The sequence below is a fragment of the Calypte anna genome, chromosome 12 (genome assembly GCF_003957555.1).
Source record: "Calypte anna isolate BGI_N300 chromosome 12, bCalAnn1_v1.p, whole genome shotgun sequence".
In the NCBI taxonomy this organism is placed as follows: Eukaryota; Metazoa; Chordata; class Aves; order Apodiformes; family Trochilidae; genus Calypte; species Calypte anna.
In genome coordinates this window covers 18,208,477-18,280,565 of record NC_044258.1, presented here as the reverse complement: position 1 = coordinate 18,280,565, position 72,089 = coordinate 18,208,477, and positions in this window count along the sequence as shown.

The window sequence follows — 72,089 nt, the reverse complement described above, 5'->3', positions numbered from 1 at the left end:
TGGGCCCCTCAGCTCAGGAAGGAGATTGAGGTGCTGGAGCAGGTCCAAAGGAGGCAACTGGGCTGGTGAAGGGACTCGAGCACAGACCCTATGAGGAGAGGCTGAGGGAGCTGGGGGTGTTCAGCCTGGAGAAGAGGAGGCTCAGGGGAGACCTCATCACTCTCTACAACTCCCTGAAAGGAGGTTGGAGCCAGGGGGGGGTTGGGCTCTTTTCTGAGGCAACTCTCAGCAAGACAAGAGGGCAGGGTCTCAAGCTGTGCCAGGGGAGGTTTAGGTTGGAGATTAGAAAGAATTTCTTTATGGAGAGGGTGATCAGGCATTGGAATGGGCTGCCCAGGGAAGTAGTGGATTCTCTGTGTCTGGAGATATTTCAAAAGAGTCTGGATGTGGCACTGAGTGCCATGGGCTGGGAACTGCAACGGTGGTTCAAGGGTTGGACTTGATGATCTCTGAGGTCCCTTCCAACCCAGCCAATTCTATGATTCTATGATATTTGGTGTTTAACATTTATGAGGAACATCACTTTTTTACACTCTGAACCAGAGTTCACAGCATACACTCAGAACTAAACACTGATGCTCCATCCCAGCTCTCACTGTACATGGTCCTTACATGGGCTGGGAAGCCACTCATGAAATATTTTAATGAAGTACTAATGAAGGGTTGGTAAGAATTTCTAGAAACTAGATGAAACTGCACACTGGAAACCCCAACCCAAAGAATTTCAATTTATCCAGGGAATACTGGAAAAGGGATGTGCAGACAATGACTGCAATTTGTCTGATAGAGACATGTGCTGGTCAGACTGGCTCCCATGGAAGCCTCATTGAAAGGAGGAGTGATCAGAAAATGCAGGAAAAATATATTATTGATGATCCAAAGGTTTTGGGACATTTAGCTAAAGGAAACTATGTTTACAGCAGCATTTTTATTAATCATGCCATGCTACTCACTGCACCAGACAGACAGCAAGCTGCTGAGTGAGCTGCCTGCAATCAGGATTTCTGCTGAAGTCCCATGAGTCTGCCCCAAGGAAGGTTTTAATGCTACAAATGTTAAAAGCTCAGATTTCAGACTCAGCTCTGCTCCTCAGCCCCAGAGCTACCTCTGCCTCTGCTCTTATAGATGGGAAGAGGCAAAGGAGAGCTGTCAGGGAGCTTCTGACCATGCCCACACTCAGATATTCCAGATGGGGCTGTGAAAATAACCTGAATCTGCAGTTAAAGAAAAGCAGGAACAAAATGCTTTCAAGTATCAAGGAAGTAGATTTTTTTTTTCTTGTAGTTTGCTTGTTTCTGAAACTTATCTTCCAAACCTGCTTGAAGAAGTGTGGCTCTATCTGGGGCTGGCTGGCTGGAGCAGGAGAAATTAAAGAATATTAGAACACAGGATAAGAAGGTTGTCAGTCACAGCCAAGAGAGCCAGTTGTGTCAGAGCTGACCACAAAGGTTGTGTCAGACCCCAGCCAATGACCCAAAGCCCTCTGTAGCCAGGAGTAAATCACAAAAAAGCACATAGAAAATGGAAAAAAGTGGAGAGGAGAAGGCCAGAGGGGGATTAGCTCTCCCCACAGGGTCACTTGGGAGACTTCTCTGCCAAAGAACTGATGGACAAGCTCTTGCTCTGATTTTCTCCCTGCAGCTTGCAGAGCAAGGAGGAACCATCCCCATCCCCATTCCCATCACAAAGTGAGAGCTTTCCACACCAAACCCTTCAGGGCCTGGGGGTTTATTGGACTCTTGGCTTTTTAGCACCTTGTTCCTCCTCCCTGCTTCTCTGAGATTGAGAATTATTCCCCACAAGACAGACTTTGCCCCAACCCAACCAAAGATTCCTTCCAACACCTCCAGCAGAGCCACAAGAAGATTTTTGGAAGCTGAGGCTCTGCTCCACAATCCAACACTTGAGATGCAGCTCCCACCCCAAGCAAAATAAAAACATTTAGAAGAGGCAATTATCCCAATTTGAGGCATCATTTTATCCCAATCTGGGTTGTTTTATGGTGCCAGCAGCTCTGGTGAGTTCCATGCTGGTAAGAGCCTGGCTACTCCAGTTTGCTCTTTGGCAGGTTCTGGCCCAATGGGCAAATGGGCAAATGGCAGGGAGTTCAGCTGAAGAAGCCTGGGAACCCAAACTTCACAGATCTTACAGAAAGACCTTACAGATCCCAAGGTGCAGTGGCAGTTCTACCAAATCCTATTGCAATCTCATATTTTGCAACCCAAATTTCACAGAATATATTTGAAATTACTTAATCCTTTGGAGGATTTTTTTTCCCAATAAAATAAATTAATAAAAAGAAAAATATCACCAAGGTGAGAGGCAATCCTCTCCTCTGTCCCCCTGTCATCTTGCTTTTAAAAGATGAGATAGGAGTCATTAATATTACAGTGACTTAGCAATTCATTTACACAGTTTTACTGCTCTGGACAAAACACAGCCAAGTTCTACAGCTGAGGAAATATTGTTCTCCACATCATTCATTTTGTGCAGCTTCAGCAAAGTAGTTGGATTTGTGGCTGTGTCCATTTGAGGTTGAAATTGAATTGAAAATTCATGGGGAAGCCACGTGGATGAGGCAAGCCTGAGGATCAGGAGTGTCAACTAAATTCACCTTCCAGTCTGCACTAAAAGCCCTGATGCAAAGGCCTTGAAAAGCTTTCCTGTTGTCACATCAGGGCAAGACAACAGAAATAACTCAAGGCAGAGGTGAATGCAAGCTCATTGCAGGACATGATAATAAAAATTCCATCTATTTTATTAACAGTGTGCATGTTGATTGCAGTGTGTAGTGATGGGATAGAAGTTCCTGATTTCCCCTTTGACAACATGTACTTATTGAGGATGTTATTAATGTAATGCTAATGTGATGCTAATAATGTAAGAATGTAATGCTGATGTAAATTAGCAATGCACTGATTAACTCATCCCTCATCTTTACATTTCTATCATAGCAAAGACCTTTTTTCTTTTCCTCTCTGGCAAGTATATGTAAAGGAGACTTCCTACACTAGAAAAAATCCATACACTGGGTTTACTTGGAAGCTTTACAAGCAGGGCAGCAGTCATAAACCTGCACTGGAGCAGGACAGGTTGTTCATAAGCATGCAGATGATGGATATTTGTACCCAGAAAGCCACTTCAGCTATTTTTGGATGAGTAACAAACTACAGAACATCCCTATTTCAAGGATCAACAAAGCCTCTGACTCCAAAAGCTATGTGTTTCATATCAATTGAAACACACTGCAGAAATTCACAGCTATAAAATCACTCTGTCTGTTGCTCTTTTCTAAGTTCTGACCCTGGATTTCAATATTTCTGGGGGTTTTGTACATTTTCCAGAAGCTTTTGTTCACACAAATGTTGAAGCCCACACATTCTTTATGGAACACACTATTCCATTTACTCTTACACAAATACAGCTTTTAAAGCACACTTTGAGCACACTAAAAACTGCCTGGGAAGACTTCAAAACCAAAAAGACCATGACTACATAAAAATGGGAGGCAAAGGGCCATATCATACTTAAAGTTCCCCATCTATTATGGAAGAGTTACTTCGTCCACACTTCAGAGCTAACTATCTGTAGCAATATAGAGTCAGAAAGTACCCAGTGAAACAATTCAGAATATAACTAGGACACAAACCTTGAAAATATCATCTCAGATTTGGCTTGCTTGACTGAGGAAGGTGATTTGGGGTTCAAATTTCAAGACATTGGCTCTAATGAGGGCTTGATTTGTTCTCAGGATTCACTGAGCCATAAAGGATGTCCCAGAGCTGGATAATGACCATGCCCATCCCTCAGCACCAGTATGAAAGGAACAGAGGGAGGATGGAGCATGTTGGGGACCAGAGCTATCATATTGGGGTTTATTCTAACTTCCACTCAAGAAAGTAGTTCTGGAAACCTAAAAATAGTTTTTAATCACATTCCCTCCTTTCTGCTATTCTTCTGAGAGGCACACCTACAGGTCAGGAGTTGCATTTCTCACCAATTGACCCAGGAACTACAGGACAGCTGGGCTGCCATCCCATCTGAAAATAAAAATACTTCAAAGTCAACTGCTCTTGCATGAAATACACAAATCCAAGGATTAGGCTGCAGGGTTAGCAGGAGTCAGGTGAATCAAAAAACAGACTTAAAAGAACTGCAGAACAAGGCAACCAAAAACTTCCTGGCAGAATATTTTTTTGTTGCTGTTGGATACTTGTGACTAATCAAACCAGAAGTGTCACAGAAACAGGTGAGAATTCACACCTTGTTTAAAATCAGCAAAAAGCTTCTGACTGCTGTCACAATACAATGTTCCAGCTCTTCTGAAACAGAATGCTGCCTTATTCAACTCTGAACATTTATTATCAAGCTTTTTAACTATGGGATAATATCAACTAAAAAAGCAAAACTGAGAACAAGGCTGACAACACACACTGGTTCCTCTGACCCTCTCAACACACCCAGAATTATATACATAGTGTACTACACACTCAAGTTTTCCAGTTTCTTTGCCTTTATTTTATTTAAAGCATCTAAATTCCAGACACTGAAGTGTTTTGCTTTTCAGATTAACTACACACCTAAATGATGCCTCCTCAAGTAGTAAAATTTCAGCTTCCCATCCCAACAAGCCTCTGGTAATATAAATCCCATAACATCATCCTGAGGTAAGTTAATTGCAGACTTGAATTTTAAATGCCTGCTTCATGTTCTTATCTTTTGAGTCAATAATTCCTTCAGACTGCACATCATCTTGTCATTTAGCTAGCCTGGTAGATAGATACATGTAAACTTTTTGTCTTTCACCAGGAGTGATTTAACACTTGGATATTTGTATTAATTTGCACATTCTGACCTGCAGCAATGGAGATATTTGATCACTCCAGCAGTAGCTGCTTATGTAAAGAATATTTTTTTGCTCTGGTTTAACATATGCTAATAGCCATAACTCTGCCAGCACTTTCCCAAGAGTTTTTAAGAAAAAGTCAGATTCATCATCATGATCATCTTTTCTATAACTGGGACATGCAGTCTAAGATACAGGACTTCTGCAGCCAGACTAAAATCAGGCCTCCAGGATCAGGAATGTACTTTGTAATTTGAATTCTCTCCACAAAGCAGCCTGAATTTTGCAACAGGAGAATAAAGATGAGAACATGGCAATATCCTATCTTTAAAGGACTTGGAAATGTCTGTGCTGTAGTGGGGGAAAACTTGATGGTTTTTCTCTATGAGTGTTCAGAATTATTAACCACCACATAAAAGAAAAAAAAAAAAAAAAGAAAAAAAAGAAAAAGAATCCTTAAAATATTACAAAACCTGTGCATGGTAAAGCCCAAAGGAGGAGCAATTGAAATGAGTTTTCAGGACAAATGTAAGACCATATCAGTGTACAAAACCTGTTCCCCTCAGGGCCCTGGGGGCAGAAGCCTCAATTCCACCACTTTATGTCTTGCTTCTCCTTTTGCTCAGGGCTTTTGCTCTTATATGCACTTGGTGTTTACTCTGGGGAATACTGGTTTTAGAAACATGAAGTATTTTCTTTTAAGCCTTAGATGCAACACTCCCAGCTTCTCCCCAGTCCTTAGCATACATCTACATGATAAGTATAGGGTAAAAAACCCAACATTTCTATTTGGAATGTATAGAAAGGGATTAAGACAGTGGGAATATTCTCTCCTGTGACTCACCACATAAGGGCACGTTACCAAGTGATGGAGGAAAAGCTAAATACTCCCTAGATAAATCTAGGGGTTGATGCAGAGTCAAGTTAAGATGGAAACCAATGAGAGTCAAAAAGTAGCAAAGCTTTTCTTGAAGGCTGCCACGAAAACAGGTAGGCAATTTATATACTTATATTCTTTTAAATATGTATAGAAGGAGATAGCAAAGCCTGGGGGATGCAGCCAGAAAAAAAACACAAATAATAATATATCAAAAAGTGAGAGAAAGGAAGATAAAACTATCTGGCACAAAACAATGTCATGGTTAAGGACCTCACTTACCCCTGCCACAGTGTCACATTAAAGATTCCCCTAGAAGTCCTCATTTGTCTACAAACTACAGATTTCCCTGGATAATCCCATCTGTAAACATCTGTGTTGTATTGGAGGGGGAGAGAAATGGAATTGCTTTACCAGCAGCAGCATCCTTGCTCTGAGAGTGGTCTCAAAACCAGCAGATTTCAAAGGAAAATGTTATCACACCCTGGACAATTTAACTCAGGAATTGTCTATCAGGACTCTTTCCATCCCTATGTCCTGCCTTAAATGTTCCCTAGACAATAAACACAAATTCTATTGGAAACCCTGAGCAATCTCCCTCTGTGCCATATATAAATTCCTTTTCTTCCTCAGGAGCACTGGAACCACCCAGTTCCCAGAAACTTGTTTACTTCCTGGCAAGCACAAGTTTAGCTTTGAAACCAACCTATAATTTTAAGGAGGCAGAGAGAAAAGATTAATTCTGGCACATTAACTGATCAGTGCAGAGTTTTTGTCACTAAAAATGAGTTGTTTTTATACTATTTCTCCATCCTAATTATAAACTGCCAAGAGAATGAAGTGAATTATAGTGCTACGATCAACAGCATTGACCTTTTTTTGCCTTTTTGGTGCTTTTGTTAACTGGGAGAGCAGAATTAGCAGGAAGACTGACACTGGTGTAAACACCAGGAGAGCAAAGAAATGAGGAGAAATTACCATTCTCCCTCCTCTTTGTGGCATTAAGAGCAGAGCCTCATTCTCAGCTGAAACCTTCCTCTGCTAAATTAGGGAGAGGTTTGGAAAAGAATGTTCTGATTGTTAATCATGAAATGTGCTGTGATCTTCTGCAAGGCAGCTCTAACCTCCTCAATCAGCAGCCTTTTCTCACTTAATTACACAATTTTAAGTACTGCTAAGGAGGTGCTGTCAGATTTACATTGGAGTTCTCTTAGTCCTTCCCACTGTAGTCATGGTGATGATATATAGAAATGGACAAAATGCCAGAAACTGGAGAAAATGTCAGAGTTTTGGTACACCCACTCTGGCTCCTGCCTAGGATTTACTCAGTATTTTTCAGTTAGCTTGAAGAATTACCTTAGTATGCTAATTTACCAAAATAACCAGATTAATAATACCCATGTAAACTTATTGCTAACACCTCCAAATAATTCTCACCTCTAAGGGCAACTCCTAACTCTTTTGGGGACCAATGGCACAGGACACAGGTGAGACAAGTGTGTAATGGGGTTAAGAGTGGGGACAGTCAGTGTGTCCCTGTCTCTGCAAACACATCCAGTCTGGGGACACAACTTGGCTTTGCAGGAACAAATCCCTCCCCTGCTGGCAGCTGGCTGTTCTGGCCTGAGCCAGCTCCCATTATCCTGAGCCCTGAAAGCTGCCTCCAGGCTACTCATTACTCCATTGTCAGATGCAAAAAAATTATTATTATCTGCATATTTATAACCAGGGGAAGGAAAATCAGTGGCAGTGGGGAAAGCAAATTGTAAATATTGGTTAATTTAGCAAGCTCGCACCAAACCTTCATTTTTTTCAAATATTCTGACTCTCAGCATCCATTTTAGGACACAGTGAGTGGTACACTTGGATACCATTAAGCTCATCATCATTTACAGAAATTCTTAACAGAAAGGCTGCAGCATCCCTCTCCAGACCCATTCCCCCAGGAGGTTGCTCAGCTCAGCTCAGCTCAGCTCTTCATGGCTGTGCCACACCTGGACTGTCATTTTGCCAGATTTCCCTCATCCACCCAACCCCCCAAGAGGGGTTGGACTCGATGATCTCTGAGGTCCCTTCCAACCCAGCCAATTCTATGATTCTATGATAAGCTTCCTGCATTTTGAGCAAAGCAAAAAAGCTTTTTTAAGGTGAGGCTATATGAGAGCAACAAGCAACAGAATTTGGTTCTTGACTTAGTTTCTAGCTAAAGTAAGAGTTAAATTTCCTTGACTAACTCCACAGTTAGTGTAAAGGATCTGCAAGGGGAATGGGGTCCTGAATTCCCACCAGCTCTACATCTCATCTTCAGCTGCTGGAATTATCCACCTTGAATAAATGGATGATTAACTACCATCCTGGGCTTAGTTCTCTTTTATAACTTGTTCCTAGATAATCTGGCTTCCATTTCCATAGTACCTGCACAGTTCTCACATGGAAAAGGATGGGTTGTGCCTCAACAGCGTCCCAGAGCTCCAAGAGAGGGAGAAGGCTCCACTGCAGAGGGCTCAGTGGGAACTATCTGCTCCCTATTCCAGGGATACACTTAGGAGCACACCATTCCTCACTCCCCATGAATACAGCTGAAATTCTTATCTTTATAAAGTAAGGAGGTCAGCATTTACTACTGCATGCTCTGGCAGCACACAGCACTGCAGGTGTAGTTCCCCTCTTCATAATTTTCATAGTCTGCAATCCATTTCAGACTGAAACACTGCCACCTCTGCAGGGGTCATGTGGACAATATTTCTTATGCTGCTCCAAATAGATTTTTGTTGTGTTTTCTTTCCTCATTTTGCAACGAACAAAAGGTACAGAACACCTCAAGGAAACATGAAACAGGAGGCAATCAGTTCTCACATTCAAGGGGTAGCAACTCTTTTGGGTCCTCAGAAAAAAAAAATAAATTTTATATATATATATATATATATAGAGAGAGAGAGAGAGAGAGGATATAAATCAAGAACAGAGCCAAGAATTAGAAAAGGACATATCAGCTAGAAAAAGAGATCCTGTAAGTGACACAGGAGTAGTTACCAAGGTAAAGCAGTTGTAGATAAGTGTCCTATCCATCTACATTTATCACTGAACAGAGGTATTCAGGAATAGAAATAACTACCTGGCTCTAGCTAGAGAGTTCACAGCACATAATATGTGACACGGCCACATAATGGACCTTATGGGAACAGGGGCTGAAATCCCATTTCCTGGCTGGGGCATGGTTGCTGGTCCTGATGTCACTTTCCTTCATCTTGATGCTCACTGATAAGTATTTGATTATTACAACTATCTTGTCAGTCACAAAGGCCACGGCTGCGAGTTAATAATGTACCATTCTGCTGGATCAATATCTTTACAGATTCTCCTGTCCCTGATACTGAAAATTATTAGAAAGATTAGGCTGCTTGAGCTCAACTCATTCAGACTGTACTGGAGGTGGCTTCTGCAGGCTCCCTCCAGGGACCATCCAGCCTGTCCTGACCAGACACAGAGAGAAACAGCTTGACAGCAAGATCATGGCCCAAATGAAGGAGGAGAATGGCTTTTTTTTTTTTTTTTTGTGGGTATAGGATTAGCATCCCAAGAACACCTGGTCCACCTCCACTTAAATTCCTCAAGTAGCAGGTGCTTATATTTGATTTTGTCTAACTAAACTCCTTGTCCTTACACCTGAAGAAATCCTAATTAGATGTTCCACATAAGATTAGAAATAAAAGGTCACTGAGATACAAAAAATGAAGCTTGCTTCTTTGCCTCTCTGTAATGTATTAAAATATCATTAAAGAATCTACTCAGAATTTAAAGGTTTTAATCTTAGAACAGCATTCAGACTTTCAAACTTCATCTTTGCTACTTTTCCTAGAGGACTTGTTAGAAGAGCAGAGATCTTTCTGCATCCTCTGAATGAACAGAAAAAAAAAGATGCTGAATCTTTTAGGGAGAACAAATGCTTATTCATCCAAATCAGCTATTTAGAAAAGCATGAAATATCTTTTTCTCTCTCATCTACTTTGGATTAAGATCCATTTGTGATTGCAGTACTATAACATTTGTTCTACAGGGAAAGAAAATAAAAGACATGAGAGAGACATGTTTTGTCTAGACAAATTGGTTAATACCTTTCAAAAATCAAGTTATTTTATGTATCAAGAAGAAAATTACACGTAAGCACACTGAATTTACTAACATGTTACCAGCACATTTCTTTCAGTTCACAAACTAATAGTGAAAATACACCTTAATTTCTTGATCATTCTAACCCCTGAGATCATGCTCTGATACAAAAATAGAAATTGGATTTCTGAGTGAGGGGAGGGGGAGCTGAGAAAATGTTTTACTGTTTTAAATCAACCTTAAATTAAATCCTGGAAGATAAAAAGCATCCACAGTCCAGAAATCCACAGCACTGGTGTGAGATTTTCTCTTACTCTATAAAACTGCATCACATTAAAGAGCAAGACTAATAAAATTAACTCTTTAAAAATTAATTTTAAATAAATTAACTGTGCAGTGTTTCCAGTTCAAGCAGCCCAGCACAGATGACACCACAGGAAAGATGCTGTGGTTTGAAACATCCTCAAACTTAAATAGCAGACCTTAGAAATAAAGGAGAAAACTGCAACTGTAGCTGTCAAGTGGGAAGTGCTGGAAGTCTTGTGCTTAAATGTCTATAAATTGAAAGTAAAACAAAGCCTAAAGTCCTACCAGCCAGCAGCCTACATACTCCAGGTTAGAAATATTTCTATTGAGCTCATTTTATCAGCAAGAATGGAAAGGCAATTTGGCCTTTTTGATGAATCCTCTAATTAAATGACAGCCTTCCAGTTTTTCCTATTCAATAGGCCACAGTAAGAGGGCCTACAATGTGGGATCAATATTCTGTTAAATTCTCTCATCTAAGATATTATAATACAAGCTCCACTCTAAGTGCTCTGTTACCTTTCTGGAAAGTGGTCTCTTCTGAACCAACAGAAGATAGACTGCCTATGGAGAGAGATTTTAGTAACTAATGCAAAGGACTGTGGAAAAATAATCTCTAACAAACAAAAAGCAATTTGATGCTCATTAAGAAACAGAAATCTTGGTCCCTGCAACTGCACTGGTTTGTCTGTGTCAAATGGTTTGGCTTTTCTCTTACTGTCTCCTCTCAGTGCATCTCTCTGATCATTCATTACTGTTCTTCAATCCTCAGCTCCTTCCAGTTATGCTGAAATTCTGCTTAGCAGGAATACAAAAGCAGTTTTAAATAGAGTAACAGGAAATATTTATTAAAACACCACATGCACACCCCCAAAAACAAAGTATAGGTCCACGCCATGGAAAAGGTTTGAGGGAAATACTGCTAACATCACCAACACTCAGCAATGGGCACTAACCATTCCTCCTAAGGAAAAGATGGAAGAAATTTATTCATACCAACAGGAGGGATCCCAAATGCAAAATTCACTGCTGATCTCTCAAAACCCTTGATGAGAACCAAAATCAAGATCTAATCTATATGTTGCACTTTGAACCCTCCTGGCACTACTCACACCCATCTTACTGAATGCCATCCCTCCTTCTCTGCACACTGAAACCATCACAAAAATTCATGGAAAGAGGGTGTAAAAAAACCCTCCCCTGCACTTCTGCAGGCCCCAATGATAACCTGCTCTCCAGTGCTGCTGCACCATCAAGACCAGAATGTGCCACCCCAAGAAAGGTGATGGGGACCTTTGCAACAGCAAAGTGAATTGGCTAAGTGAAAAATCAGTAAAACTCTAAATATTATTAACCTGCTTTGGAGGTGTAAACACTGTAGTCACTGGGCAGCAGGTTGTACAGGGGGTATTAAACCTTTACACCTACCCAGATTGGTACTTCACCTGGACATGGACAGTTTTTCTCTTTTTGCATATTTGCTGATTGTTTTAAAGAGTGTAAATAACCCCCCAGTTAATTCAGGAATTGCTGAATTGGAAAATGCCTTCTTACTCATGAAAAATGGGAGTAACTTGCCAGCACCATCATTCACTCCCATGGTGCAAAGAGCACATTCCTTGGGAGGCAATAAAAATCCCTCCAAAAATACTATCTCAGCATCTTTGCTCTGAGAATATCAATTGATGAGCAGTAAGGTGTCATCCATACTTCAGTGAGTGGCTTTGGGTCCACTGCAAGTTTCTGGGGCCAAGGGTGAGGATTTTGTTGAGAAACTCCCTGGGTGTCAGCCTCAGATTGATCCCACAGCAGGAATGAGTAGGGAATAACTGCTGCCAAATGTTAAACCTCAGCTCATAATGTGCTTGTTTAATAAAATCCTGTTCTTCACTTCCAAGGATGCTTTTATGCACTTCCAAGGATACTTTTATGCACTTCCAAGGATGTTCATGTGAGCATGAACAAACACAGAGATGAAAGCTCAGAGCATGTTAAGTTTTCCACTCTAATAGGAGGGGTGGCAATGCACACCACAGACAGATGTGCAGCATCTCAGCCAGGCACAGGGCATATTAATCAAGTGAGACTGCTAAAAGAGAATTTCTTCCATATAAATGAAGCCCATCTTCATGCAAAAATGTCAGAACATTAAGGGGAAAAAAAAAAAAAAAAAAAGAAAAGAAAGAGAAAAAATACAAAAGCTTCATCCTCTGTGAATATATGAATATTGGAATATTGCAATAACTATCCAGCAAGCCTAACTTCCCCTGGTTGATGAGTTTCAGATCTCCTCTCATGTTCAAACTGGAAGCTGTGCCATGAGACTTGTGATCTGTGAATGTGAGTTAACACAATGCTCCAGCTGGGGAGGAGGAAACAAATCAGTTTAGCATTTTTATATTTTTAAATCTCTTGCCTGCTGATGTTCTCTTCCCTCTCTGCTCGTCTCATATGAAAGCTTTATTGTTGCTCAGCTCCTGCTTTCATTTGTTAATATTACAGCAATCCGATTACATGAAAAAATAGCATGTAATTTGGGTGGCTAATCACACAAACTGAATGTCAACTTGTAGGACTGCAATACCTGTGGAAAAGGAGTTTGTGGCTGCTTCAGAGCCAAGTGCCATTAATGGGAACAGCATCAGTGCAAGGCAAGGCCAGGGTGAGCCCAGACTCATAGAAACTTCGTGGTTATCATCAGAACAGAAAGACCAAACACCTTGATGGGCAATGTCAATTCCCCAGTAACAAAGAGTGAAGTTCAGCTACAAAGTTGGTTTACTTCATGTGATTTTTCTTGCTCTTCTCCCCCTGTCTAAGCCACTAACTCAGGCTCTGTCTGGCTACAGAGCTTTTGCTGGGTAAGTGTGTGTCCCTCTGCAGCTTTCAAAGCAGTGGTTCCATTTACACAAACAGCAAGATGGAGTTTTTTTCTTTTTTTCTTTTTTGTTTGGTGAGGCTGATGTGCTTCCCTGCATCTGACCAGAAGTCAGCATCTACTGGATATGAACGGGACACAAAATCCCAGCCTTGAGTAACCAGGACACCCACATGGACACACCAAAGCATAAAACCCCCTGGCTGCATCACCTACTTTTCCTTGCACAGGCTTGAGTAGATAAATATTTTTAGCCTTAATATCCTACAAATGTTAATGTTTACATTAATTAGATTAGTTCTGTTTCCTGTGATTTGATTAAGCAGCAAATGTTTAGGAAGACACCAGAACAGCATACAAATAAGGATGAACCCAAGAAGCTGTCAGCTATCATCCAGGGACAAGGACACTCTTGACATTGAGGCACTAAATCAAAACTTTTCTCTGGGTTTGATAACCACCCCCAGCACAGGTTTTAATGCAACTTTGTACCAGCACTCAAGAAGGGACAAGGCAATCAAGGCAAAGAATAAAGGCAGAGCTGGACTGACTTGTACAATCCTGAGATGACTCTATAGGCGCCAAGTCCAGAGCTGGAAGACAGAGAAGGAACTGAAGCTGGGAAAGCTGCAGCCTTCTTCTAAGGATCTGATTTTATTTGCCCAGGTCCACACCTGGAGCTGCTGAGCGGACCCAAATCAGTCTTGTTTGGGCTTCAGTATTGGGAAGTTGGGGGAGAAACCTGCCCAGTCCCCACTATGTGGCTTGAGCACATCCTTACACACTCCCAGCATCAGCTGTCCTAGCCTGAGGTGGGGACAATCATGTTCTAAGTTTCCATCTGTTGTCCCTTTTGTCTATTTAAACTGCATTTTCTTTAGGACAGGACAAGAAGTTGCATTTCTAGAGCACCCAGGACAGTGACACGGGGGATGTGAGAACACAAATATAAAGCTGAAGAGAAAACAAATTGTACCAGAATGTCCCCCAGACCAATCATATATTTTTCAGCAGCCTCTCCTTGTCCTATTTGTTAAAAATGAAGAGCCAGAGGATATTATTAAAACTGCATTAAAAAAAGTACAAGTACAGGTGAAAATCCAATAAATCTTCTAATTACCCTGCTATTTAGTTTTTAGTTAAGTAGATGCAATGAGCCTTCTCTCATCATCTGCTGATTGATAGTAGCCAAAGCAGATTTGATTTGATTTGATTTGATTTGATTTGCAAGGATTTCTGGCAGAACTGACAGAGCTACACAAATAATGAGCCTTGCAGTGAAGCAAAGCAGGTCCTGCTTTCCCTTAACCATGATCAAGAGCCATTTAACTGCTGACATATGAAAAGTTGATGCACTGAAGACCACAGAAGCAAAGTTCTTCCAAGATTTTCTGTAGAAGTTTTCTATTCCTGGAGCTAATCACCAGAGAACCAAAAGCACTGTGGAGGTTGTTTGGTTTAGAAACATCTATGAGCAAAGCTGGCAGGCTATCCAGAGAGATGAGCTCCAAACGTTGAAGTGCTTGAGTCCATTTGGAATTCCATTATCAGGTCTAGGAATATTAATGACACCATTTTAAAAGCCCTTTTTAAACATCTGTACTTGCTGGATACTCCCAAATAATATTTCTGCTAATAAAAACTTCTGATATTGTATGCTCAGGAAAGCTGTAAAAGTCTCTCAGAACCTACAGAAGGAAGCTGCACAGATGTGAAGCAAAGTCTCTCCTTTCAGCCCAAAGCCAGACTTCAGAAAGAAAATTCACAGGAAGCAAGAGTATAAAGAGAGATCTACATTTAGAGAACATGGACAGAACTCCCCTTCTTCTTTAAAGGAACTAAGTTATTCTCACTTTCTCTCCCTCAGGACTTCTTTTTAATTTTCTTTTTTTTTTTTAATTAACTGCTTGCACATCATTTTCCAACCTCCTCTGCTTCCTCAGCAGTAACATGGTGTGGCTAACACCACACTTTGTTCTTCTTTGCCTCAGGTTTATTTTATTTTGTATTTCCTACACCTACAGGCACTTTTAGAAGACCTTGCAGGCAAGAGGCTGCCTTGGAGAGGACAGGTTGAGCAGTGCCAAGCAAGAGACTTGGCTTTCTGCAGCAAAAGAAGAGGCAAACTCCACTCCGAGCCATTGATCAAAACATGAATCCCTTGCTCAAGATGCAACCAGTTGGGTGCAAACTGCAACACACTTAAATGCAAGGTTCTCTGTCCACCAGTATCCACTTCCACACACAAACACAAAGTGAATTTTTTTTTTTTAAGGAATTAGTAAGAGGTAAAGAATTTAACTCCTGAATCTCAGCAGCAGTTACAGCTCATTCAATGTAGGAACTCAGCAGCCTATATTGAAACTCAGGAAGCACAGGTACACATGAGGAATGTGTTGGAATTCCCGTTTCAGGGGCATTTTGCATGTGGAGCTGGATAGATAGATCCCTGAATTTCACTTGGATTCTGTATTTATGGGACCCCCCCTTTATCCACATGTACAGTGTGCTGCTGGAGAGAAACAGATCACCTTCCAGTTGGCATCTCACAGGGAAAAGATTTTCTACCAGCTCCATAGACAGCAAACAACAGAAATAATTTCAAATATATTCTCAGTCCAACCAGGGGATTATTTCACACCAATGCTTAAGCCACCCACACAGCTGCTTTACAACTTCCCCCTCATCCAGGCAGAAAACCCCAACCCTTTCCAGCCTTTCATTGAATCTGGGGTCTTGTGTTTTTAGGTTTTTCTTTGTGTTTCTAAGCAATTCCTTGTTGTCAATTGGTATGTTTGTTCTTCAGCTAAACTTTGGTTTCTCATGCCTGGCTCAGTCTCCTTTTGATCTTCTCCCTTCCACACCTTCCCTCTCATTTGCATCCGAGCTGCTTTCCTGGCTGTAACATCACCTTCCTGACAACACCGAGCTCCTCCTGGTGCTTCTAGCTATTGTACAGAATATCTACAAAGAACATAACACTGGGCAAGTATTTGTGTTAGCCTAAAAAGCAATTTCTTCTGTACCCGTAGCCTTCACATCCTGACAGCAAGTAATCTGCAGCTTTCTAAAGCCCTGAGACAGATATCAAAATCTTAAGTTTAAAAAAAAAAAAACAAACAACAAAAAGAAAAGAGAGAAAGAAACCTTCCAGCAGGGATGCAAAAGGAAAAACAAGAATGATGTTTTAAAAATGCCCAAACTGCAGCAGTAATCTTAATGGTCCCACAGGGATGATTTAACTTCAATTTTCTCACCAATCCCAAGGTGAATATAAGACAGATGCACAGAAGGCAGCTCTGTAGTGGACTTATTTATCTATTTGGTAAAGAAAAAACATCTGGAAAAATAGTTCTGCAGGAAGAGATTAGAGAGCAAATCCCAGAGTCTTTAGGAAGGCAGGCAGCCTGGCTGGTGATACATTGGCTGCTGCAGCTTTATCCAGAGAACAATCTTGCAAAAGAAGCTGCACTGCTCACCACTATACACCAGGGTAATTTAAGACACTTCTCCAAGCAGGAGCCATCATTTTTGTCCTAGAGAACTATTGATAAATAAAGCTGATGTTTGTCAAACCTCTGACTCCTGTTACAAAACTTGCAACTCTGGTTTTCTTCCATTAAACATCCAGAGACTTAATGCTGACTAAAACCTCAGCATCCACGTGGATCTAGAAATGTCAGCATCAAGGGCTGGAGAAAAGGACTCAGCTGGCTGGGGCTGGGGCTGGGGCTGCTGCACCTCCCATGGCTGCTGGGGTTCAGGTGGGTTTCTGGCTGAGCAATTCCCCTCCTGCCAAGCACAATGCTGCTAAATTTGCTCTCTATGAGAAATAATCTAAATATGTAAAGCTATTGTTATTTATTATTAAGTATTTCTGAACTGTGTTTTTTTCCCAAAAGTCCTATCTTGTGATCCACAACTTAAGTTTCTTTTGTCCATTAAAGTTTAATTCTATGATCCAAAAATGACTTTTTTTTTTTCCCCCAGGAATAACTCTCCTATGACAGATGGCCAATCTTAATGACACATTACATACTGGGGACCAGGAAGGGAAAAAAGAATTATGATAAGACAAATCATGAATTATGGAATCAATATGACAAACTCTATGCAACCATTTTTCTCCCAAAGAGAAGCTTTTTCTCCTGAAGACCAGAAAGCCTTCCATTGATTTTATTCTGCAAAAGAAGAAACCTGTGGTGAGACTCTTTGAGTAATCCCAGCCTTAATTACAGGGAGCAAATACAATGAGGGTAACCATGATACATTAAAAAAATTCTCTAAAATGCTAATGGAACTTCATGTTTTAATTTTAGCAAGTCACAGAGAAGGAAAAGTCCTGAGGTTACAAAGAACCTCAGTGTACTGCAAAGCTAGGCTGGGCTCTGCAAGTGCATTTATGAGACTTCCAGTGTTCTGTCAAAGTGACAGAGTGACAAATGAAGGTGTTTGCTCATCAGCTAGAGCACTATGAGATGTTACTGCTTTGCTTTACAAGAGTTTAAACACATTCAGCACAGAATAGAAACAGAGATGGGCAAGAAGACAGTGAAGGGTACAGAGCTGTTACACTACAAGAGAAAACAAAGACAATTCAGAGTCAAAGCAACTCTTTAATAACAGGAATCTGCCTTTACCTCCCTCAGAATCCTGTGCTGACATCTGAACAGATCAATCAAGCAAAAGGGATGAGCTGTAAGAGAGCGGTGTGGGGACTACATGTGCATGTGTCTGGGACTCAAAAGCTCCCCTGGTCTCATTTGGATGATCAAACCCAGCAGTCTGAGTCCCAGCCTGAGTGAAAGGAGGTGCAGGAGCCATTTCCTCTCTTTTGGAGGACAGTAATCTCTGCATGAACTTCCCTTTGCTTCATTTTGAACGAGGACAAAGACCTGATTGGCATCTGTCAGCTCACAGGCCAAGATGATCCATACTGAACATCAGATTCATTTTCCCATCACCAGAAGTATCCAGATTCATTTTGTGGGAAGCAGATCTCACGAGAAGAAAAATGACCCCTGAAGTACATGCACCATGAACCTTTCACATTGCTCTGACTCACTGCAGAGAGATGCAATGTGTTGTCACCATGTCTGTCACCACTGCTCTGTCTCCAGGACCTGAAGCCAAACCTGCAGCTTGCTCCAAGGTGTTGCCATCCTGCAGACTTTATACAAATGCCACCAAACAAAGGATCTGAGCCTCCTTTGCAGACATCATCTACCAGACATGGCACAGAGGACAGACTCCTCTTTTACAGCCAATGGATCCATAGGACAGAACTTAATTTATTCATACACTATCCTAAGTGACTGTGTTTCCATGGCCTTGAGGGACACTCAGTGCTCTGCCACATCCCCCCAAAACAAAGGGGAGAGTCTCAGGGGCTGTGTCAATCCCAGCAAGAGCTCCACAGAGCAATGCAGTTGGTGGTACAGTCCTTCCAGTCACCTATCCAGTGCCTGCTTCAGGGATTTTACTTTCTATTGTAACTGCATGGCCTAAATGCCTGTTAGCAGTTCAAGTCCTTCTGGTTTTGTTTCATTCAAAAGGAACCCAGAGCTTTTATACTTGGAAGCAGCTGTGCAGTGTGAGCCAAAGCACAGTCAATGGGAACTATCAAAAATCTTCAAAAGTGCACTCCTGGTCTCTTTTGGAGTAGATCAAAACTTGAACAACAAAGAAAATACCCCTTGGACACAGCTGGGAATAGTACTGCTTGGGGTTCAGGCAGGGATTCCCAGTGCTGAGAGAGATAGCCAGGCTCTTAGGCACTGCAGAGGTCTGAATCAAGAGCCACAGAATTAAATACAGACAACCAGTGTGCAGGCACTGAGAGGGAGCAGAGTGCAAGATCACAGCAATGCAAATTTAGATTAAATTAGGAGCTTTGCAGAGCTGTCTCCTCCACACTGACCAACTCTCCCCATCCCAATGGATGCACTTCCATCACGTGCAGACAACTTGACCTTCAAGAAGAAATGCAGGAGTTGAATGATCAAAACCAGGGCACCTCTGAAACTTGGCTGCTCATATAGCCCCAAAGCTCACCAGAGAAATCCCACTGTGGATACACAAGTCTCTTTTCCACCCTCTGCTCCAGACCTGCCCTCTGCTGCCCTTTGGGAAAACCCACTGAGATCAAACCCAGCCTGAGGATACTGTTCACCTCTCAGCAGAGCTAATTTTCATTTTTAATATATGTTATCATGGAGCAGCTTATGCATAAGGGTTCCCAAAGGGTTCCCACCACCACTGCCTCCCTTCCCCTCCAGCTTTTTTGCTGCGAGTGCAGCTGCAGTGTCTAACAACAACACATTGAGTCAGTCTCAAGGGTGAAGTTACCTGAGAAGCAGAGAAACCTTAGGCTGGAATGAATACCCTCACAGCTGCCTCAAACACTGATAAAATCAATTGGGTAAAACATTTCTGCAACCCAGCACACTGTGCAAAGCCTCACTTTGTGCTGTAGTTTCCAGGGAGGATGAGGATGAACCTTTAGAAGTGTCGGGGAACAGGATGGGAGCTGAGCAGCTGCTTTTCCCCAACTCTCAAGCTCCTACTACTTTTTTTTTTTAAGCTAGATCTTAAGTTTTTATCCAGAAAGCCTAAGCAGACACAGACAAAAAAAAAAAAAAACAACCAACCCCCAAACCACAACTTCTTGAAAACAACTGAGCTATGGGATTTGAGTTCTTCCTAATCCAGCAGAAAACAATAGAATTCAAAGGCTCTCTAATGGCCTGTGGAGGCTTGGCTGACAAGAAGTGCTGCCACTACTTACTTTAAAAGAAATTCAGGTTTGTTAGTATGGTGAACACAATTAAAATGCACAGCAGTCCTTCCCTAATAGCTGGAAGAAACTTCAGTAGGATTGTTTGACTGTGAACTTTGCATTTTCCCTAAAACCTTCTCTCTCTCCTCACATCATTAAAGTGGTTTGAGAAACTCTGAATAAACAACACAAAAGGATTTTTTACTCTATGTAACTGCAATACAAAAAAAACCCAAAAAAAGTATCTAAATTTCAACAGGTAAAGCATCTCCTGATTTCCATAGACAGATAGACATTATAGAACCATTCTCAAGTCTTTTTTTTCTTTGTTTTATGTGTGTCTAAGGCTGAAGAAAGGCCAGCAGCACCTTATTTATAGGGTTGATGAATCAGATGGAGCCCTTCTTTAGTTTTGTCTCTCTATTAATGGCCCTTTAGTGGACACTACTCACTTGACTGGTGGAAAAAATGCTTTGGAGAATGTTTTCCAGGCAAAAAAAAAAGCCCAGTGCTCTAATGAATACCTTGAAATTAATACCTGATTAATGACACCACTATGGAGCTGTTGCACACAGGTTTTTTGCTTGACTTTTCCCCCAAATCAAGAAGATGAATGATGCTATCATTGGGATAGGAAGATTCACCCCCAGAAATGCTTTATGATGGAGAACACACACAGCCCAACAACTACTGTGGAGGAGAAGAGGAGATACCACTCAGGGAGCCTTCAGGATGAACTTACACATTATTAATGCTGCAAACATTTCCCACAGACTTGAAGATCACTTTTACCCCCCTCCACCTCCCAGGAGCTATATTTTGCAAGAAGTTGCCATCCATTGTTTTGTTTTTTTTTTCTTCCACCCTCAATAGAGGATGTTGGAGAACAGAGCTATTTTAAAACTCTCCAAGCCCTGATTTATGGTAGTAAACATGCTTGCTTCTTGAAGTGTGGAAGGCAGCTAATAAAACAAAAATCTCTGTTAAGCACCAACTTGTTTCTCTGGTTTAATGATGTAGGAAACTGCTAAGCCCTTCAGGTAAGCCAGAATCCACTCTGTGGAGAACAATTCATTATTTGGTTCCAAAAATTATGCAAAACCCATGGTATGAGGGGTGTGAAGAAGTGGTAGGCAGATCAGATGATCATCACCTGTCACCTGAGCTGCTGGAGGTGCTGTCACCACACCAGTGTTGAATTTTAAGAAGGTTTAATCCCCTCATCTCCAAAGCTGACAGCGTAAGCCAGTGGTTCACACCATCCAGGTGCTCCTCACCATGCACCAGCATCAGGCACGGGTTAGACCACCAAAAATATTCCCTTTCTTGCACCTCCTCCTGCCATTCCCAGGTCTCTGTTGTTATATCAAGTCCAGTCATACCCCTGGGGCACAGATTGATACCAGTATAAAATCAGGCTGAAAATCTCCTCCCTCTGCCAACCTCTCCAGGACCAAGTGGGATGGAGGATGAGGACCTCTCCTGCTTTCCCAAGTGCTGTCCATGTGGGAAGGACACAGGGATGGGCTGCACCCTCTCTGCCATCACCAAGTGCATTAACACAGCACGGGCATGCTGGCTGCCTGTGGCAGAGCCTGTTTTGCAAATGTTGAGCTGTCTGCAAGCCCCAGGTAGCCCTGAGAAGCCTGAGAGCAGACTTGCCAAGCACCTGCAGCTGGATGGCACCAGAAGAGCCCATCCCAAGCACAGCTGTGCTCTCCCCACCTCACCAGTTTTAATCTCAGCTCAGGAACTCACAATTTATATGACAGGGAGATTGAAAGTGCTCCAGTCTCCTGGAGCTACCATAAAAGCTTCTTCAATTATTAAGAAACAAAATTAAAACATGCTGGAGCATCTATTGTGCCTTTGGGTGATGGAACCAGAGGCATCTGCAGCTCTTGCACATTCCCCTCATGCCCAGGAGCTCTGGATGCTCCACTCCCTACCCAGACAAAGCTCCCAACTGTACAAAAAGCATTTTTCTTAGTAAGGACAAAGAAACAGCAAGCAATTGCTCAGCATCAGTGCCTGTCTTAGCCAAGCAGCTCCTTTCCAATTTTCTATCTCTTTGATAACACGTGAGGCTGTATTCAGGAGCTGAATCCCCCCAAGAAGTGCTATTTGCCACTGTTGTTACTCAGTTTTATACAGGGCTGCATTGTTGCATGAAAATCCTGTTTATTTTCAACTCAATGAGCACACAAGGAGAAAAGCCCATCCTGAGAAGAGACTCTTCCTACCAAGCAGGAAGATGGAGGCTAGAGAGAACATCCAACTCACAGCTCAACTATCAAACCAAAGATTGCCCTTAGTCCTGTGCCCCTTGCCAGCTCTAACTCTTGGAAATGAGAAGTGTACAAAAAAAGCAGGAGCACTCTCTCCAGCCTCTCAGCCCTGGCAGCATTCTCCTCCTCAGAGCCACAACCACACGGTGTACAGGTACCTCAATCAGGTTGTAGAAAAAGATTCTCCTACAGCATCCACTTTTTCTCCTGACAGTTTTGCCTGCCCAAACCCCACATGCTTGCTGTTTCTAAAAAAAGAAAAAATAACTATCAGATAAAGCATTTCCTCTAATCATAGAATTGGCTGGGTTGGAAGGGACCTCATAGATCATCGAGTCCAACCCTTGAACAGAATCATAGAATTGGCTGGGTAGGAAAATTACATGTAGAAAAACAAAAATGGAAAGAACAAATGTAAAATATACTCAGTTCTTGTTCTCTATTTGCCTGGAAAAATTAAGGGTCAGGGTGAGTGTAACAGAAAAAAAAAATCCTTCCCCAAGGACTTCTCTGCCATAGCTGCAAAGGAGGCCAGTTCCCAGACACTGGTACCAGAGGGGATCATTTGCTGGTGTGGTTCATGATACTTGTCCCAGTGAGAGAAGCAACACCACCAAATGACTTCTGTGCTGCAGTAAATGGCAGCATTACAGGGACTTGGATGGTCCCCTGTGCCAGAAAGAAATTGGGAACCCAGCAGACACGACAGAACTGGCAGTGCTTAAGACCAGGGCTAAATTTTCCTGAGCATAAAATGCTACCTGACCTGTGGTTTGAATCCACAATATATTATAGCACCTGGAGAAATTTTCAAGAATTACAGGTTTCAATAATTATTAGTTCTTATCTAAATTTTCTTTCTACCACAAACCCTGCTAATGTTATCACCTTGCAGCTTATTCAGCAGAGATATCCACCTAATTATTTCCACTGTGGTCTAACATTGCAATGTATGAGCAGCATATTCAGCCACTTGAATTATCATGCCTGTGGTAGGTGTAGTACAGTTCTGAGAGGGAAAAATAACTGTGAATTCTTCCCTTTCACTCTGTAAAGAAAAAGCAACAGATGGCAGTGCAAGGAGAGCAGTAACAAATCAGTCCTTTGGCCTTCCTGCAGTTCTTGTATCCTCCTTGGAGACAGCCTCACAGGATACACATAATGGATGAATAGCAGGGTGCTATCATCATCCTTCTGTTTTCCCCTTTTTGTAGCTACTTCTTACACTGCAAAGAGCTTCTGCAGCTGGAACCATAGACATCCCAGCATCTTTTTATCCTCAACAGATCTGGGAGCATCCATGGCTGTACTGTAGCTTTGCAGAAAAGCATTTCCCCAGAGAAAGAAGAGCTGCAAAGCAATATGCACAAAGATCTAGAGTTGATCTTTGGAACACAGAACTTCTTTTCCCCAAAGAGCCTGCATTTGGGAGGGGCAAGGTGCCCATCCTGGTTTGGATGCTGTGACTGGCAGGTTCAATTCCTCAAGAAAGAAGCCAGCTACATGTGTGCTTCCAGCTTGATGCACAACAAAGATCTTGGGAGCTGTTTCCTGTACTCACTCAAGTGCAGCATCACCTCTGTACTGTGGGGCTCAACTTCATATTTATCCTCAGGGTTTTAAATTGCTCCTCATAAAAGCATTTTTGTTCCCCACAGGGATATCTCACAAAAAGTGTGAATGCTTCAAGATAAATACTGTGAATAAACAACATCACAACTGTCTCAGGTACCAAAACAACAATACTAACATGAAAAGCTGTAAAACTTTTTTTTACTGCTACTGTGTTTGCTCATTTAAGTCTTTTCTTAGAAATAATCCAGAAAAGACAGAGACACCTTGGATCCTCTCATTAGTTTAGGTGCAGTTAACAGTGAAAATATTCCCAGTCCTTTTTCTCCCACTGCCATCACACCCTTCAGGCAGCACAATAATATCAAATGTGTTGCTTGGGAAACCAATGTCAACATTTCAGCTTTGGAGTCTAACTTACTGGATCTAAACTTTGAACAATTTGGCTTTGATCCTAAGAATCTGCTGAGCAACTACAAATCCCACAGAAATCAACAAATGTAGGATGGGAACCACCTCAATAGCAGATGCTCTCAATAAAAGGAAATGTCATAATGTTGGCCAGTGTCTCCAAACAGTTCTGTCCTTCCAGAAGCATCACTTCCATGTTGGGATACACTGCCAATGATTACAGCTTCTCTCTGTAACACAGCAGCTGCAAAGACAGCACCTGCAGCACGTAGAGGAGAGATGTAGATTGAGTTTTCTGTTCTTTGCATTGGGTTCATTATCCTTATAGCCTTGGTGGAAGCATTCATCAGAAGTGGAAGCATTTACAAGGCTTTACAATTGCTCTCTTTATAGCTGTACAGCTACCACTGGCAAAACATTTGGACATTCAATTACTTCTCGTGTAGGATGGAGACCAGGATTCCAAGTGAAGGGAGTTTGCTCTGGGCAAGGTGGAGAATATCATTATTCACACAACTCCCTGCAAGGATCTGATTATAGCTGGTGTGTTGTTATCATTTGGTTCAGGTAAAGCTTTTGCCTTTTCATTTCTGCTCTTGGTGGCCAAGCATATTGATTATGTATGAGAAGCAGAAAGAGGAGGTAGGAGTATGCTAATGCTGATGTTAGGAGTTCTCTTTTATCTTGCAGGATTAAGTCAATGGAGAAAAGAATGACAGAATTGGCTGCCATGAGCTTAGGAAAGGTTCTTTTTTTATTTTTTTTGTCAGATTCATGACTTTGAAAGTTTGTAACTCACCTCAAACCTTCACAACAGGCAACTCAAACTCCATTTCAGTGCCCAGGCTACAACACCTGGGAGCACTGAGAACTCTCAGCAGCTGCACCATAATACAGCCCAAGGGCACCTCTTGTGCTTTGCTTTTCTCTTCTCTTTACAGATGTGATAGCAACAAAAAATCCACAGTAGAAATGAGTCAGGTCCTCCTGCTGAAGCTATGAACACTCAGAAATTCCTCTGATTCCAGCTGAGATGCCATTCTCCATTTGTTTCCCCACTTACCTCATTGCAGCTTAATGGGACTGATCCTTACACAGAAAGCTAAATAAATGTGTGGAACACTGAAGTGTTTTCTCTGCATGGACCTTTCCATGAGACCTGAGCAATGTATTTGTAATGAATTCCTGAGTATTTACACATATCATTATAAAATCCCTCCAATTAAAAGGGGGTCTTGGCTTCATGAAGAAAAAAAAACAAACCCAAACACTTTTCATCTTTTGAAATACCAACAGCACTGAAATTCATGATTTTTAACTAGAAGGTCTGAGTGGGGAAAAAAATCAAATTAAATGCATTATTTCCTGAGTTTTCCAACACCATCCAGAGGCTCTCTTGTTCCTCCCCACACCAAGCAGCTCTACACCACAGCAAAACTGCAGGGCAGTGATTTGGACAAGGTCTGGGAACCCTCCCACCACTTTGTTCTTCTCCAATAATTCACTCATCATAAAACAAGGTACCAGGTCATTTATCACAGGAGTGGAGTTTGCTTACATCTCTTTTGTTAAGTTGAAAGCAGTAAGAAGTAACAGGGAATACAAAGCTTTGTTTTTCAACAAGGTGTTAGAAGTGTTATATTGTATTCTGGCAATTTATTTCTATTGGCAGCAAGAGGAGAACATCACCCAGGAGGGCAGAAAGCCTTCTGGAGGCATCCTGAGTGCTGCAGCCTCCATCACTTGTTGGCTACACTTCAGCGAGAGGTTTGGGCTGTTATCCTGAAATTAGTACTATAAAAATCATCTGCTGAGTCTGAACTGAGAGCAAAATTAGTAATCACATTTGATTTTTGATAAATCACAACACAATAAAGATATTTTATCTCCTGACAGGAACTAGAGAACTTTTAAGCATAAAAATAATAAGCAAGCTTTTCTTTCAATCTAAACACCAAAACATTTTCTTTAAATCTACCACCTTCCCAAGCTCCAAGGTGGAATCTTTCCTTTTAAGTGACATAGAAGCAAAACCCATTTAGCAAAAATTATCTGTTCTGCATAGAAAGCTTGCTTTAAAATACTTCACAGCTGTGAAACTGCAGAGATCATGCTGACCACTGCTGCTTTCTGCTGTGCACTATAATCTCTACAGTCTCTTCTGATAAAGCTTTAAACTTTCTGAAACCAGAATTATTCTTATCTTTGAAGCTCCTCAGGATGTAAGGTCTGGAACTGGAACTCAAAATACAGCAATAATAGAAATAAAACCACTTTGCCTGTATTGTTGAAGTGCTGAGGTAAACCTCTTGTTTCCAAGCATCTCCCAGGCATTGTAAAGGAGTTGAATCAGCTGATTCCTGACAAGTTCATGTTCTGGTGTTGGGGTTTAGGGCAAAATGAAGTTACATCCATCCTGCTTATGTATCAAGTGCTCAAGTTTGGGCTTCTTGTTGGCATTTTCTAACAAATGGAATATGTGCAATAGAATATGAGACCCCTCCTTGGGATTCAAGCAGCAGAGGGAGCACAAGAGATGCCAAGCACCATCCCTGACACTGATGAAAACACAGGAATTTGATCAGAGGACACAAAAGTTCATGGTTATCAGAAATCTGCAGAAAGCCTTTTGATAAAGGATATAGACTAAGCTAACAAGAATATGGAATAAGGAATTAGATTTTAGGGAGCAAAATGCAGTTTATTTGGAAAGGCATTCTTTAGTGATTGGATGAATCACCAGAGAATATTATACCTACAAATAGAGAGATAATAAATTTCTCATATAGGTCTCTGCAGACTTACACTAAGAGTGGAGCTGACAGCAGGGAATCTAATCAGCTGGTGTAAACACAGATACCAGAACTCATTCATTAAAACTTGGGAAGTTGGGAAGTTGCTATGCCAGGGTGGGACTGGAGAAAGAAAAAATAAAAATTAAAAAAAGAATTGGGAGTAATTTCATTGGCACCATTTGGCTTTGGATGTTCAGCTGCAGTGAGTACTTCTCTTTTTTTGTTAATTATATTGTATATCTTGATAGAGCTTTTCTCAGCCATCAGTAGAAGCAACACTTGGTCTTTCTGTGGGTAACTCAAGTGCCTTTTCCTCAAACCACAGAACACATCCCTCACACCCTTCCAAAAACCAAGTCCAGGTTCTACAAGATACTAAAACAACCATGAGACCTGACAGCTGTCTTGCTCTCTGGTGTCTGTCACACTCAAATTCCTTTACCTTTTTCCACTTCCCCAGCTAAGAGACCATTAATGACACAAGATTTACATCCAAAGCAACAGCTCAGACCCCTCACACAGCTCCATGCTCCTGGTTCCTCTCTGACTTCTTGTTCCTGCTGCCAGCACAGGAGTCAAATCACATTTGATTTCTAGATGTGAGTGGGGATGCTCCCAGCACTCAGGAGATGGAGGCTTAAAATAAAATGAATTTTAAAGGACCTGAAATGAAAATCTCAGAGATTTTGTGTTGTTGGCTTGCAGGAGGGGAGGTGAGATTAGCATCAGGCTCTCAGTGCACAGCAGGGAAGATGCTTTAAACTTGTGGTTAATACCCTGCCCTTCAGAAACTTCAGCTTTCAAGATGGGGCAGAGCCTGAGTATCCTTCCTGTGGTTATTTTTTTTTTTTTCCCCTCAGTAAGCTCTGGGTTTCATGCACACTCACTCCCTGGGTGTCTGTTTCTCTTCACCACCTCTCAGCAAGGGCATCCCAGCTCCTCACCTATTGACCACAGCTTGTCAGCCACACACACAGCCTGCAGGGACCAGGGGATTGCAGTGTGACAAGCTTGGGAAGAGGCTTTCCACCCTCCCCAGAGGGCTCAGAGTCTGACAGTGGGGTTGGTGAGATGATCAGAGGAATCACCCAGCTCAGAAAAAGCAGAAAAGTAAAGCACTGCTAATGAGCATGTTAGCATCTTGGAAACAAAGCCCTGAAAGGAGCAAAAAGCTAAGCAAACATCTATACAGTTAAGTCAGAAAAGGGTAAAATGCCCTGCCCTATATTGGGGAAAGAGCTGACAGAAAACACCAGATCCTATTAACCCCTCACACATGAGCCTTGCAGTCCTGGAACCCAGGGCAGACTGGGCTCAGGTCACAACCCAGAACCCAAGGCCGCCCCACCAGCAGTCTGGGTTATTCTGGGGGTGTTAGGGTGTTTTTCAGAGCACCCCATCCCCAGCACTGCACCAGGCAGGTTGGCTTTGGCCAACTCAGCCATGTCCATGGGAAGCCACAACTCAAAATGCTCTTTTTCACCCCAAGTGCTACCAATCCCACCAGCCAGGCCATGCCATCCCCTCCCAACACCACCAAAGAGGCTGAAGGTTGTGGTGAAGCCAAAGCAGCAGCCAGAGCCCAGGGTTTTGCTCCCTGGATGGTGCAGGACTATCAGACAAGGGTGAGTTCCCTCCATCCTCTGCTTCTTCCCCTAATTTATTCCACAAGACTATAAACTCTTTCGTCAGCCAAAGCACCACAGGTTTTGCCACTCTTCCTCTCCATTTGTTCCCTGCCCTCAGTGGGGTGCTGCAAAGATGAATTAATTAAAGAGAGTGCAGTGTAAAACATGCTCATTTCCCTGCCAGCAAGTGGTGTTAGGAGTAATCCAAGTTTCAGAAGTAAATCTCTAAGGCCAGCAACTCAAGGAAGTGTACAAATGGCCAGCCCAAAAGGAGCCCAGGGGATTTCTAAAAGAGGGCAGCTTCAGAGGATATTTTAAAAAGACATTTTTGATGCTGAGGGTGATGAAACACTGGCCCAGGTTGTCCATAGAGGTGGCAGCTGCTCCATCTCTGGAAGCATTCCAGACCAGGTGGGATGGGGGGCTGAGCAACCTGACCTAGATGAAGATGTCCCTGGATTAAATGGCCTTAAATGGTCCTTCCAACCAAAAACCCTCTGCAATTCTATGATTTGCAGCAGCCAAATCCAAGTCCCTTCTGCTCACTTGCCTTCATCCCACTCAGGATCCCACTCAGCAGCTCCCCAGTGCTGAAATTTACCCAGACAACCACTCAATGCATGGATTTACATTTTTTCATTACTAAGCAATACTGTAATAGAAGCCATTTGTTGCCAGCCCCAGATTTCTTTCTCTCCTAGGGTTGCTCTGGGATGCTCCTGACTTGTACCAGGATGGCTGGAGCCCCTATTAACCCCATGACAAATGAGCTCCTCCAGAGTACAGGAACCCCAGCACAGAAAGCTTAAAGAAAATGAAAAAAAAATGTTCTTCCATCTGTAAAAAGTAATAAAATTAGATGGTATTCAGGTATTTCTCCTGAAAACAGGTAGCAGTGTTACTGCATGGAGATCAAGAAAATGTACAGAATAAATTAAAAACTAATTCTCAGGTAGCCAAATGCTGCTACAGCATCAGGGTTGTGTCTGTAGAGAATATAATCTAATTCACCTGCTTTCAGTTGTGTGATCTTTCACATTTCAAAAGAAAACAACAGATGAAAAATTCAATACTGCATTTACTTTATAAAAGTGAAGAAAAGGTCATTTATTGGCCTTTTTCATTATTAATGTCTGTCTAGGCTTATATTTTAAATACAAAGAATCTTTGCAACAGGCATTTACATTCAAGGCCTTTAAGTAGCTTTACAAGTGGACTCAAATCCATCTGCTTCTTTCATCTTTTTGCAAGAAAACAAAGCAACCAAAAAAAAAAAAGACACCAACCACAATCCTATCCTAACACTGGGGTCATTTTACTATGTAGAGTTCTGGAAAAAAGAGTTGAATGGAAGCAAATAAGATGGTGAAGGCAATATCAAATCCACCTGAGACAAAATTCAGGGACTGAGCTCATATTCTAGAGCCTTTGAAAAGCTTCATTTGGGGTTTATAAAATTAAATTATTTTTAATGTGCTCCAAATCTTACTCAAGCTATCAGAAAAAATCCTCACACAACACCACACTCATTTTTCAAGCCCCACCTTTCCCTCCAGCCCCAGGGTTTGTATCTTTACCCTATTGGGCCCAGGTAGCCCAATCCTGCAATGATCCTAATTTAAAGTTAATTTCTAAAATACCTGCTTATAGGAAGGCCTTGAAAGACACAAGCTTCACCACAGATCTTGCTTTTATTTTAGAAAGATTGCCCAGGAAGTCTGCAGGAATATGATTCATCACAACCTACATACCACCAAAATAATTCCTTGTATAATTCTGCCAAGCAGAGTCATCAGCCTGGGAATCTGCACAACTAACCCTATGCACAGCCTCCAAAATAAAGTAATATAGAAGCAAACTGTGGACTTCTAGGAGCTGGTTCAGTAAAATACCCTTTCCTTTTGGAACAGAGTGAAGCTACGAAGCAATCAGTTGAATATCTGTGAGGTTTTCTGTATTTTTTGCATGGGAGTCACATTCATAACCATGATTGCCCCAGACAACCTCATTAAGCAGCGTGCCAAAAGAATGAGGCCACTCTGGTGTATAAACCTTCTGAATATTAGAACATTGTATACACTGTCATTTTAATTTGGAAGCAGCCTTGGCTAATGAAAGTTTTTACATTCATGTTATATTAGATCAGTTCATAATGCAAGTGAAAAATAAACTTCATTACACACACACTACTGTAAGGACAGGAGCAAAACTCTTCCAAGAGATGAAGTTACCAGTTCGGAATTTGCAGGGATCCTGAAGACAGCAAGACTAAAGCACAACTTTCCTAACAGACCATTAGTGCCTATTAAAGCACCTCAGAAAATAATCTGAAGGAGGTGCCACCTTACTGTCATTTGATTTGCATCAAAATAAGTGGGTGTTTTACCTTTGCAAATTCCAAGTGCAGAGACCACTTAGTGCTCACCCAGCTCTTCTTTACATCACCACAGTTTTGGGATTATGAAGGACAAACATGAAAGAAAGAAGGTAATAAAACTTTGCCAAAGTTACAGGAAAAGATGGCAGATTTTTCTGACTCTGGAACAAAAAAGAAGAAAAAGATAACAGGGAAATTTATGCTCTGTTCTGAAGCCGAAGAAACTAAAGGGTGATCAGTAATGAATTAGTGAGTCACCTCTACCCAAAGAAACCTCCAAAATATATGCATTATGTTAACCCTAACTCCTGACCTAAATGGGAGATTTCCTGAAGTTCAGATCCATACCAAACAATTACAATCAGTGAAAGTTTTGCCTTTGCCTTTCAGGAGCATAAGGGCACATACTAAAAAAAAATCCACAGAAGTTATTCTAATATTATCAGAAGGCCCTTGCCTGACTTGTGAGTGCTGAGCATCCCACAAGTCCCTTTAGCTGGGCACAGAAGCTTGCTACTGAGGGGAGTCAGATACTTCTGTGGAGATGCTATTTTCCTCTTTAAATAACTTGATCAAAATAACTGGAGTGCTTCATAACAAAAAAATCCACGTTATGTTGGGTAAGGAGTCCAAATCTTGCCCTTTCAGAAAATTAAAAGTCTGCTTTGGATCTGCATCTCTTGTCAGGTAATTTGCTCAGCCAGATAAAATCTCCTACAGATATGGGTTTTTTGCTCATTGCCTTTCTAGTAAATCAATCCTTATAATAGTACATAAAACTTAATCATTACCCAGATGAATCCCTACTTATCAGGTCATTTGATGACATGCTGCCTAAATTAATCTAATTTATAAAGTCTTCTCCTATCTTTTCCATGCCAAGATTCATGGCTAACATGCCTGGATAGGCAGCATTCATAATTAGCAGAAGTCCTGGTACCCAAACTATTCCCAGATAAATTGAAGAACAGGGAAATAAATGTACCTTGTGCAATTGCTGCACACATCATGAATAAAATCATTATCCCTTGTGCTGCTATCATCTTCTCAATGGCAATAAACTCAAGCACAACACTTTTACACCAGATATTTCCATGACACAAGTCCTGTAATGGCAGAAAGTCATCAACCCTCAGCCAGGACCTTCCTTGAGGGCAATAATATCCAATACCTATCAGGGAAAGAACTCACTAATGGGAATTTATTGAACATTTTTTTTCCTTTTTTCTCTTCATGAGCTGACCATGCACAGGTTGCCATGTTCTCAGTGGGATTCATCATCCCAAATATTTCCCCTTTTTCAGTACCAAATGAATTTGGATCCCAATTAGAAATACTGGTCCTTTTTTTCACATCCAGAGCACAGCTGTATCTGCTCCACAGGAGCTCAGGGTGCTTCCAGACATGTCAGAGCTCTGACTCTGTTCAACTGATTCATCAAGTAGGTTTCTTCCTTTAAATCTTACTTTTATGGAATAAAAAAAATAAAAATTAAAAAAAATAAAATAAAATCAGTTTCTGAGGAATTTTACCAAAATAGTAACGCACACAGGTAGGCCTTCAAAACTACAACTGGGGCAGAACCTGTAAACCTTCCTACAACCTGAATTTGATGTGTCAATTCCTGATTAGAATATGATTCCTGTTTGTATGATTCTCCAGAAATACTCTGGGTACAATTCCTTTTCACCAAGGAAAGGGCATCCAGAGAATTCTAAGCTCCAAATGGTTTCTTGAGCAGATGGAGCTGCTCCTTTCCCTGTCCAGTAGTGCTGAACTAATCTACACCACCTTCTTCCATTTATAAAAACAGGTGTTATTTGTTCTGGGGATAAAATATCATTTTTAGAAAACCTACCCTGTTATTAGGAAACTGTTCACATGGACAGATATTGCCATGCATGTCATGTCTTAAATTTGCCACCAAGATGAAGTACCTCTGATAAATATTCCTATAGGGAGCCTTCCCATCCTTATTTTAATGCCTTTTTAGTGTTGCCTTTAGAGATGCAGAGATGATGATATTTACTCAGCCATTTCACCTTTCCCCTGTACTTCTGTGTCTCTGATAAATACTGGTAATTTTAAGATTTAATTTTGAGGCACTCCTCCCCTAACAAAAATGTGAATGTCATTACCTGCCCCAGGGAGAAGATTTTTGCAACAATATTATCTCTTGTTTTTCCTGAAAAAGAAAAGCTCTTTGCAAATTGGTTAGTGTTTTATTATGCACAATGGAAAAATATTAAATAGATCAATAGGAAAATGAAGCTCTTGCAAGTTGATCTCTACAGAGCGAGAGAAATAGGGGGGAAATAAGAATTATTAGGAAAAAAAGAAAATGAAATTCACCCATTTGAGATAATAGGGCATGTTGCTTATCCACAGTGGTTTTTCTAATCTAGCTTTACTTAATTGCATCCTTTGTAAAGACAGATTGTTTCATTTCTTTCCCCCATGGATCTTTTTTTTTTTTTTTTTTTTTTTGCTGGGGGAGTACACAGTGTAATTACCAGCTCCCAGCATTATCTCCCCTTTTATTATAAAATGTCATGATTCGGAAAAGAAAAATTTCATGCACTATATAATGTCAATCATCTGTCTTTATGAGATGGAACAGCATTCACTTTGTTCCAAATGGGTTGGGTTTTTTTTTTCAGAGGGGAGGGGGAAACTGTTTCTTCTGTATGGTCATTCTTAAAAGCTGTATTCCAACCTGCTTAGCATCAAGAGCATCCTCACAGTCCTCAGCACCCACTTGAAAGGAGATGTGTGTGCAGCAGTAACAGCTTTTAAGTCTGGATGTACAGACACAGTAATGCTCATGAAGCAACAGGAGAGCACATTTTAATATTTTCCCAAACTTCAAAGCTCTCTTTTTTTTCATTTTAGAATCTTTGTGATTAAAATCAAAGCCACTGTTGCTGCACGGCACTGGAATTTTCCTTTGGAAAATCTGTCCCTTCCTTCCAGCGTGATTCGATTTACCAATGAAATTTCAAAGAGAAAGCTCCCACCTGTTACCAGCTTCAACCTTTAACCCCCCCAGAACTTCCCAAGGGAAATGCTTGAAAGAGTCCAGCGCAGAGCTACTAAGATGATTAAGGGAGTGGAACATCTCCCTTATGAGGAAAGGCTGAGGGAGCTGGGTCTCTTTAGTTTGGAGAAAAGGAGACTGAGGGGTGACCTCATCAATGTGTTCAAATATGTAAGGGGTGAGTGTCAGGGAGATGGAGTTAGGCTCTTCTCAGTGGTGACCAGTGATAGGACAAGGGGTAATGGGTGTAAATTGGAGCACAGGAGGTTCAAGTTGAATATCCGGAAAAATTGTTTTCCTGTAAGGGTGACAGAGCCCTGGAACAGGCTGCCCAGGGGGGTCGTGGAGTCTCCTTCACTGGAGACATTCAAAACCCGCCTGGACACGTTCCTGCACGATGTACTCTAGGTGGCCCTGCTCTGGCAGGGGGGGTTGGACTAGATGATCTTTCGAGGTCCCTTCCAACCCCTATGATTCTATGATTCTATGATTCTATGATTCAGAACAGCCAAGATGTTTATGGAGCATTTTGAGCATCCCTGGTGTTACCCATGACATGACAGAGGGCAAAGGGAGGAGCAGCTTTTATTTAACCCAGGGCAGTGCTCACACCCTCCTGTGGGGCTTGGCCACCCTCCCAAATCTTCTGTTCTTTAGTAAAGATTTCTGGAAATGATGTTGGGTTGTAGATAGCCTGATCCCCAAATCTATACTCAACTAAAACTCCCACAGAAGCCATGACATTTTGTAACAAAACCCCATCCATCACTGGGAGTTCTACATCGACTTAAACGGGCCCTGAAATGTCACTGAAAAGACAGAAACCTCCCAAGCCAAAACAAGGGAGCAGAAAGATAATGGATCATAACTGATATCACAGTGAAAACATTTTGGGCTTGACTCTATGGCCTTTTGAACTGCACAGAATCACCACAGTCTGATACAGAACAGCGATGGCTTAATGAGCATATTAGGATTTTTTTTATATTTAATATTTTAAAAAAGAAGACAAATAGCTATTCCCTAAGCTTTTAATTATTTATATTGTCATATATGTGAATGCCTACTTATGCATAATTTACACTGATCATAAATCCATTATATTTGTTATAATTTATTTAGTTCATGATTTAAGTATATTTCTGAGTCTCTTTGCTGGGGATCATATTCAGAGCCCACAACAACACCCACCAGAGTCAACTGAATTTAACCAAGATTTTGCTGCAGTCTCTATTACTTTCCTGTTCTGCAGAAGCACTGATCAGCTCAGCTACACACAGCTTCTTCCAGGCCTCCACTATTGGATCCTGAAGCTGTAAATTTTATATTTTTTGAACCACATATTACTATGGGAAACAGTTCCATTCTAAGAGCTCTCTGGAGTTTTCTATATGCCTCAGAAACTTAAATGCCTAGAATTTTCTATATGCCTCAGAAACTTAAATGGAAAACTATTCACACGTTTTTCTATTTACTGCTCTGTAAACCTAGAAGTCAAAGGCAATGCTGACCAGGGTCTGGAAGTCAGTGAGTTTATTCAGGGAGTGCTGACTGTGTAGTGCAACAGGTTTTATGGCTGTATTTAATCTCCCCACTGATCAGATTCAAGGGGAACCTCACCATTTGTAAATTAGCATTTGGGATTTGTTCCTAAATCTCATAATTTTGCAGCACCAGTTGCTCCAGACAAATGATGAGCTGAAGAAAAATGATGTGAAAGAAAGATTGCAGGCATTGCCCACACAGCTGAGTGGGGGAAAGATTAGTGTCAGCTGAATACTGGAAAAAATTTAGAGAGCATCTAGACTGCAATATTAAGCTATTCTTCAGATGAGGTATTTCCAGGGAGCTCTGAAGATCATCATCTAACAGGTTTTGCCTGGAGGGGCTACACCTCAGACAAGTCACATTTCTTGGGAACAAAGTGTCTGATTCCTCTCCTTTGAGCTTCTGTCATCTCACAAGAAGTATTAGGGTCAGGTCTGCATGGCAATAAATGTCCCTACACCTTCTGTTGGATTATAGAGTCTGCCAAGAGACCACAAGTGTCACCTAAAGCTGACAGCACAAGTTTGAGGGTCACTGACCTGGGGGGTTTCTCAGCAAATCACAGTTTAACACCAGTGTCAGAGAGACCACATCACCAACAAACACTCATTTAATTTTCTTCTTAAAGGTGCATAAAGTCTATTAAATTATTGCCTATATGTTACTTAAAAACATCTTGTTCATTTACCTAAATGTCTCTGCTCACCCACAGCAATGCTCAACCAGTTTCAGAATAATGGCCACTGGTTTTATTTATGGGAGTCACTTGAAGCACATTTGTTTGGAGTTTCAGAACTGGGTTTTGTTTCAGCATGGGAAGGGAGAGTTGTGATTCTGCTGCTGGAGGTGAGGAGGAGGAGGACTCAAGTCAGCACTGGGGGTTGAGGGCCCTATTTTGTTTCTGACACTTAAGAAAAAGCCTCTTTTATACATATATATATATATACATTATACCTAGACCATGTACCTCACCTCAGTAGTAAATCAGTACTGGATCGGTATTAAAGGGTTCTCTGTCCTACTGGAGAATAATCCTGGCAATTTGCAGCCATTAAATATCAGACATTTTATTCTCCTGAAGATCCTCCCCTGTGTCTGGGGAGGGACAAGGCACTTTGCTTGCCAGCTATAACTTAACCAGAGCAGGGTTAATCTTCTGTTATCAGTGCCTCCTCCTAAGGGAGGAAGCAGAACACCTGCCCACCTCAACTCATTGAAGGGGCAGGAGGCTCAACTGCACAGCATCATTTTCCCCTACAGATTGCCCAGGTCCTCATGGCTACAGCAGCACCCACAGCCTTTTAGGGCAGAAAAACCCTGGTTTGTCCAGGCCAGGTGAAATTCTTAGCTGATGTCAAATGAGCAGCATCCCTGAGTAAGGTGAGCTGATAAGGATGACCAGAACTGTTCTATTTTCATATTCTTGTCAGGAGGATTTGGGGGTTGTGAAACCAATGATCTGCAAGGACTCAACAGGCCAAGTACAACCTAACCTTAAGCTGTCCCAAAGCCCAAGGAGGTGTCTGCTCCTCTGCTCAGCACTCCTGAGCTCCTCAGGCCACATTCTGCTGGTTTTTCACCTCCACTGAGTTATCATTAGAAAGCAATATTGGTTTGCCAATCTATTTTATTTTGTATATTTTGTTTTTAACCTCTCTGCCCATGTCTAGAAATGGGTTGTTGAGCTACATCCAGGGCAGCATCACCTGGTGCCTTCTGCAGTAATTAGTGCCAATGGAATTAGTTTGAGTCTCTCAAAACATCAGAAAAGCAACATATGATGTACGCAGTGTGTTGGCCCAGTTCTGTACTTTCCATTGGCTGTTTATTATGGATTTTGGACCTCTGAATTTTTGTGCTATCTCCATAACTCTGTATACATCACTGCACAATACAGTTCTGCCAGTGGTAAAATAACTTCAAACTATGTTTCAGTCACTTGTGGTTAGAACATGAGTTTTTACAGACATACATTAAAAGGAATTCTTTCACAAGAAATACTCATTCCCTTGCAGATCTGTGGCATATTTAATTAGTCATTTGGAGTGCAGATCTCTACATTTACTAAAGATCAATATATAGCAACTGACTGCAAGCTGGCAAGAAAATATGCTTGAGTTTATAAAGATAGCTGAAGCTTAAATCTAAACTGAGAGAGTGCAGAGAGGAGACAGAGGAACAGGATCTGCCCCAGGCATCTGCTGCTGGTGGCTGGAAGTGAAGCACCCAGCAGGGAGGTCAGGCCAGGTGATGCTGGTCTGACAAAATCCAGATGTTCTCATGGGGAAATCTGGCTCCACTATCACTTTCTGTTCCCTCCAAAACTACAAAAGTCTCTGCCTACATCAACAGGACAGCAAAGCCTTTGGTGCTTTTTTTTCTTTTTAGTAAGCTACGTTTTTGAATTGTGTTCTGCTGCTGGCAGAGTGACCACAGAGAATTCACAGCCACTGTCATCATCATCATCATCACCCAAACAAGGCAGCTGTTTTGTAAAATACCTTTTTTACTCTTCATATTAACAAGGATTATCCAGCATATGAAATGGGACTAAAAAAAAAATATTCTGTCAGTAGAATACTCCCCTTAAAACTGCCCTTAAATCCCTATGGTGCACAAGTAAGAAACCAAAGTTGAACACAAAATAAACTTGTATTTATTCCTGCATCTCCAGGAAAAGTTTTATTAAGGGAGCAGAAGTTAAACTGCATTCTAGCAGGTAATAATAAAAGCTATTTACTACGGTTACTGGTAATATTGGCTTAAATATAGACACACAGCTAAGGTAAACTTCTATTTCTTTTCTTCCATATGCAAGATTACTGAAAACATTAGAGAATAAAAGAGACTGTCGTTAGTTTTCACACTGTGTCTATAATTACAGACTTTATTCTTCAAGCCATCACCATGATAAATTTGCAGTTTTTCCCATCTGCCAGGAGTAGTAATGTGCAATACATTTAACAACTGAATTTGCATATAGAAAGTATCATTGACCTTTGAATTCCAAAGGACAAAGACTTACAAGGACACCATTTTGAAGCAAAGCACTTAGTTTAGGGGAAAAAAAAACCCAGCACAAGAGGAATAAACCCCACTTTCTCCTGCATATAGAAAAATCTGCAGTCTGGAGGAATAAGGATGTTCAAAATCCCTGTGAAACTGCTCCTTCCTGAGTGGCCACAGAACAAGGGAAACAATGTCATAAATGCTATTTTGTCTTATAAACACTTAAGATATTAGTTCAGAACATAACCATAAATACAACTTAAACACAGCCTGCACATCCCTAAGTCCTACCCTAGAGTGCTGTCCCAGGATGCTGCAATGATTCAAGAGAAAATGATGCTTAGAAGAGCAAGTTAAAAGTCTTAGAGGTGAACAACTGTTGTGTTCTGAATTTCTTAGAACATGGGGTTTTTTGGTCATTCTCAAAAAGGTTTGTCCAGACCTCTTATTGCACCACCTTTCCATTCTCCCTGGAGCACCTTCTGTGATTTCAATATACCCAGCTCTATTTTTCCTCTTTCTGTTTATACCAGCAAAGAACCAAAACAGTATTTTTTTATTTTTTTTTATATATAATACACTCCCTTGGGACTCAAAGTGCATGTGTGTGGTTTTGCATGGCCTTTAATAGTGCCTCAGCAGGCTGGAGAGAGGCATCAGCTGCATCCTACATCAGTCGTGGAGAGATGATAAGAGCAAATGCTCAGTGCCAGGGACACTGAAACAGTTTCTCTTGGCCAGAAATTCAAGATACACCTCTAATGAATACTGCTGCTATTGTTTCATATCCAATTGTGACAAACTGACCAAGAAAGAACCCTTCCTACAGAAGTGCTAAGAACTGTAAAGAGGGGGAAAAAAAATGGGGGGGAAGAAAGGAGAAAAGAAGCAAACCACAAGCTGAGAAGAAGAGGGTGAATAACCAGGACTTGCTGTCTGCTCTCCCAGCACTCAATAAACTGCTATAAGAAAAAGGTTCCTGTAAAGAGAACAGGCAGTCCAGAATTTCCTGGAGGTACTAGGTTTGGAAAAACTACAAAGTTGTTGCCTACAACTATTTCAACAAAGTCTACCTGCAAACATCAGTAACTATGGGAAGAACAGATGCCCTATTCCTCCTTTCATGTTGCATTTTTCAGTTTCTTTTCAAATGTTTTCTTCTTAGAAATGGCTAAAATGGGGGTTTTGCTAATATTTTCCTCATCATAGTTTAATGAATGGTTTCAGGAATTAATTCCTAATTTATATATTCTTAATCCAGTGGAGTACCTGCACATACCTACAATGCTACCTCCATCTGTTCTCATTGAGAGATTTCCTTGTACTGGCACCTGGATCAGGTTTTTTGGCACACGTTGCATTGACTCCTTCTTACAGAAAAATTACAGTTAATATCTGAGCATCATTTAATTTTAAATAGACCTGAAGTCTCTCCACACTTCTTTTCTTAATCCTCCCATTCAATGACTACACCTGGCATTAAAAAAAAAAAAAAAAGGACAAAGAAAAAACCAAACCAAAACAAAAAACCCCAAACCATCCTGAAATCAATTTTTCACAGCTTTCTCTCTAACACGTCCTGCATTAGCAAACATCTGCTGTGAAGAGTGTTTTCTGGAACACGTTCAAGCAACAACAAAAGGTACAGGAGTTTGTGACAGGCCAAATAATCTCCAGTGCAGGAAAGGCCTGCAAAGTGATGGCTTCAGGATGGGGAACATTGGTAGGTGCAGTTCCACTTCTCTTTCAGCAGATGTGAGCTTGGCCCATTGATTGGAAGATGTGTCATGGCCTGGGCTCATCCACTGAACATATGGTGGAGTCAGATTATGAGCAGAAAGAAACTGTCTCTCCACAGGAACTCTGGTCCATTTTCCCTAAATCTGCCTGCCACTGGCTCATTAACAAAAACAAAATCAAACAGCTGTGTACCAGGCACAGAGCTGCTTAAGTGCCAGCACTGATCCATCTGCAGAACACATCATTAGCCAGCTTCTTTTCCTTGGGTGAGACACAAGACTGATTCATCAGAGCAAACCCACAGCAGCACTAAAGGATGATGTGTTCCCCACCTACCACTCTCCATTTCTTCCTTTGCCTTTGCATGCTCCCAAAATAGTGATGAACAGTGATAAAATATTCATTTCCTTCCTCCTCATCAGGTAATTTTCCAGGCCCTGGACCAGCACAGTGTGAGCCTCACCCCCTCTTCTTTTTTGCCCCCCCTGGCCCTTCACTGGCAGATCTTTGCAGCATCCCAGTGCCCTCATCTGATGTCTCCTGAGCTCCAGACCAGTGAGGTTTTTCTCAAAAGTATTTAAATGTTGCTATACTGGGCCTGGCTGGGTCACAGTGGTGACTTCTGTAAGAAGCATCTCTGTCCCTCCTCCAACTTAACTCTGGGAGTCATCAGATCTTACTCTCAGTTCACTGATTTCTTGGGGTTGGGATTAGTTTAGGATTCTTGGCTGTCTTTCTTCACAATTACAGAAGCAGACCCCACATCACTTTGCTGTTCCTTCAGAAGATGCTGTAACAACACAGCAGCACCAGGTAAATAAATTTCATTACAAGATGCTGTCCTGTTTACTCTGACAAAGGCTGAGGAGGAATTACTTCTCTCAGTTGTGTTCTTACCATAAATACAAAGAGCAGAGGAGAACAACTCGTGCAGTGCTGATCAGACTTCATCATCCTTTATTTTGCTGGAGTTGAGACTATTCAAAAGCTTGGAAAGATCTTGTTCATTGCAGGTGCACACAAAACAACTTAGGCAAGAAGCAGCAGGTGTGACACAGAGGACTGAGAGCTGCTGAAGTGCAGATGGACACCAGCAGAAGGCATTTAACCCATCAACTGCTTTCTAAAATTGCTGTCATGGTGCACACTCCCAGCACCACATTTCACTACTCCTTGGCCAGTCCCCAAGTTTAAGACCTATGAATCCTATTTGAAAAAAAAACCAAACACAAATAAACCACAAAAAACCACACATACACCCCAAAAAACCAAACAACAAAAATACTCCACAAACCCATCAGCCCATACGCTTTCTGGCCTTTTGCTACCCTTTTCCATGCATTCCTCCCATCCCACAAGACAGGGTGGATGTGCACTGGGAAACGTGTTTGCTCAGGCACTGGGATATTCAGTACTCCAGGGTACATCCCGGCTTCCCCATCCTTCATTCCCAGTGAACAAACCCAACCTCAGGTGTCTTTATTCCACATTTCTCTGGCTTTCTGTTAAGCCTGTTGCGATCTTGCAACTCCTGGCCCTAGATTAGCATGGGGTTTTCTTTCATTGGTATGGAAATCTATCAGCAGGTGTTTATATTTGGTGACATCCCTATCATCATCCCACCTGAGAAAGCTGGGATAAAAAGCCTGAACAATTTCTGTTGCACCTTTCAGTGTCTCAAATGCTTGTTACCTTTCTGAATGCTAAGTCAAGCCAGGCAGGGGAGTTAAATTAGCTGCATGCTGAGGCATTTGCCAGAAATTCACCTCCCTCATAGTTCAGTAACATTTTCAAGTACCTAAACACATAATATCTGCATTGTAAGAATACCATCCAAACTAACATCCCATGTGGAAAACTCCCTGCATATGTAACAGAGTGAGAAATACCAGCCCAGGTTTGTTGAAAACAGGAACTCAGTAGAGCTTCTCCTGGAGGTGTTGGTTGTTCATCTCTTGTTAAACTTTCAGATTGGAGTTCAGTTCCTTTGCTGTCTCTCACTCCTAACCCTTTGACATTCAGACTTGCAGTATCAAAGCTATCAGGCTGGGATTACTTTTCTATTTATCCCAGGATAAAAGATGCAGTTCCTTTGATCAATTTATGAATAAAGGGTTGGTAGTTTTCTTATCTGCTGAGTCCTGTTTACAACTACTCAGTTGTTACACCTATGTGTAAATACCAACAACTCCTCTCTGGAGCAGGGAGCTGTTAGGGAAATGTGAGGCTTTCATCACCAGGAATAGTGATGAATCCTGAGGCTGCAGAAGGTCATGTTTAAATGTGACAGGCAGAATAAATTAAGAACCTACAGTCTTATATTTACTCGGTTAATCACCCAGTAAAGTCAGAGAGTTTCTTTACACTGGGCTAGGAACCAGGTCCAACTCCTGACTCTTTTTCAGGAACCCAACACACTTTCCTGTCCAGAAAGACAAGGTAGAGTTTGCAGATACAACATGGAGAGAAGGGATGGCAGTGTTGTTAACATGAAAATGCAAATTCAATTTAACAACTTTCTTGGATTCAGCTAAACTAAGATGATGTTGCTGTTAAAAAGGGCAGCTCTGCCATGCTCCCCACTGTCTCTGCCTTGTCAGAGTAAACTTCCCAGGCAGCTTCCTACAAAACCAACCTGGTAGCAACCTAACAAGGCAAAAAAACCCTTTTTCTTCTTGTGTTACTACTCTACTTAAAACATCAACCTCTTCTAACTGGGAACACAGCAACTAAACAGAATTCAGTGTGCCCACCAGAGCAGAGGATGCCCTGACTGACATGATGATGATACTTGCTCTGCTTCAGCTGACTATAAATTTTCCATCTTACTCAAAAAAGTCTTTTGCTGCAGCAAACCAGACATTGGTATGGGGTGGAATGGTTTTCACTAGAAAAGAGGCAGAGAAACCAGTAAAAGAAACTGCCAGAAATATCCATCATCCCTGCTTCTCCCAATCCCTGTGTCCAAATGAGCCATTGCACAGCAGCTGCTTTAGCTGCAGAGTAGCCATCAGGATTTCATTCTTCACAGCCTACTTGGATGATGCTCAGAAAAAGCCTTTCATTGACTCCCTGTACTTAATTGGGAGAAGAGCAAACACAGAAGAGCCTGGGTTTTGGAGATAGCAAAAGACATTTTGCTCAGAACTAGGATTACTTGATAATAAATCCATTTGCAGGCAGATAAACACCAGCAAAGAGACTAGAAATAGAAATGTCTGTTAAATACAGGTTACTGACAGAAAAAAAAAAATGAGAAAGGGAGAGAGAGAGAGAGATTTGGATTTATTTTGAACACATAAGCCAGGTTTTAAAGGTTATTATACTAAAGCAAAGTAAAAGACAAAGCAGACTGTTATCCTATTCAATGTAATATGCAGTAAACTAAAGAGCTGCTATTCCTACGGAACATATTGATCATTGTATTCCTGTGTCCCAGCCTTGGTGCTGGGAAGTATTTAAGCACATTATCACTCTTCCCAGAATACAGAACACAGCACTCAGATTCATTTCAGACTTCATATCCAAATTCTTCTGCCAGTCTGAGAACTCTGGGTATCCAAAGAGGGAACTCCTCAGTGAGCTGATTGACCCAGAGAAGCAGACACTGAACAAACAACTCAACTCCCCCAGTTTGTCACTGGTCACTCAAGGCAAATTGTAATGAATTAAAAGGGAAAGCTCTACAGACCAATAGCCCTGCCATTTACTGCCTTTACTTCCCCCTGTTTAGAAGGAAAGAAATACATAATCAAATCTATATGTGGATTTCTGCTTGGTATTTCCAGGCAGCAGCCAACTTCTGCATTATCTTTCCCATCAAAGGGATACAGATGATGCACATCAGAGAAATAATACCTGAAGAGGTGAAAAGAATCTTTCAGCTTCCATCTAAAACAGAAAAGCAGGAAAACAAAAGCTATCCGTGCACCAAGTTCTGCAATTTTATATATAGTAAACAAAAACAAAAGCCATTTTTTTCACCTTCCTATTCCTAAGTGCTTTTCAACAAGGTGTATTAATTTCTTCTGAAATAAAGATGAGATAATTGCATGCAGTTTTTAATATTAATTGTCTTGTAAGCTGTTACAAAAAGGTTTGCTATCTCCCAGCTCCCACACAGGCAAGAACAGTCAAAGCCACCCTGGTGGCCAAGGTAACACTGAACACTGCACAGTAAAAGATGTTTTAAATCAATAGGCCAGCAGTAAGCCTTCTATTTAAAAAGCCTTGCTCATTGCACGTGATCTGAACACAATGAACCAACACTGCTACCTGCAATTGAAGGAGCTTTTAAAGCTGTGGGATAGCAGTCAAGTCAATGCATCAAGCACTTGAATTTCTCTAGCAACTTTTTATCTGGGTAATTCTTAGAAATTCTAGAAGACAGGGAAAAGTACTAACAAAAAATAAGGAAAAACCAAAAAAAAAAAACCCCAAAGCCAATATAATTTCCAAGTCCTATTTTATAACCAGTAAGATCTTAGAAAAGAGAATTCCAGACCAAAATTAGAGACATTTAATACTCAACACTCTATTTCCATTGCTACCTGGCAACTGTTTAAAATACACCACCACATCTTGGTCTCTGGGTTTAATCAAACCCTCCAGACCCATCTCTTATTATTATCACCTTTATGGGGATAATTTGCCTGGTTTTCTATCTCCAGGTGGCAACCCAGGAGGGTCCCCTTGGGTGTAAAGGATCTTCCCTGATGTACCACACTGCAGAGCGGTTTCTTTATTGCATTGCAAAGATCTGAAGTCCTGCCACATTTCAGGACTTTTTAAAAGAAAATATATTCTCAGCAGTGCCCACTATCACCACCTGCAGTGTACTTAAGCTGCCACCTTAATGCTCAGTATTTATTTGAATTAATCCCATTGTACAGCCTGGCTCTGGGGATGGAAGCCACTTCCTAGATTGCACAGAAAGCAGTGGAATTCCCTGAAATGCCTGCATTTTATCTCATTCCATGTTTCCATTTTCCTAGGACCTCTACATCAGTACCTCATCTTATTATGGGAACAAATCTTTCCCTTTTGTCAGAAAAACCCCCAACATATTAGTGATCTGTTGGGGGGGAATTGGGAAGTCTGGAGATGTTCTCTCTTCATCTACCTCCTGGCCACCACATTCATGATGAATAATGTCTAAAAATTATCCTCAAGTCCTCTCTCCCATCCCCTCCCCAAAAACTCTTTGCTGGATTATATCTGTTAGATTTTATCCATAGATTTTCTGTGAATCAGTGTCTATCAAGGAATGATATCCATCAAAAAGCATTACAATAATGCTGGAGTTTCTGGTAGTGCTGCTTGAGAAATAACAAAGAATAAGGGTTGGGTTTTTTCCCCCTAAGACAAGCAGCACTGCAATTTTGTTAAAATGAGTTTGTGGAAAAGGGACTATAAACTTTGTAAGAAACAATTTTTGTCCAAAAATGTCAAAGCTTTTACAATCCAATTTAAACTGCATTTTAATAATTTTTTGGTTCAAATTCTAAACCAAATTGAAATAAAATTGCAGAAAGGAAACCCAACATGGTTCAAAATTTCATTCCAATGTCACGTGAGGATGTTACTCGTGAGGATACCACAGACTTGGAGAGAACAGTAACATTTTACACTCCCTCTCAAGCCAATTTCAAAATGGAACATTAACTATGATAGGACAAGTATCTCTATAATAAATGAACAGAACAGTCATTAAGAACCTAATTTCTTGTGTAGCCTGTAAGATTTTGAATTTTTAACTAAATGAGGAATCAATGCTAAGCTAAATTACAATAAAAATTATTTGATGCTGCAGTACTAAACTCAAAGATAAACTCACAAATTAATTTCAGCTCAGCAGCTAACAGCCTCACAAATGCATCCTTGCCCACAAGGTGAGTAAAACCAGCAACTGAGTCAGTACTCCTGAAGTCAGCCAACCATTCCACAAGCATCAGGCACTCATCTCTCCAAGGCAGGGGACTGATCCACACCACCCATTCATTACCTTTTTATTTTGAACATTTTCCAGCCCCAGTTAGTGCTGAGTGCAGTGCAACAGAGGAGTAAGTACACCTGGTTGTAACTTGCCTACAGACACCTGGACTCTGATACCAACACATCCAAAAACCCACCCAAAATCCTCTGGACAGTCTCAGTCACCAAAACATCCTCCTGGTACCTGAGGTGGGGCCAGGCTGGCTCAGCTCACAGTCACACCAGGGAGCCCTGCTGAAGGATGTCACACACACACACAGGACACCTTCCCATGCTGAAACACTGATTTTACTGATTTTAAGAGGCTGCAGCAAGATTTCCTGTGTTTGGGTGAGTTTATGAGAAGTTGGTAGCAAACTTGGTATAATTCATTTGGACTGGTGATCAGCAACAGCTTCTAATAACCAGCAAAGGCTTGAGGAGAGGCTACTTAGCCTAATTTTAGGCTAGAAAATGCTCAGTCTGTAGGACTGCAAATCGAGTAGGTTATAAATAATTCAAGGGCACTTGCTGTGAGAGACACTCCATGCAGCCACTGGCAGTACTCTCAGAAAACAAGAAATCATGGCACTGCTAAGCCAAGTACAACTTCATCCTCCTAAAACTCCCCTTGCTGCAAAGCACTGGTGCCAGCACTCACTGCTTTACTGTCCCCAACTGCACTCCCACACCAAGGATGAATTCAGCTCTTTGACCTCACAGGTGACAATTTGGGGACCTTGTTCCTGAGTCAGGCTGCTGGCAGCCATGAGCAGGGCAGCCAAATCCAACACACAGTGAATTCTGCTTCTTTTCCAGTTGCTGCTCATCAGTCTGCTAATCCAATCTGGGATGATGAGAAAAGGGCCAGACAGGCTGCAATAGGTCAAAGACATCATCTAAATAGTCAGGGACACCTCCCTCCAGTACATGGAGAGAGGTGCAATAGATGCAGTTGCTAACAGGAGGATCTGGTTTGCTCCTTGAGTCAAAAATGCTCAGAACTGACCCATCAGTTCCCTGCACTGCTGTCCAAGCAATGAAACACAACAAGACAAGAAGCACAGAGCAAAAAGAGTTTATCCCTGATCTCTACTCATGCAGGCAACTGAGCAGAGCAAGTGTCATTTGGCCTAAAGCTATCACTGAGCATCCCCTCCTGTTGCTGTAAGCCAGTCTGAAAGCACTGGGCTTGCCAGACTGCTGGAAAATGCACACTCCAAACACACACATATAAACCAGGAGCACATAAACCATGTGTACATAAGCATGGAAAAAGCAGGTGGAGGTTCTGCTCCTCTTTTTACATCACCATTCAGCTTCTGACCTGCTCTTCCAGGGCTGGGATGACAGAGTTTTGCCATTTTCCTTCTACCCCTGCCAAGTACCTGGATTCGTATCCCAAATCATGGCTGCAGACATGAATCCAGAAGTCATTTCTATAAAAAGCCACGTACATATTTTAAGTGTGCAGTGAGTTAATGGTATTTAAAACAATTTTATCAGCCTGAGGTTGCCTAAAATGATACAGGAAGCATCTGGTAGTGCAACAAATTCATCACGTGCTTCCCCAGCCCAGCAAGCAGCATTTCATTTCTGCTTTCACCAATGCACAGGGTGCTCACAGGTAGAGGAAGACACAAATGATTATCCAAGGAGTTCTGGGGTACAAATAAATAATAGAGCTATTGCAATTTAAAGTCCCAGATGGAGAACTGCTTCCGAGTGCCTGATAGTATAAAAGCTTTACAAGCTTTACCCTCCTATCATACTCCCTATGGGAAGCATCATAAATGCTTCCAACTGGAAGTTCTGCCACCCCAGTTTTGCCTCTTGCCTTCAGCAGGTCCGTGCATCATCTGCCTGTCAACAAGTGCTTTCTATTGCCCCAGATTCTGGTGTTGCTCTGAGAAAATACCAGATGACAACAGCAAAGCCCCAGTCACTCCCAGTGATTCTCATCACAACTGACTCAACTGGATGCATCAAAAGGACTAAGCAGGCAATGAATGAATGGTGGCAGTCCTGGGAGCCAGAAGGAAGGAGCATTAGGTCCTCAGGCAAACAAGATGACAAGATAAAAGTCAGAGTGACTACAGAGAAAGAGAAGTGCCCTTTTCCCAAGCTTCTTGTAAGTTAAACATTGAACAGGGTAGAAATATCAACCTGTCTGTGCCATAACTCATGAAAGACAATTCTCAGTGGAATTTAAACATCTCCCATGCACCGTTTTCAGCATTAAAAAGAAAAAAGCCAGAGAGATTCTATTCCTGATTATCACACACACCAGTGAGTTCTGAAACAGCAGGCAAAGCAGATGTTGTACTAACTTCCATGCAATGGCATGTGACAGCCACCTTGGTTGTCCTTTTCCAGCCATTTAATCCTGTTATTGGGAGAAGCAATGACACTGATACATCTGCAAGTTCCATGTGTTCCCATAAATCAAGTGGTTATGAATTTTTTTGATTTTTTTTTATTTCCCAGGAAAAATATAAATCCAATTTGGAAGCTACTTAATGGAACACTGCAGCATCAGTAGATGTGATGCAGTGTGGCTCCAGCACCTCCAGAGGAAATGAACAACCTGGTAACACCAAGTCCTGCAACACAGCTGTGGATTCTCATCCTTGCAGGGGAAGTGGGAAATCCAGCTTGCCCGAGTTCTAACATGGGAAGATTCACATAGGTCACCCAAGGGGACATTTGCCAGCTGCTGTCAGCAGTCCTGTCCAGCTGCAGACCTCCACAGAGGTCATCTTCACTTCCAAAAACCCAACATCAGTCACAGCTAACAAAGAAGAGGCACCAATTTTTCTATTATTATTTTTTCCATTTGCTGATATGGGATATCTACAGTGCAACAGTTCCTGTAACAGAAGTCAGCTTTAACAGAAAGAACCTGCACAAACACTGCACGCACAAGACTGCACTAGTTCCAAAGACACAGAAGCAGACAAAGGCTTCACCATATTACTTCCAGATAAAAAGGAAATCACAGAGAATGGCCCAGAACAAGATTATATTAGGAACAAAAGAAAGAAATCAACTCTACCTTCCACAGCTGAGAATAAGGAATAAGATTTATTAATCCAAGACATTTTCTTTTCCTTTTCTCCCTTCGAGCTTTCCCCACTTCGTAAGTTTTCTTAGGGTGAAAATGGTTGAGGAAAAAAAAAAAAATCTGTGCTTTTAACCAGGCAGAAATAAATGTATTGTGTGATATTGCTGTTGAAGTTCAAGAGCAGGGGAATCCACTTTGTCACAGTCACATTCAATGAACACCCTAGTTTATGATAAGTTTCATAAAAACTGCTTAATTCAACATTTATGAAAGTACTGAAGATAGATGAAAGGTGTAGAAATAGGAATCTTGCCAATCAATCACCCCGTTGAGAATGAGCACCCAGAATGATAAGAATGGAGAGAGGCTTTTCATGTACATATGGTCTGCTAGATAGAATGATTGAATATTCTTGCATTTTTAATCAAAATGTTCCTACCACTGCACTACCACTTTTAAATTATTTTCTTCTCCCTCTCAATATTAGCACCCTTCCCAAGGGATTAAATTGCTTGCAACGTTCCCAATGAGAAAAGGAAACATCCTTTGTGAAAAGGTGCTTGACAGAAGACTGACTAAGGAAAAACTTCTTTTAATAAAGAAAAATCTTTTAGAATTAAATGATCAGAAAGGAACACAGAGGCCCAGCTTTCAAATAGCATAACAAAGGAGAACAAAATGGTATTATGCCAGATCACACAAATCTGAGTTTCAAACTACTTACACTAGAAAAGTTTTGGGTCAGAGACTACTTTTTAATAATGAATTTTTATAGCTTTTTGTACAAGAAATCTTTGCCAGAAATTATGCTCCTGAGTATAATCATGCTACAAAGACTACTGATAACAAGCTGGGCTAAAAATATCCAGCCAGGACAAAAAAGGTGCTTTCTTATTTCTAACTGTAAGGTTTTTCATGGGCTAAGAGCCCACCCTGAAATGGAGCTGGGAACTTCACCGAGCCACCTTCTCTCAAGGCTCCAACCTATGAGCAATGGAGAGAAAAGCCTTATTTCTTAGCTCCAACTGAAAAAAAGAACTTTTCCTGTCCTTTCTGTACAAAAAGAACCACGTGAGATTGACACAATTTCAGAGTTTGTAAGTAGTATGAGACAAAGACATAGGGAAATATTATCCACCACTTGAAACAATCTGCACTGAATCCTGAAGTACTTCTTATTCCTCTGCTGCTTCAGTTCTGCACACAGAGCAGGAAAATTTGAAAGGTAGAGCTAAAATTAAAAAAAAAAATTAAATAAAATATCAAATAAATAAATAATAGAGATGTCTAAGGTCTTTCACAAATAACTCTACAGAATGGTAAATACATCTGTTCAAAAAAACCTCTACTGCTTGATCTGGTGCAACTGAACAGATCCTTTAAAAAGGATCCATTCCTTTAAAAAACTTCAAACCTCTAGGCAAACAGCACGTACGCTGGGACACCCTGCAAGATACACTTAATTGCAACTAATTAAAAAAAATAACATATTTTTGATCTCCCCAAATCCATCTTTCACTGCACAGAAAAAGAGCGAGTGGGAAAGATGCACATGGATGGGCACGAAAGAGGCAAGACATTCCTTCCGTCTCTGACGTGTGAAGAATTTCCCAGAATAAAAGAGAACAGACTACCTACTAATGAAATCTGGTGGAGTCTTTCCATGGTTTTCAGAAGGTCTTGCCAAGCCAGATGAGGCAATCCATCACCTTGGGGCCAGTTGCTTCTCCACTGCACCGAGAGCACAAAGTAGGGATGTGAATCTCGGGGCAAGTTAAACCTCAGCCTTTGTCATGTTGTGTCCCTACCAAGGTGTGTTTGGGAGTTTTTCCTCTGAATTCCAACAGATGTAACATTTACAGCCTCATCCTCAGCTGTTGAGTAGCTGTTGGCTAACAGGCCAAGCCCATAGTTTAGATTCCTGCCAAACTGCACACAAGGAAAAGAGCAAAGAAATCCTGAGCGCGGAGGTGACACGGGGCAGGGGGACAGAGGCCAACCCATGCCAGGGTGGCTTCATCCCACCTCTCCTGGATTCCACATCCAGCAGGGCTCAAAGTCACACTGAAAGCCAGCAGCAGGGACAACTTTGGGGTTCCTTTCACTTTAAGCAAGAGCCTTCTCATTCTCCTCGCATCCAAAAATACCACAAAGTGACACAGTGCTTCTGCTGCTCACCACAGCTTCTATTTTATAGAGGGGGCAGAAATAACCAATAAAATAAATCTAGTCTGATTACTTTGAAAAGGACAAAGACAGCAGAGGTGACAGAGATGTAATTTTTATCAACCTCACAGCACTTTCCAGGAGAGCTATTTAACATTTGATTCCACTGATAAGAAAAATAATAAACAAAGTTATTATGAAACTGTTCTATCTGTCAGCCAAAAGTCCAGTGAATCATTTATGAACATGTACCTAGGGCTTCTCTCCCATTTAGTCTCTTTTTCCATCAGAAACCAAAGGTAGTTACTGTCTTGAAATTGTTGCTTTTATTTCTTAAATCATCCTGAAGGGAATGAAATATTGCAATGAGGAAAAAATACAAAATAAATGTTTGCGTTTCTGTAAATCTTTGAAATGTCAAAGAAAAACATAAAAATGTATGCTCTGTAAGTTTTCAGCTGAACTTGGCATGACAGTCTATCTATTATTTAAAAGGTGTTGAAGCTCAATTCATGAATTATTAAATTCTTGTTACATTTAGTTTCCAAGGAAAAAAATTATTTCATTCAATAAAGGAAGTTCAACTTTCTCTATAGTACCTTTTAAAAAAACATGGGATAAAACCTCCTAAAATTATTTTAAAAAACAAAATAAATTACTAATCCATAAGTAATGCTACTGCCTCATTTAAATTATGTCCTGTACATTCAATAGCCACTGAAAATCCACATCCACAGCAGAAGTGTCCTGCACGTGAAACCACCTGCAATGCAAGAGAGAGGTTGGCAGCAGCTGCTCCATGTGAGACTCCTGAACCTCTAATTCATCCAAGCTGCACAAGTCAAACACTCCCTGGATACTCCAGCCTTACTCCCACATTCCTCATGACCAACCTCAAAACTTGCAGCCTCCTGAAGGAAAAATTTCTTCACTGAAAAAGTGGTGAAGCATTGGAAGAGGCTGCCCAGGGAGGTGGTGGAGTTGCTGTTCCTGGGGGGTATTCAAAAAATAAGTACATGGTGGTTCAGGAAATGATTTAGTGGTGATGGTGGTGGAGGATTGATGGTTGGACCGTGAAGGTTCTTTCCAACCATGCTGCTGATTCTCTGGCTCTATGAGTAAAGCAGAGGAAGGTCCAACAACCAGAACTGGGTTCTGTGTTGTACTATTCTATTACTCTGATAAAATGCAACAAGCCTTTTGATTTTAAAAGAATGTCTCACTCTTCTGAGGGGGATTCCTGTCCATGATTAGCAGGGTAATCTCCTGCCAAGGCTCCTTCAAGCAAAGCAAATGGAAAGGAGTTTCAGTGGCCACTTCTGCAGGCAGCAATTGATGGGCTACGGGTGTTGGTCACTGCTGGGGCCACTCACCAGGAAGGTCTCAGCTCCAGAAGCAATTCTGCCTCAGCCCAGGAAAGAAACCAATTTATACCACAGTTAAGGCAACAGCATCTCAGCTACAGACTTCTGAAACTTCATTTTTTAGTCTTGTTCATCCAAGGTTGGTTTTGCTCTAGAATGACGACTTAGTAACTATAGAGACTCCAAACAAACAGCTAACTGAACTGATTTAATGAGACCAAAAAAAAAAGAAAAAGCACTACTTTTAATGCCTAATAAAGTTATTTCACTGCACTCTGGAGGTTAGCTATTCAACTGGTGTCTAAAAATCTATGCCAATAATCTTAAAAGGCTCTGAACAAGGAACTGACACAGGTGCAGTGGTTACTCCTCATGACAACTATTCCAAAGACAGCTACTCAAGCATATGGTCCCACAGATAGAAAACAAAATAAAAGTGCATTATTATGAAGCTGCCATAACTCTCAACTAAATGACAGTGACTAACTGATTACCTTAAACAGATAAATATTCCAACACCCACTGGGGTGTTTTTCCCAGTAAGAAGATAAACTCTGAGGTAGTTTGCTTCATTTTTCAAGTAAATGGCTTGAACTTTCAGCATTTGAAAAACAATCCAAAAGAAACACTGCCATTCAACAACAAAAAATCCTTCTAGAAAAAAAAACAGAGTTAAATGAATACCTTGTAAAATATTCCTTCCTTCAGCCACGAGTTAATACATTTACATCAAAGCAGCTTTTGACAAGATATCATCAGGAATGGGAACTACCACTAAAATGGTAGAATTCTTTTCCTAAAGTGCTTTAACCACTTAAAAAGCTTTGGCCTGCTGTCAACTGAAGCCCTAAAGGTTACTTATTTCCACTCCCAAGCACAAGGATGCTACGTTCCAGCTCCCTCCAACCCCATGATGCAAGGTCAGGATGGGTTCAGGTAGAAACCTGAAAGAGTTTTGACTTTTTCACTTAAGTTTCTCACTTCTCAGCAACACTGCCAAAAAAAAATATTACCCCAACATTCCCAGTGACTCCATCCTGGCCAGGAGCACAGGAGGTGCCCTGCACAGAGGTAAATGCTTAGATAAAAGGACTTGGATCATTCCCAAGGGGCTAAGGACCTTATAAATATGAGAATAGCAGAGAAGAATTTCCATACCTCCTTCTCATTCAGGACTGCAAGTTTGCAATCTGTGTATGAACACACATGATTTATTAACATTAACCAGCTTAACAACACACTCCAGCTGCTGAAGGAAAAAAATCTTCTGGTCTATTTAATGCAATCAAAAGATGAGCAACATGTCTTGTTTCCCAGACTGCATCATCAGCTGCCAAAAAAAGGGCTTTCTGTTTGATTGTTATTCTTTTTATTGTGATACATGCTACTGCTCTCAAAGAACAGTGATTCAGTCTTCTTTGTAAATAGAGTTATTAAGTGGGACATGTTTCATCCTGCACTGCCATTTGCCTTTAGCAGCACTCTCTAAAACCCTCTCTGCACTCAGGTGCTGTAAAACAAGGAGCTGTTTCTACTCTTGAGTCCTTTGCCAGGATTCCTGGTGCAGTCCAGTCATCCAGCTCAGAAACATATTGAAAAGAAATCAAAATGTCTGCTCAACATAAAGCAGAGTTATTTCTCTTTAGACATTCTCTATTTCAGGTCCAAATCCAGGAGCAAATATTGGACACCCTGGTAGCAGCAGGAATAAGCTCTCTGCAGGCAGGGCTGTCTCAGACACATCAGTGTCTAAATGCAGAGGGCATCTCAGACACTGAGCTGCATCCTCCTCAATGCCACCAACTCCTTCCTGCTGACAACACTGGGCAAAACTCCCTGTTCTGTCCTGGGATGGTGCTTGTGCAGACTCTGAAGCAGTATGAGCAATGTTATAGCACTAGGATACAGCCTAACACTGAGCTGCTTGCCAAGCTGGGTTCCTGGTGTAGCCTGGGATGTATTCTTCCCCTTTGAGTGAGGGATTTTGCAGGTTCCTGGATGGGGATTTGCATAAATGAAGGTTCACTACATCCTCACCCCTCTCTTACTACAATTACACAAAGGGATTTCTGGTAGCTCTGAAGAATTCTAAAATGCAACTCTAATTCCCAGGGAAACAGCAGTGGCACAATTCCTGATGTGAGGACTTTAAATCACTGAACCAAACAGCTACGTGGTGCAGTTTGAAAGCCTGGATTTGTAAAGCAAGTGCTTGTGTTCCTGCTGTCAGGGTCACACATGGAGAACTGAACTCTTAAAACAAGCAGAGAAAGTTGATTTTAGGAGAATATTATTTTGCAAAGTTACCACACAACTTCCCTCCCTCTTAGTTTTTATTAATCCAACTTTTCCCCTAATGTAGGAAAGGGGATACAGTGGAGAGAGCAGCTGCAATCACATTATCTCCTTATTGAAGAGGCAAAGTCAACCTCTTGAAAGTTGGAAATGCCAGAACTAAGACTGACTCTGCAACCTTAATTTTCCCCCTTGTGCCTGTGCATAATGAGATGGCCTTTAATTACACGAACACACAATTCAAGTTCCTGCCTCATTCAACACACTGGACAGATGAGGAGTGACTCTGTAGGACTATCTTAGATCAGAAAAATGGAAAATTCTTCAAAAGGACAGGAGGAACATTTCTCCATTTTGAGAAATAGGACAGGCAAAGCAGCACTTGGCTGACGTCAAAGATAATTGATTGGAAAGCAGTGAGTAAAAAAAGCTGCTGTTATTTATCACACAACAGGCTGGTTTTCCAAGTAAGGCTCCAGTTCAAAGGGTGATCTCCAAGCCCCTCTTGATCATCAGTTTTGGGGTCCTGCAAGTGGAGGTTGTGCTCTGAAATTTGCTATGATTTAAAATTATTTAATTCTTAAGACCCTACATGCTTTTTTCTCCTTCTGGAAAATGGAATTAATTATTGCTGCTCAGTTTTTAAGTCAAAGTCTAAAAGGAGTGAAGTCAGAAATGCTTCAAGTGTCACTGAAGTATTTATGAACAAGCAAAGATTTGCTCCACAGGACAGAGCTGGCACATGGAGAAAGCTTCTGGAAATTCTTCTCATTAAAGAAGAAACATCACTTCTCTACTTTCTCCTGGCCAAAGACCAAACTCTCCTCTGTTCCTCCTCCTTTCATCTCATACTTTGGGAACTGGGCAGTGCACAGCATCCCTCCAGCAGAGGGAAATCCAGCTTGGTGGAAGCTTGGTGAACCTGAGCAGCTCTGCCCTTACAGCTCCAAACGGGGCTGCAACTTCAGAGTCATTTTCCACACCCCCCCTGTAGATCTTACAAGAGACACAAATCCCTGGTTACTTTTGATTTACAACAGAGGCAAGGTCATCCTTATAATGAAAAAAAACAAGGTCTATATTTTCAGATACCAAGATACAATTTATCATAGAGATCGATGACACTTTTATTCTCTACAGAGATGAAGTATCCATTTTGCAGTAAAATTATCTGAGGGGTTTTCTCCTGTTTTTTGTTGTAGTTTTTCTTTGGTTTTGTTTTTTTTTTAAAAGGTCTGTTGCACGTGCTGCATCATTTAAAAAGCCAGCTTGCACCAGAACATTTTAGCATCCAGCTGCCTCTCCAAAATATAATTCACTTTCCTTGTATTAGGGGCTGGAACAGGAGGGAATGGCAAAACCCATGAAACAAGAACTGCTTGGATGTGAAAGGTAACACTAATGGTATCCCTGGAGTTAAGAGGTATTGCTAAACCTTTTCAATTAAAATAATTTCCCCTTCCCAGCTTTCAGCCTGTGCACAGTACTCACTTCTGGAGACTCACACCAGTCTGGGCCAGCCTGAAGCAGTCCCAGTGGATTATCCATGTGGTTACCCAGCATCTGCTTTTTTTTTTCTAATAGGACCTTTTTTTTTTTTTAAGTCCTATTTGAAACTCTCCCCAAGCCCAGGGAAATGTGTCTCTCACCTCACTTTCAGCAGCACTTCTGAGCATCCAAAACCATTTCAGGCATTTTCACCTACAAAGCTTGGCTACTCCTTGCAAGCTTTTTTGGTTTTATTGCAGAACTGCTTGGTTTTCCAGCAATAACAAATAGTATGGAGGTGTCTTCTGTAAGATAAACAGCCCTGGATTCCCATCACAGATATGTTTAGTGTACTTGGCCCAAATCCCATCTGCCAGGTTACCCAGGGCTGAGCTTTCCCTGCTATCAGGTGGTTGCATCCTCTGCTCTCCCCTGGAGAACATCAGAGCCACAAGCACCAACAAATCCCCTGTGCTGCCAAGGCCACTGACAGAGCTAGAACTGTATGAAAATAACATTTCTCTGTCATCTTTGCAAACAGCATGGCCTAAGCTGTGAAGGCTGTGCTGAACAGGTAACATTTGGCAGCAATCCTACCTGCCCCAGAGAGCAGCATCAGCAGAAACTCTGCAGTTGAGAGAATTTAAATCTTTTGAAAGGTAATAATGTGAATTTCCCCCCCCTGTTTGAGTTACAGCCTTTGTCTCCACTGCATCCCATGTTCAGGTGGCTGGTGAGAGGACTTGGTTTTTAAAGTTACTTTAAACTTACTTTAAAGCACATGAAATACCTGAATTTTACTGATGGTTGCCCAGGATTAGCATCTTACTCAGATTAATTTCCCTGAAGATATAAATTCTTGCTAAGATACAGGATATCTTTTCAGGAAAGGAGGTTTTTATTGTGTTTCAGTTCCTGGGTACCCATTTACCACTCAGTATTTCCACCTTCCCTGTACTTTCCCAATGAGTGCTCCTGTTTGCTGACTCCTGGAAGGCAAAGTAATTTTTTTGCACTCAGGGGTCCCAAGTTCTCAACTGCTTCTCCAGACATTTCTAGTCAAAGAGCTATGGACAATATAATTTTTGAAGATATTGACATAGACAGGACAACACTTGTTCAGAGGGATTCCTTTACTTTGATCATTTTCAGTTAATAAAAGTTGAGAGATTAAAAGGAACCTTTTTATTCTCTGGTTAGTCTTGCCAATTAACCATAATTACCCCCAAAAAAAGAAAAAAAAAAATAAACCCCAAACAAACAACAAAACAAACCATACCACCACTTTAGCCTCAGCCTGAGCTGTTTTCAACTACAATTTTCCAAAAAAACTATCTCCAGGCAGGAAGAAAACAATCAGTGTGTAGATGATGATGTGTCATACTTCTCCTCAAGGTACTAATTCATCTCTTCCATGCACTTCACACAGAATATTGGAGAGAAAAATTACTTCCCTCCTGGGTTTTTTTTTTTTTCCTGGAATTACATTTCATTCGTGTTCACCTTGACTTGTAGCTAAGTGCCTGGTGGGGACCCTGTGGATAAACTTTGCATGGCATTTTTAGGAGGAAAAATTGCTAAGGGACAATAACAGAGGTGTCTTAAATATCTTGATCCTTCCTGAATAAGTCAATGTGCTATTTACTGTGTTACAGGGATTTTCAGTGATAATATAAAATTATTCTCTTTTGATAGACATTAAAAATAAATTCTTCCAATAAAACACATATTTAGGGCCCTGATTCAGTTGTGCTTTGTGTTCTGTGTTCATTTGCAGCTATAAGAAGAGAGTTTCAAACGAGCACAAAGCACCATCCAAACCACCTGCTTCTTCTAGTTTGCAATCACTTTACAATCAGCCTACAAGGTATTAAATGACTGCAAAATTGTGTGACAATGGAGAAGGAAACAGAGACACAAGGAAATCATGTGCTTGATCCAGCTGTGTCCTGAGCACTGTCATTTTCCACCCAGAAGCATCTTTGTAGGATGAACCACTCAGCTCATAGGAATGAAAAATATCTGTGGAATTTCTTGGCCATTGGAGATCAGAGACATTATAGGGCAGTTGCTGCTCTTGGATGAAATATTGCCCAGAATGGAAGCACCAATCACCCCAGAACACTCCACGTCCCACTGAGAGCAATCCTGGAGCTGCTCCTCTGCCAGAAAAACCCTTGGCATTTTTTATTTCATGACTTTGGCCAAACCAAAGCCCAAAGCAGCACCTCTTTAACATTCCAAACCCAGAGTGAGGTTTGACTTCTCCAGAAATCCTGTGGAGTAATTCCAGATTTTGTAAGACAAAAGGGCCTTAAATTGAAGCAGGCAATGAGGCTTCTGAAAACTGGGAATGGACTAAGGGAATCAATTTTAAGAAGGAAAGATGAGGGGGGAAAAAAAGCAAATTTTAAAGCTGTGTATTCAAAACAAAATAATTTTTTTAAAATTATCATCTTTTCCCCTGTATTGGGAACTACCTTGTATAATAAAAATGGGAAACAGACATATGGCTCAGTTTATCTCCAAATAAGAGCATTTATCTATTTGAAGAAAAGATGCCAGCCCTGGGCACAACCAGTCCCAGCAGGATTGAGCCTTCAACACCACCCTGCTGGTTTTGTCACCCTTGGTCCCAAGTGCCCAGCAGCCAGGTGTCTGCTGCAGGGTCAGGCACCACCTTTGCTGTGTTTCCCCAGGACTGGAACCAGTTCCAGCACAGTTCCACACTGGTTCCAGTCTCTTCTCCAGGGATTTGCCAGTTCATCCTTCAGCCTGGCACCAGCAGCTGGATCAGACACCCCTAAAACCAGTGGGGAGCTGATTACCCCCATCAGTTAGGGTTTTGCAGCTGGATGCAATGGCTCTGCAGTGATTCCATGGCAAATGGGAAAGTGAGGTCTCTTCATTAGGTGTCAATGTTACCCTCTGCCTATCAGACTGCTAAAAAAAAATCCTTTAAATTAATACAGGGGAGACATTACAGCACAGGCAAGCAGAAGAAGGGGGGTTTTGGTGTGCTTTTTCTTTTCTCAACTATAAATAAACCAGGTTTCTTTTTTCTTGTCTGACTTGACCAAACCTCCTATTGCTTACATATTCCATGAGCAGTCATCCACAAGAGGGTCAGCCTGGGAGGTACCAGACCTACTTGTCAAGCATATGCCAGAGTAAAGCATTCCACTGTTCCAGTATTCAGGAGCCAGCATTAAATATATCAGAGGTAGCAGCAGATGGGAGATCATCACATAAAGTATATTTTTTAATCCATAAACATATGTGCTGATGCACTGCAGCACAGTCACATGATTTTTATGCAGCTTAGAATAGAAGAAAAATTCCATACAAATCTATTATTTCTCATTTATGTTTCAGAGCAAAACATTTGCTACTTGTATTTAAAAATAATATCAAAATGTGAACACTGGCTGGAACAGAAGGCAGTGTCTTGCTCACATACCTTGGATGTTTGCTTTTAGATAGAAGCAAGATCAAAGAAGAAGGAAAAATCTTGAAGGTAGAGTGAAAAACACACCTCTGGAAGAAGAGAGACCCACAAACAAGGAGATAAACCTGAGCAAAGCCAGTTCTGAGCTGTTTGCTGGTTTAGACTACAGAATACAAGCAGGCAGAGGGCATTTCATAACTCCTTTAGCTCAGTGCCTCCAGCTGAGCCATATGTACGTACCCCTAAACTCCTGACAGCCATATAGAAGAGTTCACAGGACCAAGGACTCCCATTTCCACATGCTAGACAGTTTTAAAACAAGTAGTAGTTAAACCTACTCACTTGTTCTGCTGTGAACTCCAAATTCTGGACATTCTGCAGACTCTTTATAGCTATAGGCAGCTAGATCAAACATCTCCTGAACAAAACTGGTGAGCAGTCAGTCAGCTGCCTGATCCCAGCCTACACTGGGAGGTAGAAGCATCCTTAAAATTCACCTGGCAGCAGATATTACACCTGGGCATGAATAGTGATCTAGTTCTCCTCCCCACCTTCTTTGGTATAAGAAAAAAACAAAACAAAACAAAAGCAAAGCTACTCATCCAGCCCCCATGTTACTTGACCCTGGTGGAAGTCCCACCAGTCACATGTGAGCTGGAGATGTGGACCACAATCCTACTCAGCCTCTACTCAGCCCTGGCTTAGAGCAGCTCCTGTTCCAGACAGAGGTGACAACCCAGCCCATGCAGACAGAAGAGTTTTTGCTGTATGTGTTTTATAGACTCCTTAAAACTTTCAGCAGAAGTTTTGGATTAAATTCTATTGATTCCACCAATGATTCACAGTCTACAGATTATTAACAAACAGAACAACAGCAAAATAAAAAAAAACCAAACCAAAAATAAACCACACACACAGAGCAAACCAACATCTTTTTCCCCATTGCCTGGCTCAAACAGGAGCAGTAAAGTTCCTCAGAGAAGAGATAAGAGAGGGCAATAAACAGGCACCAAAATTTATCAAAACTTGTTCTGTAAATTGTCCCAGAGAGGGGAAAAATACCTGGGGTGAGAAAGCTAAAAAGTAAATCTATTTTTATATTCCTAAGGCAGTAGTAGGTCATGTGGGGTACCCACTGCCACTGCTGAAGAACCACCTGGGTACCATCTTCCCAACACACCTCTGCCAGCAGTTGTCCTCCTGGCAAATCCATGATCCAGAAGCACTCCTGCTGACACTGCCTGTGCCAGGGAATATTCTGGTTTCCCCTCTGCCCTCCCCAGCATCCCCACTCCCTGCACTTTGCTTTCCTGGAGCCCAAGCTCAGCTCAGCTCTGATGCACAATTCATACATCACATTTTAATGGGCTCTTCTTGGCTCTTTTTCATGCTGGAAACAGTTGCCACTATTTCCTCCCCCTTTGTGATACACATGGAGTAGTTTTGTGTCTTTTTTTTTTTTTTTCTTTCTACTTCTTTAAATCCTCACACTGTGTCACACTAACAGATCAGTAAAGGAAGGAATCAAAGTGATCATTCCATGCAGTGAAATTTTTCATTTGTCTTTCTCCTCCTCATCCTTCATTAATCATGCACAAAGTCTTATCTTTTCTTTTCTTAATCCTTTCCCATTCTCTATCCTTTATACTTTGTGATGTACATGAACTTTTGTGTTACAAACTCTTCAAAGACATCATTACTCTTTATATTTATATGCACAGAAATATCTTTGTAATCTGTGATCAAAGACTTGCTGTATCAGGCTGCATTCATTTCCTTTATTTACTCCTCCTAGCCAGACATTTTTATTTTATTTTTATCTCCAATGTTGTGCTTTCTGAGCCACCAAACCAGAAAGCCAAGGCAATTCCAAGTCATCCCAGCCAATGCTGGTGATCTGCCTACAGCACAATAAACCCCCCAAAGGCAAAGGTTAGTCACCACAAAACCTGATTTTCAGCAGGTTTTTTTTTCCACCCTTCATTTCAAAGCTGAAATTTCCACTTACCCCACAACTGCCTCAACATTCATGATGCTTGGATGCTGAACTTTGTCCTAACTGCTTTCTGAACCCAGCTTTTCATCACAGCACAATAAACCCCAAAAAGGCAAAGGTTAGTCACCACTAAACCTGATTTTCACCCCTTAATATAACTAATTGCCACTCAACCTCAGTAACCAGTATACCCCCTTCTTCATAAACATTAAAAAAAAACCCAAACCCCAAAAACCAACCTAAACAGCTGAACTCAAGGATCTATCAGTTTGCCAATGCACCCATTACTCAGTCAACACTTGCTATTGATATAATAGTTTTCTCTCTTCCATTATCTTCAAAATATTTCACATTTAACTGACTCCAAAGGAATGTTTTCCTCACCTACTTTACTACCTTTCTGCTCCCTTACCTATGGGCATTCTTGTAGAAAGACAGGCAGAAAACTTCAGAAATGAAGAGGTGGGCATGGAGCTGTGAAGCAGCAAAGCTCAGATCACATCAGAGACCTTAAGGCAAGCAGGAACCAAGTGATGTGCTCACAACCCAATCTTTGGACAAAGCATCCCATTCATTACCACCCAAACCTCTATCCTTGCACCACAACAAATAAAGGCATTTATTTCAGCACCCACCCATGGGAATCTTGGCATCATTCTAAGGGAGAGACAGATTTTTCATCAGGGATTTTTTTCCTCAGACCTTTTAATTTTTGGTGGTCATTTACCTGAGTCAAGGCAGAGCCCAAATTAACACCCAATCTAATAATGATCATTATTCCACAGCTAGACAAGGCCCAAGGAGTGCAAAAAAGAATTATCTACTGCTTTTTAGCCAGGAAAACATTTAACTCCCTTTGTAGCTTTAATGCATACACATACTTTTTGATTTTTAAATATTTAATGTCCTTCTGCCATCTATTTCTGACCAGTTCCCATCTTCCCTATTTCTTTACCCTTCATTTCAAAGCTGAAATTTCCACTTACCCCACAATTGCCTCAACATTCATGATTTAACCTCGGATGCTGAACTTTGTCCTTACTGCTTTCTGAACCCAGGTTTCATCTTTCCAAGGTTATAACCATTTGATTTTAGGGGGGAGGTTCCCATAGTGCTTAAATGACTCCTTCATTAATGCACCTGGTTTAAACCAATGCCTTGGGGGTTTTCTGGTGGGTTTTTAGGGATTTTTTTTTTTGTAGGTTGCTGGGGCAGCAGGTGACTAAAACACAGTTTTAAAGTATGTAACAGATGTACCAAATTAAATTATGATGGCATTAAAAAGGCTAAAGGGCTAAATAAACATTAAGTTGCAATTTACCACTATTTTTAAAGGTCCATATAAAAAGAGCACATATTTACTCAATGTCAGGAATGCATTATTAAATCTCAGCAACACCAGAACAAACTATCCCTAAAGAATGAACAGGAAAATCAATGAAGATATGAATCCACATCCTTTCATCCCAAAAATACAAAGTACAGAACTTGATGGCCATATTCAAACCACTGTGAAACAAACCCATGGAAGCTTTTTCTATCCCTAGCTGGCAGGTTGAATAGCTGCTAATTTTAGCAGCATTTGTTCTCCTTTATTTACATTTCTGTTGTTGTTCATGAGATTCCAGGCACTCAGCAACAGAGCAGCAGGGAATATTGCTTACACAGTGCCTGGCAGTGAGAAGTACAAAGCTTGACCTGACCCTGTATTGGAGCTTCCCACAGAACCTAAACACAGCTTTAGGGTTTTTTTCACCACCCTAACTGTGCCTCTTTAAATTCTAGCTCATAATTAAAAAAAAAAAACCTGCTAAAAATCCTGGAAGGTGTGGTCACTTGTTTCCCATAACCCACAAGTGAGAGAAAACACTGCTGTGAGTATCCCTACACACTGCTTACACAGCATACTACTACTTACTAAACCTCAGGTAACTTAGGGCAGTGAAATGGCAAAAATTTTGCCATAATTTGCACCCTAATACAGTGGAATCAATTTTAAAACTAAACTTCACAGGAAATGTAGCAAAACTCCTTGGTAAATATGGCTACTGCGAGTAGCAAGTGTGCAAATGTTTTTGCTGTTTCCTACCTGCAATTCTGCAAACTTCAAGATTTTCAGTCTGGTAAAACTCCCCCCCAGGGCTGGCCCTGCTGCAGAGGGTCAGGAGCGGGCAGGAAAAACCAGGGAGATGCTTGGAGCTGGAGAGAAGGAAACCCTGATCAGCTCTGAGTTGCTGCTGTGAGTCAGCACCTTCCTTCAGCATCAGTCCCAGGATGAATATCCCTGGATATAACCCTGGGACTCATCCAGCTCTTCAGAAGCAAAGAGCAATGATACATATCTGAGGCAGAATTTTCTCTCTATGGATGATCACAACATCATCCACTTGAGTGAGGCAAAACATGAACAACCTCTATAAATAGCAATAACAACTTCAAAACTGCAAAGCACCACAAAAGCCATTTCATGTCCTTACATGCATTAAAAAACCAATTGTAACTAACTCTTGCAGAGGGGCTGGGAAGAGATCCTCTAGGATTAGAGCACTGAAAGGACTGTAAGAGAGGAGTGAAACACCACTTAAAGCATCAAGATATCCCTGCAAGCCCTTGGGCCAAGCAACTTCATGGCAGTGAGAGCATTCTCTGTGTCTCTTTAGCACTCTTTGCAAGGTCAGAGGTGCCCATAATACCTTTATTAGCACTCACAGTTCATTTTATCTGAGTCATCTATTAACACAATCCAAGCAGCTAATTAAAGACATAAACCTCTTGGATTGGATTAAGGGTTGTCATTTTTTTTTTTTCTTTCTGGATGAGGATAATTTTTTACAGCTTGAAGTTCCATATTTTCACAAGACAATGCAGAATGAAAAAGGGAAACAAAGAAATACATGCTTTACCAAAAGCCAATAAAAAGGAGACAGATTAGCTTTCAATCATGCTGAAACAGGTCAAAGTAAATCTAACTTTGCAGAGCTGTAAAGGAAAGATCCATCTTTGTCTCTGGTTTAAATAAAAACTTGACAAGAAAATAATACGGAAGAGAAAAGAGGATTTATAAAAATCTTTGGAGAAGTAAATAATTGAAGCCAGCCACAGACCTCAGAAATTATTGTAGCTCCCTCTCAATATGAAAAAAAAAACCCAGCTGAATTCAGCACAGTATGCAGAACGTCAGGGAATGCCAATACTTCAGCAAGGCAGCTTGCATAAAGATGAAGCAATTTCAGAAGCTTCACTGTTAATAAATTAGCAAAACTTTTACCAACTTCAGCACCTTCCTGCCCCTGCAGATTTCCAAAGCAAGAGAAATATGGGGTAGCAAGTTCCCTAAGCAGAAACCCAAGATGTTGAGCCCAGTGTGTCCCTACAAATTCTCTCCTCCTTGCCCACTTTGCAGCATTGCTACCATTTAATTAAACCCCACTCTTCCTCCTCCACACCAGGAGGGATTTGCTGAGAAAGCTCAAGTCACTCTCAGAAGTGAAAACCTTTTCCCATAGAACCACCCCAGCATTCATTCTGAAGAACCAAGTTTCTGAGCAAATAACCAAGGCATAGATAATAAAGTTAAATCAGTCAAATAAAGTCAAAGAAAATAAAGTCAGCTAGAACTCAGCTGGTCATTTCCTTCTGCAACTGAGGTGTGGGAGGGTTTCTCTCTGCCCGTGCCACAGAGGCAGTTTCCTTAAAAGAATTAAAGGTATTCTGACACCTTCAACACAAACTGCTCAGCATGCAGAAACTCAATGCAAGACCCAAACCATCCCTCTCTCAGGAGCTCACGTAGCCCTTCTCACCCATGCACTGGGAAATGCACTGGACTGTTCACAGGAAGAATTTCCCTCCCTGGACAACCCTGTGGAGGCTTTGAAATTGGCAAAGCAGTCAGTTTCTTAGCACCAGCTAGATTTTTTTTAGTAGCAAATTTGCTGCTAATTCAGTAGTTCAAGCCATCAGCACAGGCTTTCTATTTCTTGTTCTCCCTCTGGCACATTACAATTTTTTTTTTTTTGCCACTTTAGTGCTCAAGGTCTGGCTTGTGTTACTGTGCCCATACCAGGCATGCAAGGAGGCTGACTAAGCAAGAGCCAGAGGCTTTATGGAGCCTTCTGGACTGCTTTTAAGGGACCACATGGTCTCTTTTAATCCCATTTTTTTTCCCTACATTTTATCATTGCCAGTTCTCTCTCTGCACATCCCTAATTTTCTAGCAGGATGAGGAGTACATGCATTCCTCAGCTGCCAGTGCCTAGCAAATCACCCCAGCTTCTGCTGTTGCAGCTTTATTCTCCCACCTTGATTAACTGAGTCATTTCCTCAAAGCTGCTTAGTGTGATACCCAATTCCCCAGAATCCTAAATTGTTGCCTCAAAAAAAATGAGTGCAGATTATTGGGCCTGTCTACTTATCAGCTTTGGAATGCTAATCCAAGGTGATGATTAGCTCACATTTTTAAGTTTTGTTTTAGTCAAGATTGTAATTTCAAATATTATCTAATTATATTCCTCCCCTGATGAGTTCAAAAGAAATGAAAGGCAGTAACCAAGATGCAGCCTTTAATTGCAGTAGGGAAAAAAAAAAAAAACAACAAAACCTGCAGAAGATTCATGTGGTAAAATTCACAGCAAATGTCATTACCATGAACTAAATTGTCATGGGACAGGATGTGTGCCAAACAGAATTAGTATGTACCACAACAAAGTTCTTGCACACTGCCTGTGAAACCTGGAACTTGTTCTAAAGAATAGAAACAACTCACCCAAAAACATAAATCAGGAGTGAAACATTGGGTATTCACAGAAGTAGGGAGGGAAATATCAGCTCAAAAAAGGTCAAAGACTGAAGCCCTTCAGGTCCAGTTCACTGGGGAAAAGAAGCTGAGGCTGGATATTGTTCAAGCATGCTTCAGAACACCAACTTAATTTTAAAATGCACATTTGCTCCCAAACTAATTTTTAGTATTAAGTTTTATTTTATCCAGGACTTCAGTTACTACAGAAGACTGGGCTCTCAGAGGAAATAATATATTAAATAATATACTAAATAATATACTTGTTTACTATAAGCTTGATGGTAAACACATTTTTAAACACTGTTACTGAATCAAAAGCAGGTGATGAGTGCTGGTTTAGACACTAGAAAGATATCCCAGATCAAGAGAGATACAGACTAACTGGGGAGAGTAACAGGAGTGCAGTCAGGCTAATTAGGGATCTGCAAAGCAAGACATGAAGGAAGATTAAAAACATGAGGGCTGTGTACCCTAAAGAGAAGATGACACAAGGAGGGACCTCACAATCTTCACATACATAGCACAGAACGTAATTTTTTTTCCATAACTGTGACAGATAAAATAAGTTGCTCAGTGTTCTTGACTAATTACAAGCATCAAGATTCAGGGTAAGCCTCAAGAAAACCTTCCTAATGGCAGGGATGAGGAGACAGAATAGATTAGCTGAGCATCTCTCTACCACTGGAGATCTTTCAGAACACATTGAATAAATATCTGTCAGGATTAATATATCCTGCCTTGGGCCTGATGGATGAGTTACATGACCTCTCTAACATTCTTCCAGATTATGTTACCATGATTCTGTTATGCAGCTGCTCAGAAAATCAGGAACTGGATCTCCTGACTAAAAATGCTGTTTGAGATTTTATTTTTCTTTTAGGAACCTATGACTGGTACAACACAAACACCCTTTTCAGGTACTGTAGAGCATTTGGCTTCCCTGCTGTTGTAATCACTATATTTCAGCAGCTGGAACACACATAAAAGTAAAGATAACTTCCATGATTCACTTTGGGTCCATTTCTGAAGGGTGGTGGATTAACTGCATTGCAATTGTGCTAAGAACCATTCAAGCAAAGATATACCCATGGAAAGCACCCTTGAAATGCAGGCATCCAAACCTTTTAAGTTGTCTGCTTGAAAGACAATTTTGGAGAGGTGATGAAGGTTTAACTAACAGAGCTTCAGACCCAGCCTGGGAGATATTGGGGAAACAAGGAAAGAGTTTAAACATCATTTTGGAGAATGTTAATGCAAGATCTCTTCCAAGTCACACACTGGCAACTCTCCCAAATCATTCTTGTTTAATATAGAATCATAGAATATCTCAGGTTGGAAGGGACCCATAAGGATCAATTAACTTACTGGCTGAGTAAGTTAATTCTCATCTTTCTTGAAGCCAGAAAGCTCCCTTGAACCAGATGACTGAAAAAATGGAATCTTTGGCCTGAGATCTAGTTCCTAGCAATAAGCAGCTTTCATATCTTTTAAATAAAGCCATTTGTCAGAGAAAAGTATTTTGGAAAATGCTGGCAATGACTTAAAAGAACCTCTACTTTTAGAGATTCTTGTCCTGTGTATACACTGACTACCTGTGCTTCTGAACAGCTGCAATCTGAACTCTCAATAAATCTTCCAGACACTGGCAAGACAGTTCTTAGGGTTTCCTAAATCAGTGGCCTGTTACCATTAACATATTCCACACTGGACATACTCAAGGTAACTGAGTTTTGTTTGCTAACAGGAGCTAAAATCAACTTACCATGGGAGTTGGTCCAACCATGGGAGCACTTCAGCTTTAGCCAGATCAAAGCAGTCCTCGTGCTCCAGAGGTGTGCACAGCACCACAGGAGATTCCTACATCTTGTGTACCATGCACTTACCTCTCCATTAGCTCTGCTCCCAAGCAAAAACATAACAATGCTGAACTTTTATAAGCTTTCAAAGCTTATGATTGAAAACCAGAAGATGAAAAGCTGCCTGCACCATGCCCTGCACCTGCACCCTGCACCCCTCTCTGAGCTCCTTTCACTCAGTTTCCCTGTGAACCTGTTTACAGCACAATCTGTTTTCATCACACAGGCCATTCATCTCCAGCCCATGCAAATTAAATTAAAGCCTCAGCTTTCATCAAAGCAGTTCTTGTTTGTGTTGCAAGACATTATCTTGATTTCCTCACAGCCCCAGCCTTGAATCCCTACAGGTGGGACCTGCTCCTGCTCACCTCTTTACAGCTGACTCCTCAAGTACAACTCTTTGACCTCTTCTGTCCTGGTTGTTACTCCCCAAACCACATAAAAAAGAAATAGTAGGAGATACCTCAATGCCTTGGTATATTTTTTTGGCATGCTTCAGAAAAAGAGGTTGGGAGATGCCCGCAGAGCATCAGTTCAGGCAGCAAGAGCACAGCAGAGATGGGCAAAACAAGCAGAGCCTTCTCATCACCTCTGCAAAAGACTCTTCTAGAAAACATGGACACTTCTGAATCTGAAAACCCATTTCCAGAGGAAATCAAACCAAAAGACCCTTCCCTGACACAGGAAGGAGCAAGAAGCAGATCTGTCAAACAAAAACCCAAATCAGACAACACAAAACCCCCAACTACAAACAAACCAAAATCAAAATGCACACACAAAAACCACTACAAATGGAAACTTTGTCTTTTGGGGATGCTTACATTAGGACTCCAAACCTGTGCCATTTTTTGTCCCTATGTCAACCATCTGTGTTGAGGAAGAGTAACTGCTACAAATGAATCCAAAACCAGCCTGGCTTTTAACAATTATTTTGGCTTTGCCAATAGGAAAAAGGAGTTTTTCTCCTCCCCCAGTAAAGGCAACCCTTACAAAATAAGGTGTTTTGTTGGTGACTATCAGCTGGCTGAGGATAAGGAAATACTGGGTGGCAGCTTTATGATTTCACTTCACTAAAGGTTTCATCCTAGTTACAAATCCCTTTCAGAAAGGGAAAGAAGGAGGTTTTTCACTTCTGCTAGTTCACTTAACTTGCTAAGCCACTCTGCTTTGTATTTCCCAGCCTCTCTCTCCAAGAAGAAAAAAAAAAAAAGTCATGAAATGTCAACACTTTAAACCATTCAACTACTTTAGAAGCATAATGCAAACTCATCCATCCAAATTTTTGTTCTAGTTAGGATTTTCAGAGTAACACAGCACTGTTATGCAGCTCATGGACTGAAACAGTGCTTTTGAAGCTGCTCTAACTTATCAGTTAAATATGCATTGGATTTTTTATTTAATTTTTTTAAGAGATGTATTATTAATTAGGCAACAGAACAGAGCAGCTTCTTTGGAATTATTCCAGTCTGTGACTGAAAAACATATGCAGAAAGCCATTCAGAATAAAACCCCACAGTAACTCAAGGGGAGGATTTCACACAGCAAGCTGTGGCTACCCTGGCAAGGAATGTCTGTGAGGACACAACCATTTCTCTTTCCAGTTTTTGTTGGGCTCAGCAGTGTAATTCAGGACATGGATTAAAGATAGGTGACTCTTCTTAGTCCCTAAAATTTAACAGTAGCACAGGGACTGCCCTAGCAAACTCATCTCAAACAAATCTCTTCCTATATTCAAACCACAGATTGCCTTGACAGACTCCCATCCTGCAGTGAAGATACCAGAAGATCTAGAAAATACCACCAGGCTAGTTCAACAGCAGTGATGTTACTACTTGAAATATCAAACTCATGGCCCGATTTGAGATGCTGGACAAAGAAAAATTTACATTAATTTAATGATTGTTCTAGATTTGCTCACACTTACCTTGCAGGCTCAGCTCCAATCCTGCTGGTCAAGTGCCTGTGTGCACTGCAGAGCTGCAAACCAGGAGCACTCATCTCAGCAGAGGCAGGGAGTATCTAAAGATGCTTTCTTATTCACAGAGCCAAAGTCTTCAGCACAAATTAAAGCAATCTGCATGCCATCATGGCTTGTGCTCACTGACATTGCAACAGAGGCAGATGCAGAGGTAACCCAGTCCAGTCCTGGGAATGAGAGACAGGGAGAAGAGTCAGCACAGCAACCAAAAAGAACTTCAAACTTCTTTACAGTGTTGTATTTCATTGGTGTTTAAATGTAAGCATTTACACAAATATATATGTGTGTATAACTGAATACCCACTGTTTGCAGAAGTATAAATGAGAATGCAAGTTTCAGATAATGAAGCAGGAGCCATAGATTTCTAGATAGAGTACAAAGCAGAACCTGGTAGAATATTGCCTCTTTACACAAGCCAGCCAGCAGGCCAGATTCAGGTTAGAAGTTGTGAGAACAACCCAAACCTGCATCTACCAACTCCCCCCAGGGTCTCTCTGTACACCTGTAGCACATGATGTTGGAACAACTGGTTATTAACATTAATTCTGAAGAGTTCCCTCTGGATGCAGCCTCACACTCAGACAGAAATCAAGCAAGCACAGGGTAAGGAGTTATTGTGCATCAGCTGCTAACATGCATGGTCAGCTGTTCCTACCAACAACCTTTTGGGGATGGCAGGAAGTAAAAAAGAACAATTAAAAATCCACTGAAACTTCTCACATTTATAGAAGACATTACCAGCACACCTCTGCTTCCCAGTGTGTCTGTATGCAGGTAAAACCCACCCACCCACCCATCCTCTCTGCCACCCAGCTGTGGGGCAAACAACTGGAGATTTCCAGCATCACAAAACACAGCCCCCAGAATGTGGTGGGGAAACAGCTGCAGCACATCTGGACTGGGGCAGCACCTCACTGCAGAAGGGGAGTGCAGCAGAACAGCATCTGCCCTCCAACCCATCCTATGTGACCTTGTGCAACTTCCCTTTTCCATTAATGTGATAAAAAATATTATTTTCTTCATATTAACCTTCTTTAGAACATAGGGCAGATTGGACTGCCCATAATTAATCTTAGAATTAGAGCTGAGCTTTCAGAAAAGTATCTGATCTCCATCTGGACATGGTAAGGCAGTGAACCCACCAAAGCCTGACATCAGCTGCTTCCTTGCTTCAATCTCTGCAGATTCATTTGACAGTTTTTGAAATTCACCCTCTGTGCTTTATACTAGCAAGACTGAACAGCATTTTATTACAAAAACTGTCATTATTGTGCGTCCAGTTTAATTCTCCCAAACTTCAGGAGCTCTCTGCCTCATTACACAGGATCTAAAGAGCAAAGTCAGACCAAGCCCCTCCAGGTGAGTCCACATAAAGTCTTGGCTAACTGAACATTAATAGTCAAATTAACCCTTAGATTGCTCCTTATAGAGATGAACTCTTAAAACCCATCTATTGCTATTC